The sequence below is a fragment of the Pyxicephalus adspersus genome, chromosome 11 (assembly GCF_032062135.1).
Source record: "Pyxicephalus adspersus chromosome 11, UCB_Pads_2.0, whole genome shotgun sequence".
In the NCBI taxonomy this organism is placed as follows: Eukaryota; Metazoa; Chordata; class Amphibia; order Anura; family Pyxicephalidae; genus Pyxicephalus; species Pyxicephalus adspersus.
In genome coordinates this window covers 25260335-25324804 of record NC_092868.1, presented here as the reverse complement: position 1 = coordinate 25324804, position 64470 = coordinate 25260335, and the positions used below count along the sequence as shown (strand labels likewise).

General features: G+C 37.0%; 2 protein-coding genes and 1 long non-coding RNA gene across 3 annotated transcripts; 1 reads left to right on the top strand and 2 right to left on the bottom strand.

Moving 5' to 3' along the window:
* Nucleotides 1-4985: 4985 nt before the first annotated feature.
* On the top strand, nt 4986-23785 carry LOC140340218 (ETS-related transcription factor Elf-4-like). Its single transcript, XM_072425274.1, has 6 exons — nt 4986-5073; nt 6563-6742; nt 9177-9296; nt 10901-10975; nt 20944-21136; nt 23458-23785. Exons 1-6 carry the CDS (start codon nt 4986-4988, stop codon nt 23555-23557), a joined length of 756 nt encoding a protein of 251 aa, XP_072281375.1. The 3' UTR covers nt 23558-23785.
* A 9464-nt stretch (nt 23786-33249) lies between these two features.
* On the bottom strand, nt 33250-40892 carry EMC10 (ER membrane protein complex subunit 10). Its single transcript, XM_072425789.1, has 7 exons — nt 40712-40892; nt 39765-39831; nt 37027-37139; nt 35845-35943; nt 35151-35335; nt 34981-35074; nt 33250-33374 (listed from the first exon to the last, which is right to left on the bottom strand). Exons 1-7 carry the CDS (start codon nt 40862-40864, stop codon nt 33291-33293), a joined length of 795 nt encoding a protein of 264 aa, XP_072281890.1. The 5' UTR covers nt 40865-40892; the 3' UTR covers nt 33250-33290.
* Nucleotides 40893-48023: 7131 nt separating this feature from the next.
* Nucleotides 48024-64146, bottom strand: LOC140340761 (uncharacterized). Its single transcript, XR_011922729.1, has 3 exons — nt 64016-64146; nt 55047-55205; nt 48024-48464 (listed from the first exon to the last, which is right to left on the bottom strand). It is a non-coding gene; the product is annotated as an uncharacterized lncRNA (long non-coding RNA).
* Between the last annotated feature and the right edge of the window lie 324 nt (nt 64147-64470).

The window sequence follows — 64470 nt, the reverse complement described above, 5'->3', positions numbered from 1 at the left end:
AATGCATCTGATAATGGTCAAGCAGATGCCTTGTCCTGTAACTTCTCTAAATCAAGCTCTCGTCCAAATTCTTCTCCTGAATCTATCATCCCTAGTAACTGTGAGGATAAGGAACCCTCTACTAATCAGCTATCATCTGACCTATCTGCCCTTTTAGCACCCCACCAGTCACTACATTCTCCAGACAAACCCCCAGGTAAATTGTACATGCTAGTGTCTCTGTGTCTGCAGGTCCTCCAACAGTTCCACAAAACTAAGGCTACTGGACACCTGGGGGGACAAGAAGACACTGGCACAACTGGCACGCCACTTCTGGTGGCACTCCCTTCCTGAGGATACTCAATGTAAAAACTTGCACAATATGTGCTTGTAGAAAGACTCTCTGCACAGCTCCTGGAACCATGGCCCTATTCCTAATAAACCAGGGGTGAAGGGAACAGAAGCTCTCCTCAGAATGTGGTAATGTTAGGAAACACTTATCGTACTGGTGATTCCGTGCTGTTCACCGTAGTCAACGGCATGGCCTATTTTGTCTAGCGATGTCACTTGCAGCAGTAATGAGAATAAAGAAATAGCAGCAGTACCTGCTTCCCTTTAGCTGTGCAGCCTGATGTTTTTTATTGTCATCCCCAGTACATACTAAGAGGCTGTGCACAGCTGAAGGGGATTTTATATGCGAATAAATTCCTGACTCTATCTTGTGCTGCCATTGGCTACTAGCCTCTCTGCTTCCAGTCACCATTGCCTGTTGTAGGATTTAGATAGGCTTGTGGCTTGTAGACTTGTGGCTGGTGTGTATTCATCTGATTTACTGTTGCTGACCTTGCCTGTTTCTGATCCTTTGAATTTATGCTGCCTGGACTGACCTCTTGCCTGTGACCCCAACTCGCTTGTATTTTGTCCCTGTGTACCTCGTCTGGAGGATGGATTTCCTGTGTACGGCCTCTTGTTCTGTATTCTGGACTTGTCTCTGTTGGAATCTTGGTACTGCTTTATCTGTGGGATCCTGGTCCTCTGCCAGCTCTTCCCCAGGCACCATCCCTTGCGCACTAAGTCCTGGGGGCAAGAGAGTATAGGGAAATGCAACCAGTCTCCGGAGACTGAGCATGGGCTTGCTATAGGTGAAGAGTGTGGTGTTCGGTTGGGGGACTGGTGTCTGCCAAGTACTGTTGCTGTACCAGAGTCTTACAATATATGATTCACATCATAATATACAAGAAGTAATAATGAACTAAGTATCCATAATAAAGTATCCCAAGAAGTTGTAACTACTTCACAACCTCACAAGAAGATCAAGCTTTAAAAAGGACATTGGTTCCATAATAATCAAATGATTAGCCAATATCAACAATCCAAGTACTTAAAGCAGGGTGAATATATCTATGTATCCTGATTTGAACCATACTTTCAAACAACTATAATCAAAAGGCAACAAAGTAAACAAAGGTGGATAAACCTTAGTTGTAAGGATCCCATAAGAGGCGCAGGATCCCATAGGAGTTGATGGCGGTGTCAGTGGTCCCATCTCTCCCTGGTTGAGCATTTTTCTGCAGTGGTTCCCTTCTTGAAGCAGTGTGGGTGGCTCCAGTCAGCTAAGTGCGCTTACACGAACTAAGTTGGTAAGATATTGTTTTTGTACGCAAGTAGTAGAAGTTAGTTTACTATACTACAATTATTTGTGGGTTCCTATTTCTAAGAAGAATCCTCATATACATTTCTGATACGCAAACTGTTTTGCTGGGCCTTGATACAATTTGATAGGATAGGTAAGATGATATAATTCATTTTCAACTTGCATGCCTGTATGAAGTAAGTAATACTTGGATATTAATGGATTATTATTCAAATATTTATTTATTTGATAATTAGATAATGCACTACTGTGGGATAAAAAATATTTATTGACCAGCTTCTTAAAAAATCCTTACAGTTAAGATTTATCTAACTTTGTTGCCTTTTGATGATAGTTGTTTGAAAGTATGGTTCAAATCAGGATAAGTAGATATAATCAACCTGCCTCAAGTACTTGGATTGTTGAAATTAGCTAACTATTTGATTATTATAGAACAAATGTGCTTTTTAAGGCTTGATATTCCTTTGAGGTTGTGAAGTAGTCACAATTAATTGAGATACTTTATTATGGATACTTGGTTGAACACCCCTTTCCTATATATTATAATGTGAATCATATATGTTTTTAGGCCGGACTGCTGACCTTGCCATCACCTCAGTGCCGTCGCCGTCAGAGTATTGGGATCCACTGAGGGGATTAAAATTCTTATTGGAACTGTTGGTGGCTATCGTAAGTGATACTTATTGTGTTTTGTTATATGGTTTATATAGATTATTATGTGGAGTTGTAGTTTGAAATCTGATGTTATATGCAATTTGTAGGTATCAATTGAGTTCCTGATGAAGTGAGATTGTTTCACCTAAAAGTTGTATTCTTTTTTTAATATTTAAAAACTTAGTCTTTTGTTTTATTGATACTTGGGCTAAGATATTATGCCTTAAATTCATTTTTTATATACATATTGCTATTTGGTATGTGACATTGATGGCTTATCCCACCTTGGAGTAAAATGTGTAGTAGCTATTTAATGACACGACTATGTGTAATCTCAGTTGGCTTTATCAATTGTTCCAATTATCAATACCATAAAAAACCTTTAACCTTCTTGTTTGCAAATCATAAACAGAACAATATTGTCCATAGCAGATAAGAAATGCTACCCCCACTAAGCATAAAATTCTTAGCTACTAAGACTCCCAAATTGACAATAGTACAGTTCAGTTAGCATCCTGTTAATGGTAAATTAATATATATTTATCTATATCATTTAATGTACATGTTTAAATAGTGTGGAACAGCCAGGTTTAGATCTTCATTATACAGCATTAAATTAGTATTATTATGAACCAGTTTATTATATAGTTTATATAGCGCTGGCACATTACACCTCTTTACAAAGTCCATAGTCTTGTCACTATCTGTTCCTCAAAGGGGCTCACAATCTAATAAGGTCATTTTTTTGTTTTTGGTGTGGGTGCCAATTAACCTAACTGGATGTTTTTAGAATATGGGAGGAAGCCAGAGTACCCACGGAAAAAAGGCAAACTCCATGCAGATAGTGTCCTGGCCAAGATTGGACCTTGATACCTAGCACTGCAAAGGTCAAAGTTACAACATCTGAGCCCATGTATGTATTTAGCATTGTAAAAATTTTGCACATGCATCCAGAATTCTTGTCATATGCAATGCAGTAACAGGTCTTAGGTTTAGCTGCATATACAGCCAATGTTCTGGCATATTCTTTATTTATTATGTCAACATATGACATAGCACTGTACATTAAATAGGGTTTGCAAATGATAGAAAGAAACTAATGGTGACACAGGAGGAGGAGAAGACCCGGTCCAGATAAGCTTACAATCGAAGAGGTTAGGGAAGTGATAGATGCCTCCGATATAGTAGTGAGAGTACTTGAAACACCGTTCCAGAAAGTAAAATAACTGGCTTCCTTAATGATTAGAAATGAGTGAATCTGTCTGGGTTGAGTTTGACAAGAGTAAGAAAAACTCAAACTTGGCAGGGAACCTTTTTGAAGAAACCTATGGGAGCCAAATGTTTTAATATGCACTGACTTTATAAGGTGGAATAGGTAAACTGTCCAAAAATGGAGAGCTGGGCACTACCATGGGGGACATGTATCAGAACCTCATTTTTATTGATTATTAGCATGTGGGCAGCACGCTGGCTCAGGGGTTAGCACTCTGGCCTTTGCAGCGCTAGGTCCTAGGTTCGAATCCCAGCCAGGGCACTATCTGCATGGAGTTTGCAGGTTCTCCCCGTGTCTGTGTGGGTTTCCTCCAGGTACTCTGGTTTCCTCCCACATCCCAAAAACATGCAGTTAGGTTAATTGGCTTCCCCCTAAATTGACCTTAGACTGTATTCATGACATATGACTATAGTAGGCACATTAGATTGTGAGCTCCTTTGAGGGACAGTTAGTGACATGACTAACAACTTTGTACAGCTCTGCGTAATATGATGGCGCTATATAAATACTGTGTAATAATATGCAGCATTTAGGATTTTAACCACAATTTAGGGTATCCATTAGTGTCCCTATAAACATCAGTCTCTGTGTCAGGTCCCACACTGTGCAGCAAGTCATCCGTCAAAACGGTAGAAACTGAACTATGCATATTTCTATTTGGACAATTCACTTTAAGGGCAACAAACAATTCCCTTTGACAAACATTCATAACAATGAAACTTAGAAAAATGTTTAAATGTAACATGAAAAAATCCACCAGATGGCACTAATACAAGGCCAATGGCACCATCATTCACCCTAGAATGACATTCACAATTAAATGATCATTTCAGATTTGACCTATTATGATTTAGAAGCAAATAGTGACCTGAGACTTTTAAATAACTTTTTTTTCTATCATTATTATTTCTGCTGTGGTATCATTCAGAGTCCAACCTGCCTGTCAGTTTACAGTAACTCCTTGTTTCCCCAGATAAACTTGTAGGGAGTGCCTGCAGTTAATAACAGGTTGAGATTTGGCAGCTAGCCATGCTGATACATTCAACAGAAACTCTGGAAAAGCAGTGCTACCCAAAAAACAAAGAACATGAAAAACCCTGATTAAAAGCCTATTGAGTGGGGAGGCTTCTTGGAAGACCTGCATTGTGAATAAATAAGGATCAGGTAGAGACAATCCACCTACGTTACCAGTAAAATTCTCTGTCTTATTGTTTCTAATGTACTGGAAACTGCTTATTCTTGTTCTACCACTATTTCTAGAGCCCTTACCCCTGTCTCACTTTCCTATCACTCAGCAGTCCACACACACTGGCCATAAACATCAGTACCTGAATGCAGGATTCGCATCACTGGTGATTTCTCCTTGCCTGGCCAGCAGAGCTTGCACTTGACTGCATGCAGGGCTGGAGCGTAAGACCTGGCAAGATGTACCACACTGCAGCTGTGCCATTCAGCATTCTGACCAATCTGACAGCTGAACTGAGCAGCAGCACCAACCAGCCATTGGTAACAGGTAAGACCGAACAGGAAATCGTGTTTAAAGTGGAACTCTACCCATTTTTTTGTTCTTGTTGTTTACCAGTCTTTCCAGTGAATAGTGGTTTTTTGCCTCATTAGTCTGTCTTCATATTTAGACATTTCTGCGCAAAAATGCACCACGTCCTTGGTTTGCCTTTCTTTGTTCTTCAATGCTTGCTCATTTTTATCAATTTTAGATTGAAGGGTTATATCCATCCATGTATTCATTGCTGGCTTTGTCCCCATGGTAAGACTACCCCATTTTTGGAGAAGCCACTATGGGCTAGTGACACGGTTTCCCTGGGAATGTATTTCATTAGAATTGATGTGGGAAATGATCAAGGTTGGTAGATCGTGCCCTTGGGAACTGGTGTGGTTTGAATATCATGTTGCTGGCCACAAGTAACCCATTCTCATAGGATAAGAGATACTTTCATTTTAGGATTAAGTCTTTCTAATAGAAAAGTTCAGCAGTGTGTGGTTTGGTAGCCTTCCTAGAAATATAAATAAAAGCTACGTCATTGACTTATAACTGTCAGCAATGCATTGTAACATAAAAAAGAATTGATTGACAGTCTGGCCCTCTTTCTGCAATTGTAATCCAGGTGGGTCCTTGGGTCTACCAGAATAAAAGAACATCCTGCCCTATTCTTTCAGTTACCTGATCCATGTGTACTGATGCACAGCTATCTGCATAACCAACCTTGAATGCCTTGTGTGATATGACATCTGATCATGTTAGTCTAGTAACAGGACTGGGTAGTTCCCTGATCTAACATGGCATGGAGTAGGCAGCAAAAAAACACTCCATGCAGAAAGTGTTCCTGCAATTGACAGATAAAATGGTACTAATGCTAGTACCATTAATGGTACTAATCATTTCATTGCAATTTTTCCTGTGATAGTATAATGACTGACCCTAGGAATTTGAGTTTAAATTAGGATTAGGTTAAGGATCATCTTGAGCATTACAAAGTGATTAAACATATGGGTAGAATTACCTAGGTAGTGTTTTAGGAATTCATGTTGAAGTTAGGGTAATGTTATGAGTAACATTGAGGTTAATCATCATGGCAAGGGCTAGTGATTCCGTTGAGTTGTTAGGTTTGAAGACTATATTTTGGTTATAGGAGAGATGGAGATTATGGTTAATTTGGGCATGAGAATTGAGGAATAGTGAGAAGTAATGTAGTGATTAGTAGCTTTTATACCTCCTTTTAAGATGTGATTATTGCGTACCTAAATATCAAACAACCCATAAGCCTAATGACCATCAGACATGTGAAAATAAAAAATAAGACATCTTTGTGGTACCAAAAATACTTTAACAAAAATTCTGCACTGATACTCTCATTCCAAGTACACATGTAGTGATGTTCAACATCCCTTGTTATTGAATACATATTTCTAGTGCTGTATAGCATTCATTAGAAACAATTACCCACCCATGCTTTCCATAATATTCTAACCTATACATCTTTTAGAATATTACCATAATCCAAACACCTGGGACCAGTTGGAGTGCAGCTTGGGAACAAGTGACACAGATTTATCGTTTTTGGCTTTCCTCACCTCTCCTGAGTATTCCTCCATGGATACAGACACGGAGTTCTGCAGTGTGACCGACAACACGATCATTGATGAGACGATACCTCAGTTCACAGGTAAGTGTGCAGATAACAAATGCATTCACCAGTCCACTTGACAGTACCAGGAAGGTAAAATAGTTATAACAGTTCTTTGTTCTTGATACATATTTTTTTTACACTCATCATTTGTTTTGAAGGACATGCTTTTGGGGGTAGAGCCCTTTTTTCCTAGTCCAAAGTTAATTCTGCAATTAGGATGTAGATCTCTAGAATTGAAGAAAAAACATGGGTTAATAAATGTGAGAGAGTGTGCTAGATATGAGGTAGAGAAATCTAATTGTGGTTTAAAAACTCAGAAACGCATTTAGTTCACCGATTCTCCTAGCCTAATTTTAGCCTAATTTTTGATCCCATAAAATGATTGGATCTTAAGTGAATTCAACAGTGAACAATTTTTGGATTTTTAAATGGATGTTGTTGGATATGTGTTGGTAGATACTGACGAAATCACAAAATTGTTGTGTGTACAAACAATTTAGCAAATCCGATTGGGAGGACCCATCTATCCTCTGCTTCACCGTACCCCACAGTCAGAATGGCAAAATATTCTTCACATGTGTGCCTTATTTTGGACTTCTGGTCCATCCATTGCCAATTGGAAAATTGAATAAACTGGTCAATCAAGTGCAAAACTAACAACAGATCAGTCATGTGCAGTAGGCCTGTTTAAAGTTCCTTTTAAGAACCAGAGCACTTTTTTTTTCTATGGATTTGTATGGTTTGGAGAACTAATGTCCCACATGATATTACCCTGTCCTGTTTTAATGGTATTCTATGGATTCAAATACAAAGCTACCTGAAACACATAAAGTACAAAGACAGAGGTTCCCTTTAATGCATGGCATTCAGGCACTGGGATCTAAGAAATGTCCAAAATTTCCAGATATGGAGAACTTTGTGACTTACTCCGTGTGACGACGCTGGACCTTGGCAATTGGCCCAGCACTGTAACATCCAGAAAGGTAAAGGAGCAGTGTAAGCTCCAAACAAGGCTGAATAGAGCTGTTGGGGGGCAAAGGATAGCAACATATGTTAAGCTGTTTTGGAAGGTTTTTAGGTTGATCCGTTGTTTTCTTCTGCATTGGCACAGGTTAATTTTAAAACGCCAAATATTGTCTATATACATATATACAGGGGGCATGTGTATTCTTACTTGAATCTTTATCTGTATATACAACCCCAAAAATAATGGACTCACTACTCTTGGAGGATGTTCATTGGGCTGTTTTACAAAAAAAGTTAAAGATTAGACACAAAACTATTTTTTTTTACCAGATGAGTTTTCCACCATTGTAAAACATACCTCAAAATATGTAATGACAATGTTATGATTATTGGTGCATTTTTTCTTTCAGACCAAGTAAGAGAAAAAATTATCACTCAACAATTAGTTTACATTTCTAAAACAAACACCAGACCTATGGCGTACACACATTCAATAATTGTTGCTGGAAACAATCTTTCCTGATCATTTCCAGCAACAAAAGAGTACCTGATAAAAAAATGAGCACTGTACACAGTTCTATGCAGAGTGGAGGGGGAGAATGAGTGAGTGGCACCCCACTGTTCTGTTCTCCTTGATTTTGTATAGAGGTTCCATTGAGGATCCATCAGGATAATGTCGAACGACCTTTGTAAACATTTCAGATTCTGAGCAGATTATTTGTATCGGGCGAGAATCATCTGATGTGTAGATAGCCTTAGTCTACACTAAGACTACTTAGACTGTTTCCCTAGTCTATAAATGCCCATGTGTGAAGTTCCTATTCCTTTCAATGAACCAGTTTGGACAAGAACACTTTTAGGCATCACAATTTTAAGTGTTAAAGAAAACACACTTTGCAGTTTAAAAATGTATAAATGCTTATAAACGCTTTAACTGAAATTCATGCTACCTGTACCTGTTAGTGTGGACAGGGTCTTTAATTCGCAGGCTGAACTTCAAACGGCATGGATGGGTGGCTACAACAGAGCCCCAGAGGTGAAACCCAAAACTGAAAATCAAGTAGATCAAGTAAAGTTTTGAAAGAAATTTGAAACAAATACAATATGAAGCAGGAGATCTGATACATGTGAGGTTCTGGCTTTCATTGAGAATTTATTTGACGTGCATCTCTCATAAAAAAAATTGTGACCTGGTCAATACTAATATTTTGTTCCTTTTTCCAAGAACTGGAGCACCCTTTAAATGTTGTTTAAAATATAAATTGCCATAGAGCGTTAATCTACAACTTTAATCTGTATTGCTTGATTTTTTTTTTTTTAATCAAATTAATTTTTTGCTAGTTCTGAAAACATCTCAGCCTTTTTCAAGCAAAGCTTACTAAAATTCCCCTTGCTCTGAGAAATAAAAGCCTTTGGTACAATATTAACCACAGTCCTGTCTATATGAACAATATACATCTCCACTCCTCATGCTGTTTACCGGTAATGTTTCCTCTCCTTGTAGAACGGTTAGACACAGTGATATCACACAGAAGGAATTTGGACCAACAGGTTTTACAGGAGGATGCAGAGCTTGTGACTTCAGCCTGTGGTGAGAAGAATAAGACATTGCCCCATTATGAGGGTATGTTCTGATATTATAAATGTTTGCACATTGCCTTTATTTGCATTTTTAACTCTTGCATGAATAGGCATTGAATGTAAGAATATTCACAGTCAAAAATGACCAATTGGCTTTTTTAAGACCATTCATAAAAGCAGTGATGCTGCACACAACCCATTGCAATCAGGTTTCAGTTAAATGTAGCCAGATCAGCTAAAGGGAAGATAAGGAAGGAAATATATTTAGCCATCATTTACTCATCAGCAAAAGTGTTATCTATATAAAGACATTTTTCCAGTTTTTAAAAAATAAAAAGATGGTGCTTACAGTGATTATTTCTGAGAAAAATACAATAGCTACTATTGCTGATCAGCACCTGAAAATTACATTTGTCTGGCTGTGAATAGCCTCGGCACCTAAATATGGACAAATACTTGGAACAGTGACCTTCACTAGGCAGGGGAGGAAGCTGGGTCTAATAGACTTTAAATACCTCTTTAAAATGCACCACTTTTCATCAAAAAGCATAATTTGTTATATTATTGGAAAATCGAGAGATCTATATTTTTACTCTAAACACTACATTGGTTGCACATTGAATCTAATAGATGTGTGATGTATTTTACAACAAAAGCTTCCTCAAGCCTGGTAAGTCTGGTATCATGTTTGAAATAACTTCTGCCAAATATTAAAACCATAAATTAACACATCTGCTACCACAATCTTTCAAGATGGCATATCCAGGGCAGGGACCAGACCAGGTGGAGCTGATATTTACCATCAACCTGACATCTCTATACATAAACTTTATCCAGGGGTCATTTCATAAAATCTGAGTCTTGCTGTACCTAATGTTAGAGATTTTTTCTTCTCCTTCCTTTGATTTGCCTAAATGTGTTTAATAAATAAAGCTGTGTGCGGAGAGTCATCAATAATAACAGCAATAAATGCTAAAAATAACAACAAACAGGAAAACTATAATAAAATCTATTTTATATATTGAAAATATTAAAGGCATAGCTCTTACAGTTCTTCCCTTCAGACTGCCTTTTTATTATCTACCATTATGAAGGCCAGTGACAGGAGTTCAAGTTAAGGATGAATGAAGACCCATATGCCAGGGTCACAGACGGTACACTTGGCCAGAGATGAAATGCTATTACGATTCATACTACACCACCAATTTATTTCTGTTCAGCTCCAGTCTTCATATATGAAGATACTAGCTTTGGTACATGGAAACTAAACTGTTGTAAAGAAACTATAGAGTGTTTCTGTGTTATCATTGTATCTGTTTGATGTTTAATAGTTTGATTAAACTCCACAAAAAAACATTTATATAACAAAATAAAGGGTTAATAAGCATTTAAATATCCTTCACTAATACCCCAATAGGTTTTTGTCTTATGTTACACTTTTACACATTCTTACATTTTACTGATTGGAAACCTATTGTATTATAATTGGCTAGGTGACAGTTGTAGTACAAAATAATACAATGTAATTTATTGGTCACAGGTAAACTATTGCATTCATTTTAGTTAGATCTCCCCCATAACCTTTCAATGAAAGAAGGTAAGAGTGTTTGTCTATTAACATTGTAACTTTCATTCTGTGCTATTAAGAAACAAGAATTTCAGAGCCATCTCCAGAGACACGGAAAGAGAACAACCACAAGGAAGGCAAAGGAAGCAGAACCAGTGAGTGAGACTTTAGGCTTTCTCCAGTTTATGGAAACTGTGTCACAGAAGGATGCATTCTGATTGGTTACTATTGCAGTTTTTTTTATCTTGCAATAAATATTCGGCAGCTGACATGGGTAGCCACTGTGCTGAGCTTAGTAATGGTGATGTAGGCTATAAACTTATTGATTGATATGATGAAACATTTGAGTAATTGTAAAAGAAGATGTGGGATGCCATTGTTGGTCTACCTTCAGAAGTGCTAGCTTTCTGACTGTCATGTTCATTCATATATACAATGGTGCCTCAGTTTACGGAATTAATTAGTTCCAAAAAACATTTCTTAATCTGAAATTTTGTAACTGGAATCAAATTTTTTCATAGGAAATAATGGAAATAGAAATAAGAAAAAAAAAACAAAAAATACACATTTTTTTAAATACAATACAACATATAGAAAATAATGTTACATAGAAAAATCAATGAAAACTTTACCTTTAATGAGGACTCTTTTTGGTGTATGGAAGACGGTAAAAAGGGTGGGGAGGGGTTAGTGTTTGGAATTGGTAGTTCCTTTTCATGAGAACTTCTCAGAAGTTTTCTGGACTAGTATCTTGTCTTGAACGTTTAAATGACATACCACTTGGACTTGCCTTTGGCTCACTTGGTCCCTGTCTCACTAGAATCTGTCTAGGGAAATTTGCTTCTGTCTTTTATTTAAAATTGTCCTGTAATAAGACATCACATTATCATTAAAAGTGTTCATGGCACAGATTGCTACTGATTTTTTGGGAGTTTTTTCCACAAAATCTTGCCCTTCCTTCCAAGCTCCACACATTTTCTTCATTAATGAGGAAGGGACATCCTCTCCTGGCTTCTCCTCCTCTGAAGAAAGTTTTTCAACTGCATGCTTCTACTGTTCTTGCCGTAGGTCCTGCAGTTCTTCGATTGTCAGCTCGTCTTTGTGTTCCTCCACCAAATCCTCCCCGTCAGCATCATCCACCTCCAAGCCCAAGGACTTGCTAAGAAAGACCGTGTCCTCGACAATAGGTGCATCAGGTTAATTCTCAGACCCCTCAAAGTCCCGTCCTGGAACGCAATCGGGCCACAGATTTCTCCAAGCAGAGTTCAGTGTCCTCTGAGACACTCCATTCCAGCACTTGAGTCAATGAGTTTAATACAGCTAAAAATATTAAAATGGTCTTTCCAAAACTCTCTGAGGGTTAGCTCAGTGTCTGAAGTCACTTCGAAGCACAAAAAGTGACTTTGTGTAGAGTTTCTTGAAATTAGCAATGACTTGCTGATCCATGGGCTGCGTGAGAGGAGTGGTGTTGGGTGGAAGAAACTTGACTTTTATGAAGGTGAATTCCTCCAACAACTGTTCCTCCAAACCTGGAGGGTGAGCAGGCGCATTATCAAGGATAAACACAGCTCTAAATGGTAACCATCGCTCCAATAAATATTTTTTGATTAATGGGCCTAGAACCTCATTCACCCACTCAGTGAAAAACTGCCTTGTGACCCATGCTCTACTGTTAGCCCTCCACATAATGGTTAGCGTTTGCTTTGCACTTTATACTTTTTAATAAACCCTTGGATTTTCAGCATTATACACAAGCAAGGGCTTAATTTTACAGTTACCACTTGCTTTACTATACAACACATGATTTAGTCTGTTTTTCATAGGCTTATGGCCAGGTAAAGCCTTTTCTTCTTCCATTATGTAGGTTCTTTTTGGCATCTTCTTCCAGAAGGAGCCAGTCTCATCACAGTTAAAAACTTGTTGAAGTACATACCCCTCACTGTTCACAAAGTGTTTGAATTTCTTGACGTATCGTTCGGCTGCTGCTTTGTCCGAGCTAGCACAACCATGAAAAAAACATGAATGAAGCCTCTACTGGCTTTAAATATCTCAATATCCTCTTCAGTGCTTCCAGGGGTCTTCTTCACAAGATCAGTGTGCAGCTGCTTAGCCTTCGCACATATATTGGCCTCTGAGATGCTATCTCCAGGCAGCTGCTTCTCATTTATCCAAACGAGCAAGAGCTTATCAACATCTTCCATACCTTGAGGGTGTTGTTTCATCATTACAGCAACACCCTTAGCTACGTCAGGTTTCTTAATGGCGTCCTTACTAGCTAATATTGTACCAATGGTCAATTTTCCGAAATGGCGGGCAAGATCAACCAGGCGCATCCCAGCCTCATGCTTAGCCATGATCTCCTTCCAGTGTAATTCTCACGTGTTTCCTCTTCCCTGGGTCCTTTTCGGTAGCTTTCTTGGGACCTATGAGAGATTAGGATATACAGTATACAGCGGACGCAAAAAATGTAGCAAAAATAAATTGCAATACAGCGCAGCAATCACTCGAGACACGGTCAGAGATGTTTGCTAGGCAATGCATCCAAGCAGACTGAGGCTGTGGTAGCCTGAGCAACTCGACCCCCAGTGAGGCGAGACGAGCCGAGCACATACATGTTGTAACCCGTGTTTCATATCCGGGAGCTCCTTTCGGTTTCAGAAACAAAATTTCATCTAAAATTTCTTTTGTAACCCGAAAATTCTGCAACAAGATACTGTGTGTAGCGAGGCACCGCTGTATTTTTTTTATCCATCTATTCATGCTACATGTGTCCTTCTCTAATGCTCTTTTATATATGGCTGTAAAATATTAAAAGGTCTTCCTTACAGGTGTAAATGAATAGTCAGTGTTTGGAGAATGACCCTGATTGCACTTCAAGCATGTGGGAGTATAAAAGATGATTGAATTGGTGATTGTACATGCTAGAATGGTGGCTGTTTGTGTGAGAGATGTTAGAAAATGAAAGAGAACATGTAGGATATATAATTTTACAGATGTTTCATAAGAAACTACAGGGCTGACAGAGATGTGGGGGAGTGAAGGGGCCCCTTTTAAGATGCAGTCAGGTCCAGAGAAGGCTGCACTATAATTTTTGGAAACTTTCTAGTTTTGGTTTGCAGTAAGAGGCTCTAGCAGAAAGAAATTAGAACCAAAAGGAATATGGAGACTTTCTCAGGAAGAGAAAAGGATGGCATTGCACTACTAATTTAAAAGTGAGTTTTCCTCCTGGGTGATTAAGGGAACTATTAAATATTTTAAGCAAAAAGATTTTTTTCTCACTTATGACACTATCATTAATTAAATGCTGATAATGTCCCTAACAATTTATTTATTACGTTTTAAAAACTTTACTACATGGCATACACACGATGGGCCTGATTTATTAAAGCTCACCAAGGCTGGAGAGGATACACTTTCATCAGTAAAGCTGGAAGATCCAGCAAACCTGGAATGGAACCTGGAAAGTAATTTGCTATTTACTAGCAAATGTTTTGAATCCTCGACCAGATCCAACAAACTGCACACAAAAAATCCTGTTTAAAAGGTAATGCATATATCAAACAATGTCATATCCCTAAACAATGAGAGGAAAATAATAGTCCTACTTCCCATAAGTGGACCTAAGCAGGAAATTACTGGCATACCTATACCTATATAACTAGGATTACAAATTCCATTTTAATTCAAACATGCAAAAAAACATAATGTCAACATATACAACATACAATCAATAAAAAGACAATCACATGGCTTTACCTCACAATTTGTGCACAATAAAAAAACTACCAAATGTATTTTATCTGCATCCCGATGCGCTTCACAGCAGCAGCTGCTTCTTCAGGGGATTTGATAGCAGATCAACAAAGCAAACAGATATCCAAAGAACTATGTGAAACAAGATATCCCATATCAATGTTTTAGACAATAAAAATATTACCTACAGCATTCTGAGCCATCATCATGTTAAAATCGGGGTCAGGTTTTATAAAGAACACTGAATTAGTGTGACCTGGTATCAGGTGAAGGTAATGTCTCCAAAATGTCACCAGTACCTAAAATGTTATTACCATTCATTTAAGGCCATATTCACTGATCTTTTTAGTAATACATTGTTGATAATATATTCAAAAATCCTTGCTGTGCATATAATATGGCTAAAGTTATATAGCTTAATGGCTAATTATATAGATGGTATTTTGAATACTGGTACTTGTTCCCAGTCCCACACTGCATGCAAGGCAGGTATTATGGAAAGTACTGGCTTCCCATACCCTGAACCCCGACTGCTGTAGTTTTTTTATTGTATATGTGCACAAACTGTGAGGTTAAGCCATGTGATTTGTCTTTTAATTGATTGCATGTTTTATATGTTGAAATTATGTTTTAAAAAGTACATGTCTGAAATAAAATGGAGGTTTTTTATTCTTTTGTAGCACTTTTGTTTTCCTCTGGACCAGATCCATCACCCAACTTCACTGATGAAAGTGTATCCTCTCCAGCCTTGGAGAACTTTAATAAATCAGGCCCAATAAATCAATTCTTGTCACGTTATTATCAATATTACACAGTATTTATATAATGCGGACATATTGCACAGCGCTTTACAAAGTCCTTAGTCATGTCACATCAATGCATTCATTGTATTTCCTTATGTCTTCATCCACTTGCGTATCGCGTTTGGCAGACATTTGATTCTGCTTCTTCAGGAGTAACAATAAATAGGGAATATCTACTTTGCCTTTTTCTGAACACATTGCCTTTTTGTATCTCATGTACAATTATGATTCTAAAGAGACATAATTACTATACATGATCCATATACGTCTTAAAAAAAAACATATTTTTTTTAAATGCTCCCTCTAATGCAGTGTTTTTCAACTTTTTTGAGCCACGGCACATTTTTTACATTGAACAAATCAAAAATGTTACAAAATGACACTCTGTAGCTAATTCTTTTGTCTCTAAGAATGAACAAGAAAACTATGTTACCTACTGCCACCCACTGACATGGAAGAGTATTACATTACTCTGCCAGTCACTACAGCACAGACACTCGACAATGGTAATTGGATAATTTCCCACGGTACACCTAAAGATCCCTCATGGCACACTAGTTGAAAATCACTGCTCTAATCTACAAGTTAGTCAGCAGAGGGTAGAGACCTCAGCAAACACAGCCACAAGGTGAGTATATTTTTTAGAGGCACTATGATACCAATATTGATAAATTTGATCTTCAGATAATTTGTATCCCTCTGATTGGCAAAACTGTTATCCTAATTTAGTTTGTGAGAGCACAGATTCAAGCTATCTACTTATAAGTACATTAACTTTATGATAACTTTAAGTATAAAAATAGTGCATCCCCTTTAAATTCCAATAATTATAAATGACTGTATATTATGAATAGCCATAGATGCCAGTTTTTTTATGTTTTATCAATACTAGTTTAAACTCATTCAATGTCGTTTTGGGGCATTAACCTAAACATGAGTGTCACAAAAACACCCACCCAGGCATTACCAGCTTACATAAGTGTTAGTAAGCCACTCACCCCAGCATCAACTTGAATATTCTTTCGCACTGAATTGTGCTCCAACAACACAGAATGTGAAGTTTAAAAACTCACCGGCTAAGAGCGGGCTGTGAATGCCGAGGCTGTCATACTTACCCATATAAAACAAGCTGTACCTGCTTCGCCTCCCTGGATGTTCCACATAAAGTGCAGGGATGCATGTTTTTCAATTTCCTTTTTGTTTTTCCAATAAAGTAGCCACTGCAACTGCTGAATGCTAAATAAATTACTCATTCTGTATTACAATCCACAAAATTATGTAATGAGAACTTCAAATTAACTGGTGGATGATTTGCTTTTGCAAATGAATTGCTTTTAAATCGTAGATACTGGGAATATGGAATCCGGTTTCCAAAGTTTGTGGATGTGCACTAGTTGCAAAAAAACTTTCCTGCTGTGGGTTTTTTAAATTTACTGATAATGTATTCTTTGTAGTAGTAACTGAAATTTCTAAATCCAAAAATTGTATTTTTGTTTGGCTGTATGACATAGTAAATTTTAAATTGATTTTGTTGTAGAACTAGCATAAACTAACTTCCCTAGATCCCGTCCAAATGATGACCTATTAAAATATTTTTATTTATTTTCAAGAATAAACTGATTCCTGTCCCAAGAGGTCACTTCTTTTTCTTGAAAGAATGTTCCAACAACTTAAAGTGGAACTAAACTTAAAAAAAAATAAAAATCACTTGTTTACCTTTAATCCCACAGGTCCCCCAATGGCGCTAGTCCTTCCCTCGATCTGGCCCTGCGTTGTCCTAGAATTCTTCTTCGTCCCAGCGCAGAGGAAACACGAGGCACTGCCATTTTCAACCTCCCCTTCCATCTTCTTCCTTCATTACCCAATCTCACACTGCACAGGTGCGAGATCGAGTGACGTAGCCTGTGTGAAGGGAAAAAAAAAGAGAAGATTTCACTGCGCATGCATGAGATCGGCATTTCTTTCCCCTAGTAGGAAAAATGCCCCTTCTGAGCATGCCCAAGATCAGATCACTTTAAAAAAAAACAAAACAACATTTTACCCTTCCATAGAAGGGTTGTCCACCCTTCTATGTAAAGTAAAAGTGTTGACTTTAGGTATGCTTTAAATACAATGCTTCTACATCAAGTGCAACTAAATTTTTAGGGATTACAACTCTTCTATTCCAAAGTATCTTTCAAGAAGAATGGAAAGGCATATACATAAGCCCTTAAATAGTTATCTACCATTTGACTTGCTCGTTCACAGAGTACAGTATACAGTCAATACCCGATACAATTGGTCTTCCTAGAGGAGTTTTTGTTTTTTTGTTTATGTTCTTTTGGAAGACTATAAAAGGTAGGAACTTGGGATATTTTATATTAAAAAATGTAAATGTTTCCTTATCAATAATTCCTATTGTCTGTTTCTAGTGTATGATGTAACAAATCATAATACTCTGAATAGATATTATTTACTTATTCCTCTGAGATGATTTAATACCTTTATTCTTTAAAATCTCCAAACACATCTGATTGTATTGATTGTGTTCATTACCACTACATGCCCTCTCTTATCTGAACGTTTTATAGTAATTTTTTAATTTCTGTAATTTTCTATAATTTATTGCTTTTCTTTGTTTATTTGACACATTTTGAGGGACAATTTGGTTTAGTTCCATTTCCTCGATTTCAATGGTGTTAGAATTAATACAAGCCCAAATGTTGGTATTTTGTTGTAAATCTGGGAACCTTTTTGATTTTTGTTAACCTATAAATTGATCCCAATTACTAATTTTCTGTACCCCTGAATATGAATCAGTTACATCTCAGTCAGGTTGAGTTGGCTCATCACTTTCACATAATAAATTATAAAGAGCCTTTAAAGTTCTGAAAATATCTATAATATACCCTTGAATAACTGCTGAATCTAACTGTTTTTCTATTGTCTTTTTATTCATTTCTGAATTACCTTGTTGCTCCAATTCTCCCTCCTGTCTAAAAGAAATGTTGGAAAGAGAATTGGAACATTTTCTTTAAATTTCATTCTTGTCCTGATTCATATTCTGTGTCCTTTCTGTTTTTGTATTCTCTTCATTTGTTTGAATGATCCTGATGAAGTTTATGGACTATCTGATTCTATGCTCTCGTCTCTATAATTCTCCATATGTCTAGGTTTCACTTTTGTTCGCATATTTCCTCATTTATATGCTTTCCCATTAATAAATGCATCTTTGACGCAAACAAACTTTATTTTTTTTTATTTTTTGTTATTTACTTTCCTTTTAAATTATCAAACATTTTTTAATTTCCAAATCTTTACTCTTAAATTGTTCTGAGGCAGCCTTGTTTCATTATTGCTTTGTCTACAATAGCATGACCTGTCATTGCGGCTTGTGTTCCAGAACAGAGAGTAGCGTCTTCCTGCCTCCTGATGGAACACAAGCTCTATGTGCATCCCAAGTGCTTCCGACGTGTCTGCACTCCACGTGGCATGCCCAGGGAGGAGCAGCAGATATAGCCAGCTATATATATGGGTAGGTATACGAGCCTTGGCATCCACAGCCATCTTCTAGCCGGTGAGTTGTGTAACTTCGAACTGGAGCATGATTCAATGCGAAAGAATATTCAAGTTGATGCTGGGGTGAGTGGCTTACCTACACTTATAGTTATGTGAATATTTAAAACTAAATTGATATGTGCAGAGAAATGGGACGGTATATGTAAAATTCCTAAAACATTTTATTGGTATTAAAAGTGTTGATAATTTTATGAAAAAGTGGATGTATGTCTGTATATTGTAGTATAGGGACACAGTGGTTCCCATTCTGGGGCACTGCAAAAATGAATGTCTCCTACTTTACTTTTTAATATGATATACCAATAGTTTTATATATGCTGGTAATGTCCCATTTCTCTGCACATATCAATTTAGTCTACATTTGGGATGTGGCATATGGGAATTTAATGCAATATATTGAATGTTCGCCAACCAGTGAATCCTTTATTTATATGTACAATATTTTTAAACTATGTGTATTGAAGTTGGAAGCTCTCGGTGCCTAGGTGAGTGTTTTTGTGATACTTATGTGTAGGTTAATGCCCAAAATGATATGTACTGAAGCTATATGTGAGCTATATATTTCTCTTATACATTGAATGAGTTTAACCTAGTATTGATAACGCATTATTAATGGGCATCTATAGCTATTCATAACATACAATCATTTATAATTATTGAGTTTTAAAGGGAACACATTATCCTATTAATGTACCTGAAGTGATCATACCGTTAACATACTTATAAGTAGATGGCTTCAATTTGTGCTCCTACAAACTAAATTAAGGTAATAATTTTTAAACACATTTTTTTGAAGATCAAATCTACTATTACTGGTATCATAGTGGGATTGAAAACTATACTCGCCTTGTTGTGTTTTGATAGCTGTATCTGCTGACATTGTCTCTGCCCTTTGCTGAATGACTTGTGGACTAAAGGGGGCATTTAGGAAAAATATCTGTTTTTTAAAGAAATATATGGATCAAAAGTATTGAAAGTATGTATCTTTAGAATCATAATTGTACATGAGATACAAAAATGCAATGTGTTCACATTATTAATAATAATATTAATAATAATAATTTATTTTGAAAGTAGATATTCCCTATCCATTGCAAGAAGCAGAATCAAAAGTCTGTGAAACGCGTTGACCAAGTGGATAAAGACATAGGGGAATACAACAAACTGATTGATGTGACATGAATTGGATTATTGTGTGTATGTAACAAAATGTTTTGGTATTTTTTCATTCCCCACAACACCATGTGGGAAAATTTTTAATTTATATTAAATAAAATGATTTCATTTTTTGGATTTAGAATTTATTGTTGTTAAATATATGCCAATAAAGTCCCTGATAGTCTCATAAGTAAGACAAAAATCTTTTTTCCTAAAATTACAAATTTAGAATATTGGCATGAAACATATTAAACATCTGGTCTCTAATATATCATTAAACATTTCTGTCTATATTAGGTTTTACAAGGTGTAAATTGGGGCCTGTGTTCAGAGAGAAAACAATGGTCCCAGTGGTGGATTTCTACTTAAATGGAAACTGAACTCTATACAGTCAGAGGGCAAAGGACTATTCATCAATGTAGCTTATGCTCTCACGGCAGATGGTGGTGGCCATTTTGGTGCAGACAAGGCTTTGCTTTTGCATGTTGGAGCCTCCAGCTAGGAGCACAGTACATAGAACAGTGGTGGCATTATCAAATCTTATTCCAAATGTCCTGAGACTAATATACAGTGAAGGGCAGCAATGCCTAAGATTTGATGCAGATGATGCACATCAGACTGCTTTGGGGCTGTAGATACAAGAGTACCTAGGCACTCTCATATACTACAAAGTGTACTGCTATTTTTGTTAAGGAATGCAAGTAAAAAGGTACATTTTAAAGGGTATTGCATAGGGTGCAGGTAACACCTCCAAATGTTTTCTATAATATACCTAGTATTTACTTGAGCAGTAGGTATCTGAACTAATTTAAGAACAGGTGCTGATAAAGATTGTTCTCTTTCCATGTCAGACCAAAGCGTGCACCTTTGGGAGTTTGTACGTGACCTTCTACTGAGCCCACATAAGAACCAAGACGCTGTGAGATGGGAAAATCGCAAGGAAGGAACGTTTCGTGTTGTTAGATCTGACATGTTTGCCCAGTTATGGGGAGCACAGAAGAAGAACAAATGTATGAATTATGAGAAGTTAAGTCGGGCACTAAGGTATAAATATAAGGATAACTTTTACCCTAATTGAAGAGGTCAAAGTACTTCTTTTTTCAGCCAGAAATCTAGATAAGCTTTGATTTTTAGCATTTAGCAAGTACAAATTTCAAGGTTTAAAAAAAAAAGAAACTAAAAAAAAAATCATACTTCTCTATCCCTGTGCGTTTAACTTGCATTGTGATAAGACAGCCTATTAATTTTGAATAGGTTGCCAATACTCACAAATTTACCAATATTTAATGCGGTGCACCACAATGCATGGGAGTGCATTACCTGCCTTGTGGTGTGCTGCTACAAATGTGTTTTGAAGCTACATTTTCTCCATGTCTTTTGGTTCCATATAAGTACATAGCATGCATTACATTACTGCAAGAACCATATTGCAAAAGTGTGTTTGGGCCCTTAAAGTTAGGAGTGCAAGGCTCTTGCTATTAAGGTAACTTAAATGTTTGTACAAAAAGCAGTACATTGTTTTTCATGAAATTTTTTTTTTTAAATTGTAGACTTGTAACTTACAGAAATATGTCTGAACAGGGGTCTAGTAGATATCATGAATATAAAAAAAGTTTAAAACACACAATCATGTAAAAAAAAAAAAATGACATATTAAAATTAAATAAAAACACAAAAATCAGCTTAAACAAGAATACATAAATAAATCAAAAATACTGAAAATGCAATAATTCGGTATACTGTGTAGTAATATATTTTTCTAAAGCACCTCCCTAGTGTGGTAAATTTTAAAACAGAGTCCAACGTCACATACCTATAGACAAAACCACATAAATATATTTTGTATTATTTTGTATTGGATTGGATACAGGTCTTTGTATTGAATCCAATACAAAATATTTCAATTTCCCGCTACGACCCCCATTGACGGGCGCATGCACGGACATCATCAGGAATCGCCAAGGGACGCGTACGTGAACGCCGGGTATTCTAATTCTTTCCGAACTTCTGTACTTCCATGCAAAAAGTGTTAAATTGTTTGCATGGAAATTTATTTTAGATTGTAGGCTATAATTCACTGAATTACTGACTAATTACTTATAATTCACCGAATTACCGCATAACTCACCGAAATATGTCCAGAATTTTATAAATTTAATAATAAAATTTTTTTTTTATAAAACAAAAAAAAAATCTGGTGCAGCTTTCTTTGTATCGGTACAGCTTTTTTGTATTGCGTTCAATACAAAAAGTTATTTGAATTTCCCGCCCCGCCTCCCGCCCGCCCCGACGCATGCAGCGACGTCACAGGGAAACCCCAGAGATCGTCACTGCACTCGCCGGGAGAAGGAGGAAGAGAGAGGACATGTCCGGAGGAGCTGCTGGGACCGGGTATTATTTTTACAGTTGTAATCCGATTGTCATACAATGTATGACAATCGGATTGCAATACAACGTTTGTTCATATTTTTAAACACCTGGGAAAAGTTCGGGTTTAACACTTTTTGCAAGTGTTTTTACCCCGAACTATGTCAGGTTTAACACCCAGGTGGTTAATAGACTGGTACCACACATGTGATTTTTAGTTTTACAATCCTAAAAATCCCAGGTGTAGCAATCAGTCACTAAATAAATGGCAGTTTACATAATCGCCCAGTATAGAACCTCTTTAGCTCAACATTAAGGCAATTGTTTTATTTCTTTAGTCCGAGGCCCATTTTTCTTTTAAATTCTGGGCTTAGCACTAGATGCCCTGTTGTCTATGACCCACAAATTTTAGAATGGCATCTAGGGCCTAAGGGGTAATACCTGTTGATCCTACCAGTTTCAACTCTTTAGGGCATTAATATGTTGACCACCAGCTTCCAATGTTGCAGGAGCGTAGGCATTCAGTTGTTGAAAAATACAGGCAGAAGTGCCGCCTTTATCTGAACTGCTGCAGCCAGCACCCCCCTACAAGTAAAGTGACAAATGCTCTGACCATATAGAATTTGAGAAGGGGACTTTTTTTAACTTTTACTTTTACTAGACCATCTGGAAAAAATAACAAATTTAAGGGCAAGATTGACAGGTAATAAAACTATATTGCAAGGGGGAGTTTTTTTTTTTTTAGAGACTCAAGTTGAATTTTTTTCATAACCTTTAGAGCCCATTTAGATGCATGTAGTGTGTTAATACACTTTAACAAACATTTTATTAGGGTTTCCAATCAAATATAATAATTTAATGGGCTGCCAATACCCTAATGTGCAAAAACAAAAAAGCACAATATCTTTTTTGTAATGCACTACCATGGCAAGGCCTTGCAGTTGTGCTGACTTAGTGCCTTGCGGTGTCATATATTTATGTCTTTATCTTACTTTCAGACATTACTACAAGTCTGGCATTCTGGAACGTGTAGACGGGAGACTGACTTACAAATTTGGAAAGAAAGCTCATGGATGGAAAGAAGACTCAATTACATAATTAACTATCAATACAAGTGTGACACTATACAAAAGTATTATGCACAGTTGTTGGATTGGAGACTATGGTTTTTCACACAGCCTTGTGTCAGTGCATTTTTTTTTTTGTTATTTTTAAATGATCACTTTATATTAAACATTCATATAAACTTTATATGATACTTTAGGAGATCAGACTTTATTTCAGTACTGAAAGTTCTATGGATAATACCATTTACCCTACATTACATTTCCAGTAGTACAAATACAATGATGCCTGAACAAGACTGTCCTTTTCATCCTCACCGAAAATTAGGGAAAACTGAAGCCATGAAATTTTGATTCACAACACTGACCTCTCCTTCTGAACATATTAACTCCTGCAGATGTCACAGTAATGGCTTCAGTACTTTCCAGGGCACCAACTTGCAGTATGCAGATAAGAATTTCCAACCTTCAAGTCTGCATGTACGATCTAGATTAGTTTCTCAAATCTTTAAAACTGGAAACGCTGTCTTTATTCCTTAGTACATTCTTCTCAATTGTGAGACCAATCCACCCTTCTTTCCCATATAAATGGCTATTTGGCTAACTGCTTACTACCTACCTTGGAGAATACAGCAATAGACACCCTTAACAACGCAGCTTTTGCAGAAGAGGTGTCAAATATGAATAAGAGCTTACTGCTGCAGAAAGCACTGGAACCTGATGGATTTTCATATAGCTATTATAAAACATTCTCCACCACCCTGTGTCACTGATAAGGGGGAGGGGAGGAACACCAGGAGGAAAATAGAAGCATAAAGACCAGGGACTAGGCCTTCAAAGGCTAGGGAGGGGGAAACGGACACCCTAACCTAGCCCTGACTCCTGCCAGTATGAATATCCCCTGATGGTGGGAATACTCATACACTGGAACCAAGGCCCTAGTAGCCCTGAATTGCCCTAGGAATAGTGACGGGGATTGAGACTACTGGTTCCTTCCCTGATGAATGAACCAGCGTCTCCCTGAGGCCTAGTAATAACAAACACAAAAGAACAACAAAACACCAAGAGCAGTACAACTTATCTTAACCACCTGGGCATTACACTGATGTCTAGATTTCTGTACCAAAAGCGGTACACTGTTTTTCATGAAATTTTTTTTTTTAATTGTGGACCTGTAACTTACAGAAATATGTCCGAACAAGGGTCTAGTAGATATCATGAATATAAAAAAAGTTTGAAACACACAATCATGAAAAAAAAAAAATTACTTTTAATAAAATTAAATAAAAAACACAAAAATCAGCTTAAACAAGAAAACAGAGTCCAATGTCACATACCTATAGACAAAACCACATAAATATATTTTGTATTATTTTGTATTGGATTGGATACAGGACTTTGTATTGAATCCAATACAAAATATTTCAATTTCCCGCTACAACCCCCATCGATGTGCGCATGCATGGACATCATCAGGAATCGCCGAGGGACGCGTACGCAAACCCCGGGTATTCTAATTCTTTCCGAACTTCTGTACTTCCATGCAAAAAGTGTTAAATTTTTGGCATGGAAATTTATTTTAGATTGTAGGCTATAATTCACTGAATTACTCAATAATTACTTATAATTCACCTAATTACTGCATAACTCACCGAAATGTCAAAAATTTTATAAATTTAATAAAAATTTTTTTTATAAAACATAAAAAAAAATCTTTAAAAAAAAAATAGTGTATAATGTAATTTAATTGTACAGTAGCTTATATAGTATATATATAATACAATTATATATATATATTATATAAAGATTGCTTTGTATTGGACTCAATACAGCTTTTTTGTATTGAGCTCAATACAAAGTTATTTGAATTCCCCGCCCCGCCTCCCGCTCGCACCGACGCATGCAGCGACGTCACCGGGAAACCTCGGAGATGGTCACTACACTCGCCGGGAGAAGACAAAAGAGGACAGACGTGTCCGGAGGAGCTGTGGGGATCAGTTAAGTATATTCTTTCAATTGTAATCCGATTGTCATACAATGTATGACAATCGGATTGCAATATAATGTTTGTTTACCCACCTGAGAAAAGTTCAGGTTTAACACTTTTTGCAAGTGTTTTTACCCCGAACCAAGGTCGGGTTTAACGGCCGGGTGGTTAAAACGCAAATGGAGAAGCAGGAACTCTGGAGAGGAAAACACACTAGCTTTTCCTCATCCAAGTAGTGAATATCAACCACATAGCATGAAGTGTGAGGCCAGACTAAACAGGAGCAGTAATGACCACCAGCTGCAGCTGATACAAGGGGTGTGGTCATTACAGACAACAACACAGAAACAAGCAAAAACAAAGAGACTGTCAGATTACTTCACGTGCAGCTTGTCTCACAGATCTTCTAACCTCAGTCACGGAAGGGATCGTGACACCCTGGTCCTGCATTTAACCTTCCTCTTTAACATGTTCTTAAGGGTTTTTTTATTACCCAATCAATGAGATGTCATTGATGCTTTAAATAAAAATTAACAAGGAGTAGAATTGCTTAGCTTAGATGCCAAAATTCATTTGACTGTCTAAACTGGTTATTTCCAATGCAAACCCTACAATGGTTTGGGATTGAAGGACCCTTCTTTCAAGTGGTGAAATCCCTTTACTCCAACAGCCAAAGTCAAATTGACACATGCAAACTTACTCCCTATGCATATTCAAAATATTACCAGACAGGGCTGCTCATTGTCACCACTCTTATTCACCATATGCATCAATCCATTAGCTATGACGATCCATCAACATCTCATATAATGAAGGTCCCTATTCGAACTAAAAAGTTCACAATAGTCTTTTATGCTAAAGTTATGCTGCTGATGCTCACCAACCCTCTCATCACCCTTCCTAACCCACACAGAGTGCTGGAGGAGTATGGTACCCTCTCAGGCTATAAAATTAATTTTGGAAGTTCATTAAGGGTGTTCCCCTCTCTTCACTAATAACTTTAAATATTGAGCCACCTCATTAAGCAATCATATATGATGTATAATACCAGAAAAGGAATGAGGTTTACGGCTCAGGGATTGTATGAAATAATATATAAGTTTATTTGTTACATGGTATCAAAGAAAAACATTTACATAAGGCAATCAGGTATTTTACCTTGGTCCTTCACTTAACACTTCACAGGACCTAGGTATTATATGCAAAAATCCAATGCGTTTTGCCACCATTAGGCTTCCTCAGGGATATCTTTTGTACGTACTTTACGGTCTAAATTGTGAATATAATAAGTGAATATATATATATATATATATATATATATATACATAATTTAATTTAAAATTCTATAAAGTATGGTATCACATGGTTACATGAAGATTGTATATATTTACACATATAGATATAGGTATATAGCATTCAAAATATATGTGCGATATACAAAGTAACAGAATATTTGTGTAAACAAGAAAGGAATATAGTTACTTACGTACCAATGGGAGATCATAAAATACACAAACATGCGTGATGATAAATGTGGCAATGTGAAGGTTGAAAATCAATATAACAGTATAGTATAAAGTAGTTTTACAAAACATTTTTCATGTATCTATGCATATTGTATGAGGTATCTTACCTCCTTAAGCCTTAAAGAGGATTTCAGTATATTTCTATATTGATGTACATAAATGATTCGTTAAAGCTTTGGTACTCAACGAGGATTAGTGTTTCATTCATCCATCAAAATTGTAAGGATGTATACGGGAGGCACAGTCCTTCCATTGCAATGCTATATACCTATATCTATATATGTAAATATATACAATCTTCATGTAACCATGTGATACTTACCATACTTTATAGAATTTCAAATGAACATATATATATATATATATATATATATATATATATATATATATATATATATATATATATATATATATATATATATATATATATATATATATATATATATATATTCACTTGAATTTAGGCATTTACCTGATTTGACTTACTGATTTTCTATACATATTTAGACCGCAAAGTACTTACAAAAGATATCCCTAAGGAAGCCTAATGGTGGCGAAACGCATCGGGAGTTTTGCAGTTCTTCACACATTTATTTGTTTGATGACATAGAAGTACTGTGTCTAGCATATAATACCTAGGTCCTGTGAACTGTTAACAGGACCAAGGTAAAATACCTGATTGCGTTATGTAAATGTTTTTATTTGATACTATGTAATAAATACATGTATATATTATTTCATACAATCACTGAGCCATGAACCTCATTCTTTTTTCATCTTTTATACATTATATATAAAATCAATTCATCAAAAACTGAAGCGTTTTTGATTAATTTGCCTTGGTATTGCAATCACAATACCCTTATCACTGGAGAATATCACAATACCCTTATCACAATCACAATACCCTTATCACAGATTCCATTAGGAATTTAGGTGCCCATATAGCTTCCGTATAAAATTCCTTTTACGCCAATTACATGCCACTTTTTAGGGAACTTTATTCTCTTCTTCATAAATGGCATAATCTTCCCTTGTCATTTTTTGTCTGGATAGCCCTAGTAAAAATGTCAGTGTTCCCTTTTTACTACTTTACCAGTTTCAGTCCTGTGCCATGCCCTTAGAAGACTGCAAGCAACAACAGTTGCTATACAGATTTTTTATCGGGACATAAAGCTCATCGGCTAGTTAAATCTTTTTATGCTCCATTTGGGAAAGGGGGGGACTGGGGGTCTCTTTCTTAAATACCAAGTACCAACACACCTACATCATCTGACCTCCCGGCCCACCTTGCTGGACAGAGATTGAAAAATTATGGATGGCTCCCATACACCCCATCTACCTGCTACGGAATTCTTCTGGCAGAGTTAGTGGGGGTGCCTTACTGGGTCCTATGCAGCTAAGCAAATCTGGCTCCAATGCAAAGATAAATACAAGATTATGGCCCTTGCCTCACAACCTATGTCTTCTCTTTAACCCCTAACTCCCTGATAGGCTGTATGTTCATATGGTGGGACCCTGACAGTCCAGATGTCTTTCTTTTTGCTTTGGGATTGTGCTGTCACCTACCAACATATTTTTCCGCTAATCCACCCCCCAAATATGTAAGAGCTTGCGGTTTATCTCCCTCAGGCAAAGCTACTCCTAGGTTCTTCACTACTGCACCCCCCCCCTAGTATTTACTAGCCTTCCTCTCTCCCCCTCCCTTTTGTTTTCCTCTCCCTCTTGTGCAAAAAATTACAGACAGTGATGTACCTGGTTTATTAGCTGCTTGATTTTTACTTTCCTTTATGCATACTTTGGCCGCTGTACTAGAAAGTAAGCATTACTCTAAGTTGGTATGCTATCGCATTAATGTTAATTAATTAATGTTAGGATAACTGAAGTTTGAGCAGTTAGGAACTTGGGAGTCCTAAAATCATCTCTAAAATAAAAAGATTGAGAAGTTGTAGCCAACAATTAAACCTACAGAAAGGAATTCCATTCCATATTTTTAATAGAGGTTTCTAATATTTTTTTTGCACTTTTTCACAGAGCATTTGGGGCTGTGAGCATGTACTAAACAGAATCCAGGTGTGTTTGCTTCCAAGTTACCACTTATAGAGTTTACATTGACCAAACACAGAAATTAAGGTTGCAATACTAGGGACAAGTAAAGTAAATAGGGTTTCTGCATAGTGTACAAGTGATTATTTCATTATCAAGAACTGTTGAAGTCAAAGAACAATCGTAAGTATACAAGGACTAGGAATACAGCTTTTGATAGACATGCTCACATAATTTTCAGATCTAAACCCCACTGATATTGTGTGAGAGGAAATGCCCCATAGGGTCAAATAAAATTCTCTACAAGCCAGTTAACACCCATGGAGAGCTGCAGAAGGATGTGGATTAAAAACAGCTGTGAAAAGGTTTAAAAACTAACAGCATGGTAAAAGCTCTGTATAGCTGAAAATGATGACTATATATTGGTGAATATTTATATGAAACTAAAAGGTTGTGATGACACAGATTACAAGCTTTTGAAAGCTAGTGTACATTTCACGTTTAGCAATGAATCTTCCAATGTCTGCATTCTGCCCAATGTCTCCTGACTGGACGAATGAGAATTACCGATGTGCATACAGCTGACCCAGGAAGCACCCACCTTATACAGAAATTAACAGAGGCACCTTACTGACCAACAAAGGAGTTATTTGAATCAGAAGAATGTGTGGACAAAATTTACAAATCCTTTAGTAACAGAAAGACAACATATATTGGACTGCGTATTTAGCAGCTTGCCTGAAGTATCACAGTAGGGAAAGGGCTGGGGGAAACACATACACAAAATTACATCATGTATTGGGATTAGTAGATTAGCTTCTATGCAGCTCTCCCAGGTCATCTTTACAGATCTAAGTATTTTTTCGCATTATTTTTAATACAGATTAATTATACAGAGACAGCTTACCACCAAAGAGAAGAAACAGAATGTACCATAAAAATGACTTTCAAGTGGAGGCTTGCAAACTTTTGAAGAAGTGAAACCAGATAAGATATTTGGTAGACATGTTTTAATAAAACATCTTCAACATTTAAGAGGGTTCAAGATTTTTGTTTTCCTTTGTATTGTGCTTCATAAAATTTGAGGGCCGTACCTCTGCCCTTTTTGCAAATCAACGACACCATCACCTTCCGTTATTTTCTACTAAACTCCCACAGTGCAAAGAGAAGAGGAAAAGGTGCCCATCACCAAAAAAAAAGAAAAAGCAGGAAACAGAGAAAACTAGGTGTATTATGCCCTGAGCCAAGAACATGCATGTATCTATGCAGGCTTACCTTTGAGCTAAAGAAACAAGTATGTTGAAGCACTAAGAAATGATCTGACTTTCTATTCTCTAGCAAGAAACCAGATCATTTAACAATAGAAAGGCACTTCTGAGATCTGAGGCATGGTTAACATAATAATTTCATCACAGAGTAGAATTCCAGACACTAAAATGCTATTTTAAAAGGTACAAACATTAGGCCATCACTCCTGATCTTTCCAGAAAACTACAGTGCCCAAAAGAAAATGCTGACCTCCCACCTAAATACAGAAGAGCACTTTTCTGTAACTGTCCTGATCTGCCAATTTGCCCACTATATCATAAAATTTTAAAACCAGAAGGGTCCATTCAGTGAATTTTCATCACATTTAAAAGGTGACAGCGATAACCCTGACAGGATAATTCATGACCAGGATGCTAGTTTTATGAATACATACCCATTACAAAAAAAAGTTGGGAAACTTTCCAAAAATTGAGTAAAACTAGAATCTGTAATTTGTTAATTCACTCAAACATTTCTGTAAGAGGCAAAACGACTTTAAATGTTTTCACAAAAAAACTTAACTCTATTTGTTAAACAAAAAAATATAGAAAACAGAAGACTGAACAGAAGGGTCACATACCCTTTTCTTTACACTTCTTAATTATTTGGAACTTGGAGGAATTTTGGCTCATTCTTGCTATATACAAGACTGGAGCTGTTTAATAGTCCATGGCTGCTGTTATCTGATGCATTCTGGCATTTGGTGTTAATGGATTTTTTTTTTTTCGGAATGCTGGTGCTTACTAGTCAATTCATCAGACTGGTTTGCCTTAATGGAGTGCACAGTAATGTATGATGAAAAGGTATTTAAGGCAATTCACAGAAATTCAAAAAACCGAATGGGCCCTTGTTGTATTTTTATATAGAGCAGGCAAGGCTCAGGTATTAGGGGGCTGTCTATTTCTCTAATGGGGTAAAGTAAAGAAGTCTAAACTTCAGGCAAAATTTTTATCGATATATGTGCCCTCAAATTATTGTACAGGCATCACAGAGATATAAAGAGTGATATTAAAAAGAGGGGAAAAAAACAAAAAACAAATTGATATTGATTTTTACAGGTTTTTATTCCTGCTGATGTCTACGGCTTGTGCTTTTTTTTTGCTTTAGTTCCAACATGTGCAAACAAATGAAGAAACAACTTCCCTATACAGTGTGTATATAAATATATATATATTTTTTTATAGTAAAATACAAAAGATTTCTGGAGTTTTTTCAAAATAAACACTGACAGCTCTAGTAAAATCAGCTTGGAGATGTTCTGCTAAGGAGACATACATTGTATTTTTGCCACAGGCTGCACATGTGTGCAAAACATTAGATGATCACCTGTCTGACACTTGCGACTTTCCAGATTTAGGTTTGGATCAGACATCCATGAGTTAACAGCAGCCACCTTCAGCAGAGGGTTGTCAATGGGTAAGGCTAAAGACTGGGCTAAATAATCTAACATTCGACGCATCTGGGGATTTCCACAACATGCATATGCATGTGTGTGACTGCAATCGCCTCATGGTGATTGATTTTTCCACAATTCTGCTATAATTGGAATGTGCAACATCAATAAAAACAAACAATTATTGGGACAGGCTCTGCTGCTTGTGCAACTAATAACCACACATTGCAATCTAATGGCAAACCTGAGACTAAAACTTGGAGTTCCACACCAACCCTTTCCTATCATAGAACTGTACCAACATTACAACATTTGAATTGCCCATTAACTGCTTCAACCTGTTTTACACAAACTGCTTAGAACTGCAAAGTCCCTGCAAAGCTTGTTACTACATCTCACTCGATTCTGGGATTATTTTAGCATCATTCTCCTCATTGCTGTCCCAACACAACTATGTGACAGTCGGCCATAGACAGATGCCTTTCCAAAATAAGGGATAAAGCAAAATTCAACTTATCAGAACAGACAGCCATGTAGTGTAATGCAAGAATTAAAGTCACTAGATTAACATTGCATAGCAGCCTTCATATTTCTAATACAGATTAGCTTTTCAAAAGGCATCAACCACATTTTACTTTAGTCACTTTAGCATTATGCTGGATCAACCGAAACATCGAAAAACAATATTTTCGCCAGGCCCGCTTAGCACGGCATTATTACATGGCTTCCCGGCCATCAGCCATTCCTTTCTATTTACCCTAGATTGGTAAGAATAGGCCGTGAAGCATGTCACCAGTGGAGCAATCTTCTGCTTTAATGTCCACCACATGTGTGTTTCTAAAATTTGCAATCAGGTAGGACATTATTCCAAAAAGGACCTATCTACCTGCCCAATTGCTCTCAACTTAAAAAAAAACAAAACCCCATCAAGCTGTGCATTCGCAGCTCAATATAGTATGCCAGGATACCCGGTAAATTCCAACTTTCCCTGTGGCTGCTGAGACTGAATGAACTTCTGTGCACCTATGCAGCGCCTGTGTAAACCCAACCTGGCCAATCAAAATGGCTGAAGACCAATACAAGGAAGAAGATTATTTTATTGAAGAGGAGACATCCCCTGTCCCTTCTGCAATAAAATACTTGCCTAATCACATTTTTTAAAAAAAAAGGTTTAATTCCGCTAGCCAAGCATAGGCTAAAGCTCAGGTAAGAAATCTGAATTTGGGTGCAGCCAACTGAGCACACCTAAAAATTTAAGCCCTAGTTTACAAAAGTGCAAGTCTCTTGTTTTTGGATCATACATCTAAAGAAAAGTAAGTTAATTGCAAGGCCAACACTGCAGATACATGTGCCTTATTTTTTTAATATCTTTTCCCTGTCCCCCCCCCCCAGCAATTTCAGAATTTAGTCTCAGAGCTCAGAGAAAATAAAGTACAAGTAAAGAGTAGCATTAGAGAAAGTTAGAGAATTGTGGTAAAGATTAGGTCAAGTAAATTACTTTAATTCCTCAGGCCTGTTGTGCCGGCTCCCTCGGAAGTTTCGCAGAATTGGTTAACATTAGCAACATTGCCCCGCCTAGAATTAAATGCCACTGTGAGGATGAAGAGACAAAACAGACATCACTAATAACCCTAGACACATGACATCTGAAGGAGGCTAAAGTCTTGTACTCAAAAGAGCCTAAAGAAAGCAGAAAAGCTGGCACTTGGATATAAACTTTGTACCAAATGACTCAATACAGAGAGGCACAAAAAACTGAATGATGTAAAAAACAACTGGGGAAGAGGAGTGTCTGCTTCGTCCACGGTATCTAATAATATTAAAACTATAATTTTCTGGTGTTGGATAGATCTATCCTAAAAAGGAAACTCCAGAAAAACAGAGGAGTATTCAAAGGCTGCCATGGATGTCCCTAGCTGCCAGGCTGTCTTTCTGATCCAATTGCTTTAAAGCTTTGCGCTGTGCAGAAGTTAAACCTTTATTTTCAATATCGCCAGGTTTTCTTCTGCAAACATTATCCAGTTTCTAACTAGAAAAAGCACTTTCAGAAAAAGTTTCCTTTAGATTTAGAATAGAAGTAGAACAATATACATGCTCAGTACAAAAAAATCTTCCAGATATCTTTTTTTATTTGCTTCTATTGATCTAATAACTGATTTTATTACCTGTATACAGTCATATGGAAGTATTCCTAAACATACCTATCACAGGCTTATTGTTACTCCTTGTATGCAGACATCCTGAAGTGTTAACCTAGAAACTCAGAAAGCTTACTTCATTACAGCCACAAATCATTATCTTGGAAGTTTAAATGTGACTGGTGTCAAAACAGAAATTTACAAGACACAGGCATCAGGAAGCAGACCCACAAAAATTAGGAATGCTCTGGATCTTTGCAGCAGTGGTACACTAAAAACTCACTGTAAGGTAACCTGAGCAACATGTGTCTATCACAAATAAGTGCTTTCCAGTACTACTTGCAGCTCAGTTTGATTTCACTTGCTTACTTAAAATTCTCTAAAACATTCGATTGGCAGCCAAGGACAACACCTCCAGTTTCCATTCATTACAACTTGTATACACATTTTTAAAACCTTTACTTTCACAGTAAAATACAATAGTCCTTTGACCTCCTCCTTATAGCTAAGAAAATGTAAATGACACAACCTAATTGGAATACACCATTAGGTAGATATAATTAACACTGTCTTCTCTATCCCTAGCTCCCGTCTTCCTAAGGAAAAACTTGAACAACTTACTATGTGCATGCACCAGCTTGAAAATGGTCCTGGTTCCTAATGTTCCCTATAACAGCTGGGTGTACTGTGGAGGGAGTACATGTGCAATAGTGATCAGCCTGATTGTTTACAATAAAGGATGGGAGCCAAAGCAGAGGTAATTAGGTCTTCCTAAGGGCAGTGAGTGCCATTTACATTTCTTAAATGTGGATCTAAACTTCAAAAGGAAAAGACTGAGAAGGCAGGCTCTTTAGTGCAGAAGGGAGTACTGAACTTTACTGTGAATATGCTGGTTATCATTTATTAGTAATCTCTGATCATTTGCAACAGACACAGTGAAATAAATAATGAGTTTTCTTTAAAAAAAAAAAAAAAGTTTTTTTTTTAGTATACTATGGGATATTTAAAATAATTCCCTTTTGGTAGAACAAGTGATTTTTTGTAGGCATAAACACTTACATATTTAGCAAAAAAGGACTTCTGTTCTTGTGGATTTTTTGCTTTCTGAGCCTGTTCCATTTCCAAGCGCTCTATGAAAGCTGCAGTTTCGGGTCTGCAAAGATAGACAGTATTTTATTTTAACAATACAAATGGAGTTACAAGGAGGGAAAAAAATGATAGGAACTTACACTGCTGCTGGAATAGGTTGCTGGATATGAACAGTGGTATTAAACTGCTCTAGATCCACATCCTCCACTTCGGCATTACCATTACATGACCCTGGTACGGTGACAATGGAAATACCTACAATATTCCCAGAAATATCCGTGTGAACAGTAATTTGATCTGAGAGATGAGATTCAACCATGGAGCACTGCAATACAATGAAAATATTACCATAATGAAAAATGTAAACAGAATAAATGCAATAAATGCAATAAATGCAGAATGCAGAATAAAAACAACTTGTTTATGTTAACTACACAGCATCATTCTCCTTCGAATGCTAGCTGTCATTGGGCCACTGCGTGGCGCTGTCTTTTCAGCAAGTCATGTCCTGTCTTTAGTGTCCATGATTGCTGTGGTTCTTTTAATTGTATTCAGTCATACAAGCATGAATCAAACTCATACCCCATGGTATGGCGAAATATGGCTCTCCCATATAAATTATTAGAAAAGGATCAGTAAAAAAAAAAAAAAAAAAGGTAATGATGAAAAGTCTGAAATCCCGATCTGCATATTTGTTTCACATTAGTGCCTTGGACAACTAAAATAAATTGATCATTGTAAAAGCCAGGCAACTATCAATTTAAAAAGGAGCAACAGTAGCTGTTTTATAATTGGAAATCGTAAGGACCTGATAAAACAACAACATGAACGTACCGCCCGGACAAATGATGTAACATATTCACTTGATTCTTCAGAAAGTCCCAGCTTGCGAGGGATTCGTATTCTATACAGCCCATTCAGGTTTGCAATATCCTGTAAATAAATAGTCACTGCAACTTTTACCTACATGAGTAGGAGCATTTTAAAAATAATAACATATATACACACACACACATACATGCATATATTCCAAACACATTATTTTAAGCTACAAGGAGATGTTAGATGAAATGCACACAACTCAGACTGAAAATGTGACTTGGTGCCCCTTTTCTTTCTCTTTGATACCTAACCCACCTTCCCCCTCCACATATGTATACCAAACTGCAACAGACACAATTCAGGTGTTTTCATCCAGTGGTGAAAGTCTGCACATTACAGCCCCACAAACTTCTGGCACATCTTCATCCTCAAGACACAACCCAATGCATGTCTAAAGGGCCACTAATATGCAGGTGCAACCAGGACAGTGAACACTTGCAGGGCTTGCAGATCTTGTTTACTACGTGTCTGGAGAAAAGAAGGGTGGGTTAGGTTAGGGAGCTAAAAGGATAGATATAGTTTCTGGGCCTGCTTTATTAAAGCTCCCCAATATTGGAGATGATAGACTTTCATAGGTGAACCTGGGTGATACAGCAAACCTGGAGCGGATTTCTTATGATTTGCTAGTCATTTGCTATTTGTTGCAAATGTTTTCAAACCTGGACATGATCCAATCCAGGTTTGCTGGATCACCTAGGTTCACCCATAAAAGTATACCTTCTCCAGTCTTGGAAGATATTACTAAATCAGGCCCTTTGTTTTAAAGTGTTCCTATATTCAAAAATTGTACAGAAAATTTAAAGTGTGTTTGCCTAACTTTTGCCCTCAAAACATATTTGATTTTAGTCTTGAACATCTAAGCTATATAGCAGGTGGCTTCCTGAAATGTGACTTTGCCTAAACAGTGCTATTTTTTTTATAGTCCATTAGCTGTATGTCTGCACCATAGCATTGCTGTTTCTGAAGGCTAGTCTTAGGAGAATTGGTGATGTTACTATGGTGCTGCTATCTGTTTTTCTTGCTATAAGGAAAGTCTTCCACCTTCCTGCTGCTTTTATCAATTTTGTACCTTTTTTTTTTTAATTCATTTTTTAAAGAACTTTCAAACAGAAATTCAGTCTTTTCAACACCTACCCTTAACCTGTTTCTTTCATCCTCGGTCAGCTGCTTCTGTACAATAGAAACACTCTGGTCCGGGGAAGAGCTCAGGATCAATGACCCTCTCTTCTTGAACTGGATGCTGTCATCTGTCCCAAAGCAAAGAATTTTGGTTACAGTTTTTTTTACTTCAGACCACTTAGTCATTTATAGAAAGTCATAGAAAGCAGAAAGCAAAAAGCAAAACAATACAGTGATCTCAGAGCTGAAAAATATTTAAGAGATGTGCCATATAATATTGTGACAAATGCAACCTTCCAGTTTTCTTTAGCAGCATTCAGTATAGAGTATTATCAGCATGGTGCAAATTACAGGATTTTTTTGATCAACTTAATTCGGACCTAAAATTTTTACTTTACATAAAAGGGTAGACAACCCTTTTGTTAAAAGAAAACAACTGGCTTTGTAGTAAAGAAAAAAGTTCTGTCTTGCCTTTTTCAAATCCTTACTAACTTCCTTTCTATATAACCCTCAAATCCCAGATAGCTTGACTAGGCGTCAAGGCTTTCTAAAAAGATTTTCTGTTTTGGACATATTTCTAATCCAGTCACCAGGAAGTTATTGCCCTTTCCGGATCTACAATCCAAATTTGAACTACCTTCATCGGCCATATACAACTACCTACAAATCTGTAATTTTACCCAAACTCTCACTAGAAACTTTGTCTTTTCACTCCCATGTTGTTTGAACGTGTATGTGCAGGAGGAGGTCTATCTCATTGAGGGCTGATCTCAGAGATTTACAGAATATTGACTACTGAACCTGCGATGCCTTTAATCAAGCATGCTTATATGACTAAATGGGAGACCATTCTGGCCAGGGAACTCCCTTCAGAGCTGTGGCAGGTTATATGGGGTAAAGCTCATAGGAGTTCGGTTTGTACGCTGTCTAGGGAAAATGTATATAAAATTCTTATGCATTGGTACTATTCCCCAGACAGGCTTCACTCCATATATCCGTGTTGCAGTAATAGCTGCTGGAGATGTGATTCCCAAGTAGGCACCCTGTTTCATATTTTTTGTAACTGTTCTAAGATAGTGCCTTACTGGAGTGGGGTGAATGCTTTGCTTTCTAAAATACTAGAAACCTCTATTAGTTTAGATCCAGTAACCCATTTGCTGAATGTGCCCATTATCAAACTTTCTAAACCAAGGAGGGCTCTATTGACGCATATTTACAGCGGCCAGATGCCTTATCTCAGTGCATTGGAAATCACCCACTCCAGCCTCTGTTGCGGAAATGCGGACACGTGTAGGGGATATTCGGCTGATGGAACATCCATCTGCTAGGCTCAATAACAAACTGGAGACATTTGAGGAAATTTGGGCCCCATGGGATCAAAAAACAGCTACCAGAATTATATACAGAAGTTGCCCATCTGAACCTTAAATACGGTTGGCTGGACTAAATGTTTGCCTGGTGAGATCTTGGACTTCTTCCTGTTCTCGTCTTTCTTTCTTTTTCTCTACATTTTTTCCCTTTTTTCTTTTGATCTTGCAAAGGCGTTTATTTAGGAATGCCTATTTGTTTTACTTGATGCTAGATAAGTACTGATTGTGTATTGATATAATCGATACGAAGGTTTAGAACAACAGGTGTATTTGTAATCTTGTCTTTGTTCCTGTGGTTTTGTATGTACTTTGTGATGTTTATTTTTATGTTCTGACATCATTCTGTATTTTACGCCTACCTTTTTCTAATTGTTTAATATATAAATTATTTTGTTTTTTTTTATTTGTGATTCTGCATTGTTATATACTTGTATATGTTAAAATCCTAATTAAAAATTTACATTTAAAAAAAAAAAAATTTTACTTTGAAGTGGAACACCCACCAAAAAGGGTGCAGGATAATGTGCTGATGACTGGCTGATCAGAATGGCCTGGCATTTATGCCAAACAGTACTGTAAGATGCTACAGGTATGGAAAGAACTTCTTGATATCTGTTGGTTGTCTTATGTAGTTGTAATGCGACAGAAATTACTATCTTTAAAGACTATGCTAACAATCTTACTGACAAAAGGGCTTCAGTAAGAAAAGTATAGGCATTTGTTATCTCTCCCCTCCTATTGTGTGATACTTCCCCCACTTCCTAGATTGTAAGCTCTTTGGGGTAGGGTCCTCTCCTCCTCTTGTGTCACTGTCTGTATCTGTCTGTCATTTACAACCCTTCTTTATTGTACAGTACATCCCTTTCCAACGTCAAAAGACTGCAAACATTGATGATGCACGAGCTCTGTACTGCTCTATGGAGAGGGAAGGGGGAGAACAACCCTGCTGCGCTCTCTCCCCTTCGCTTTCATTACGATCGTTTCTGGATCTACCAGGATGCATCTATGTACGACGAGTGCTGTACACACGCCAGATTCGCTTCTGATATCAGCCCTGAGGTGATTATCTGAGCAGAATCATCTGATGTGTGTACATAGCCAGATTTCTGTCCCCCAATATGATTGTTTATCATCTTGAGCAAAAAGCTGGCCCCCCAGTGTTGTGTAATGATCTGCCATTCTGGACTACTATTGACCCTCCAACAAGAGTGCAACAGCAATTGAAACTTTGTACTTGGCATTCAACCTTTGCTGTTCTTTGAAAAATCCTGCCTCTGAAAAAAACTGAACCCCAGCAACAAGTTCAGCTCTCATCCAGAAAAAGCAGTAAAGCGAATTAAGCAATTGAAAGTTTTCCAGGGAGAGCCAAGTTTACCAACTTACCAAGTTCAAATGAATGCTCCAAATCGATATTTGTCCCACAGTTTTCAGAGTCTCTTCCTTCTCCAACCTGGAAAGAACAAAACACCAAATCAGTCTGAAATTGCTGAATTCAGGGACTTTAAAGGTCAATTAACATTTAAAGAGGAAGTGAATCCCAAAACAAACACCTTCAATCCCGCAAAGCAGTAGATCGGTCCGGAGGTTTCTTTGAGCTGGTCCTGCGTCGTCCCGGCATCTGTCTTCAGGCAGGCGCACTAGGTGCCGCCATCTTCTTTCTGTTCTTCCGGGTTCTTCTTCCTACTTCACCCGATGCAGGAGCGAGACTTGGTGATGTAGATGGGAAAAAAAATTGCCAATCTCACTGCACATGCGTGAGATGGGCAATTTCTTTCCCTCATGGGAGGGCCTAGGCGTTAGAGAATTAAGGGGGTGGTGCTGCACCCATTTTTTGTAAAAAAAAAAAAAAAGGGTGTTGCACTTAAATAAAACACAAATCAACCTTGTCCACCCTTTTATGTAAAGTGAAGATTCTGAGTTTAGGTATGCTTTAACAAATATATTACTTCTCTACCCATTTTTAGCAAACAACATAAGGGTGCATATTTATAGAGAGGAAGACGTTACAAATCAATGTATAATGTGAATCAGCAAATTACACTTCAAAGTGATAAATTGGATGAGCTCAAAAATATATTCACATGTGTATTGTCAAACCATTGTAAATGAAACCTCTGTGCATTTTAGTGCAGTACAATGATAACCCTGCCCATAGCCAATCTTTGGTATAGTGCAGGGCAGACATTGCACCAGATAGCGCACCAGACATATACACACCAATCCTCCAGCATTCCTCTCTGTACACCCGAGACTCTGCTATGTATCAGTACAAAGCTCGGACATTTCTGTACAGCTGGGACATTGCTATGTGGTCACTGTCAGCCTCTTACCTTTACTCTGCACACATTAGCCCGAGTGCCAGCTGGGAGTAATAAGGAGAGAATAAGAATCAAAAGCACGCCATGACCCAGCCATCGGCTCGTCCCTTTCCCTAATAAAGGCAGCTTTGTATAGTCATTATTCGCCATCATAGAGGCCGCCATGACACTAGGAGACGGAAGTCAAACAGCGCATGCGTACCAGTTGCCAACTAGACTGTACCAAATTACCAGTAGGAGGGGGGAAACTTATATTTTCGTTTTCCGATGGTGTTCAAGTGTCGCAGGCTGTCATCTTCTAAACACTGAGAATCCGTTAAGAAATATTGTACTTCATGAAACTGTGGTAGTTGATCAGATAAATACTAATGAGCATATACCAGGTGATTTGCGTAGCAGGAGAAAGGAGAGTCTCATTGGTTCAATCCTTGCACGACTGGCCAATAAGAAGAGAGATCTATAGTAAATCATTATAAGGTGCCCTTGTGTTATTAACGCAGTTATGTAGTTTTACCAGAAATTGAGGCATTAAATAAATAAATGGTTTTCGTTTTTTTGTTTTTTTTAATTAGGGTTAAATCCAGGTAATTAATACATTAAGGTAAACGTGAGCCAAAGTCTGTGCAAACTGTTAAACAGAAAAGATCTTAATAAAAAAAAAAAAATGAAAAGATCTCCAAAGCTTTATACAGACACAGCATTTGTTGCTGGAAATATACATCTGATGTACAGTGTTGTTCCATTCAATGGAGAGCAGAGGGAGGAGAAGTGGAAGGATCCCTGATGAGTTTTCCCTAATAGTAAACAATGGTGCTTATTAGCGAGCATGGCAAGTTGCCTATCGCTATGTACACACATGGGCAATAATTGTCATTGGAAACAAATGATTAACAAGATTGTTCCATAATCGTTGAAAGAGGAATGTCGCTGGAAACGAATGACCGTCCTGAAGGATCCGTTTGGGCGACGATCGTCGTGTTCGTCTATTGTGTGTCCGGTCCATGTAGTGGTCGTGGATGGTACACGTCACTTCCTGCATCAAACGATTGTATCTAGTGTGTATACATTACATAATTGTTGATTATATTTGATCGTATTGTTACAGCATGTACAGAACTGTATAGGATCGTTAGTCATTCATTTTCTTAGGACAATCATTGCATGTGTGTACCTAACGTAAAAATACCATAGGACAGTAGTATTTACGCTTTATTTTCACCAGAGCAGTTTATGAATGATCATCTTGGTGGCTATGAGGCTTAAGGTTTATGGTAAAGTTTGTGTACCATTGGGAAATGTTTCCTTCACTTTCTATTCCAGAGAATACAAGAAGTTAGAAAAAAATCTCCACAAGTCTTCGGGCTGGGAACCCTCCTAAACAGTTGAAGACGTGCCATTATTGGATTTACTCTGTTTTTCTGTTTTCATGCCATAAATCACATGTGCAAAAAGGAGCAGAAATCCGGGGACCCAGCAATCAAACCTTGACAGAAAGTCTAACCTTTGTCCTCTCTAGAAGTTTAGGTTTTAAAGGCTGGACAAGGGAGATCTTTGGCTGAGTGGCACTACCCAAATTCTGTATTTGCAGTCCACGTCCCATAAGGTTGTGGTAATAGGATTCTTATGGAAGAACTGCCTAAGGTAAATTAAATGCTGCAAAATAAAATAAAAGCCGCTCAGTAGAAGAGGCAGATGGATATTCATCTGTGTAACAGTGTTCCAGCCACTTCTGGTATCTGAAACTTCCCAGTGTGCCACTGTTCTGATCCCATAGCCACCTGCTATCTCTTACATCAACATAGAATGAAGGGAACAGTGGGAAGAACCAGGCTGTATGGCAAGGGAGCAGGAAACCTGCACACTCAGAACAGATCTGTAACAAAGCAGGTCTTAGGCATATAGGCCACCAGAAAGGTAAGTGTACATCTTCTTATACATATCTCCAAAATTTTGGTGGTTGCGGCTCCGGTTGGATGCGCCTCCGAGCAGGGTCAGAAGAAGGACCCTGCTGGGGGGACGCAATGGCAAGAGCTGCAGACTGTGTCCCCCGTACAGATTGCAGGCTCAGACTTGCGATGGGAGAGTGGGCCGGTTCTGGCATCATGATGTCACTAAAAAGGGGAAGTTCCTACCCCTTTGAGTGACACCTGGCTCCCTGCGCAAGCGCGGTCTGGAGACGGTAAATTTATTGGTCCATCGGTCTTAAAAAGGTTGGTGACCACTGATTTAGCTTAAACTGAATTGGGCTTCTTGGTAAACTGCGATACAAACACACACAAATTCACAAAAACTGGACAAGAGAAGATTGGAAAAATATTGCTTGGTTTGATAAGTCTTGATTTCTGCTGTGATATTTGGATGGTGGGGTCAGAATTTGCCATCAACAACATAAAAAAGTGTGGATCCTACTAGCTTTATATCAGTTGTTCAGACAGGTGGTTGTGTAATTGTGTGATGGATATTTTCTTGGCACACATTGAGCCCCTTAGTGTGTTTTTTAAATACCACAGCCTGTCGTAGTATGTTTGCTGACCATGTTCTACCCTTTATGACCACAGTGTACCCATCTTCTAATGTCTACTTCAAGCAGGATAATGCACCATGTCACAAAGCTCAAATCATAGGTACATATTTACATATTTGGTTAGGTTGAAAAAAGACATAAGTCCATCAAGTTCAACCACTAGGAAAATAAACATATCCCAGATATAAAACCCTATAAGACATAGCTGGTCCAGAGGAAGGCAAAAAAAACCCTGGTACAAATTTGCTTCAACAGGGGAAACAAATTCCTTCCTGATTCTATGAGGCAATCAGATGTTCCCTGGATCAACAGTCACTGTTATTTTTACTTTAAAGCCTTAATACCCAGTTATATTCTGTGCTTCTAGAAAAACATCCAGCTTTTTCTTAAAGCAATCTATAGTAGTTGCTGAAACTACTTCCTGAGGGATTCCACATTTTCACAGACCTTACAGTGAAGAATTCCTTCCTTATCCGCAGCTTAAACTTCTTTTCCTCCAGACGCAAAGAGTGCCCTCTTGTTCTTTGTAATGATCTCAAAGTGAATAATTTGGAAGAGTTCTCTATATGGAACGTTTATATATTTATACAGGGTGATCATATCCCCCCTTAAACGTCTCTTCTCAGGGGAGAATAGATTGAGTTCAGCTAATCTCTCCTCATAGCTGAGCTCCGCCATTCCTTTTATTAGTTTAGTTGCCCTTCTCTGCACTCTCTCCAATTACACAATGTCCTTTTTGTGAACTGGTGCCCAAAACTGGCCTGCATATTCCAGATGTGGTCTGACCAATGCTTTGTACAGGGGCAGGATAATGTCTCCATCTCTGCAGTACATTCCTTTTCTTGGCATTGCATGCTGTTATTAAGTCTATTATCTACCAGAACCCCCAGATCTTTTTCCATTTCTGACTCCCCCAAGTGTATTCCCCCTAGACAGTATGAAGCATGTATGTTGTTAGCTCCCAAGTGCATAACTTTACATTTATCAATATTAGATGTCATTTGCCACTTGGCTGCCCAATCAAACAGTACCTCCAGGTCTGCTTGTAGATTATAGACATCCTGTATGACCTAATTTCATTACATAGTTTGGTGTCATCTGCAAACACAGAAATGGTACTTTTAATCCCAAACTCTATATTATTTATAAAGATGTTAAACAGTAAAGGCCCTAACACTGAACCCTGGGGTACACCACTAATAACCTTAGCCCATTCAGAGTAAGAATCATTAATTACAACTCTCTGGATGCGATCTTTAAGCCAGTTTTCTATCCATTTACTGATTGCCGTTTCTAAACCTATTGACCATAACATACATATTAATCGTCTGTGGGTACAGTGTTAAATGCTTTAGCAAAGTCCAAGTATACAATATCAACTGCTACTCCACTGTCTACCTGTTTACTTTCTTCCTCATAAAAAGAGAGTAAATTTGTTTGACAACTTCGGTCTTTTCTGGAGCCATGCTATCACTTATAATATTATTATTATGTGGTTATTTATCAATTTGATCTAAAAATGGTTTCTTTAGTAAAACAATGAGCTCTCTGTACTCAAAATGCCTCCACACCTTTGGGATTTGGTGGAACAGGAGATTCAGATCAAAGATGGATATGTAGGTGATAAATCTGCAGCCAGATTTGACAGCTAGGTGATGATCAGGCAGATAAACACAATTGTTGTAGAAGGGACATGCGTGTCTCTTTCTGTGAAGAAACCTGCTTGATCAGTTCCACTTGAAGGTAGATGCTGAAGCTGTGCCATACTGCATTGATGATGGCCTGAAACAGCTGTGTGTTTGGAATAATTGGTTTTATAAGGACATGCTATATTTGCAGTATGCACCAGCAGCTTTGTTTTTGTTTATTGGAGTGTCAGGGACGAATTTCATTACTTCATTAAATGTTTCACAATGAGGAATCATTAACTTCATTTTTGGGATATGTGATGGATCAAGAAGGTTTTACACACTGATTCAGTTGAAGGGGGTTATTATTCATTTTGTCCCTTCTTACTATAACCTAAATAAGTATTGTAGTATTAATGTATACTATTGTAGTATTATAATGGATATTATCCTGTTCCATATAGCAATTTGTAGAGTGGCCACTAGAGAGCGCAAAACACTCAATAAACATTCCTGTAGTTTTAGAGTGACTGATCAGTAATTGAATAGCAATATATTTCAATATACAACAATGTAATTATTCAGAAATATTGCACCTTTTATCATTTAAAAGTCTTATAAAAAAAAAAAAGGAAATACATCAAGGTTGAGGGATGTAGTCCGGAAGAATGATGTGGTCAGTCAGCTGCAGGAAACATTTTCTTACTTTTATTGTCATTTTGTACCATTAGACAGGCTAGTGGAGCTTAGAACATAAAGCAGTCTGTACAGGCAATTGCATAGGAACAGGATTCACATAGGTCAAAATCGTGGCCCCTTTCTCTAGAGGGCCCATAAAGACCTTCCACGTGACCACCAGGAGCTATTGGAAAGGATGGTAACCTCTATACTGCCCACTAACGATGCCAAGCCAAACAATGAAGTGTGTTGTGCCAATGGTGTTCAGCTGTGGGCATTAATGGAGGTAATAGGGGTGAGGATGGGGAGGGGGGGGAGCACAGAGGTAATACAAAGGGTATGTTAAGCTCCAATCTAAAAGAAAGAGAGAGCCTTAAAAACAAGAAACAACGTAGTACAATAGTACAACATTCTAGACTTAGTATTTAGCTTTTATCTGCAGCTGTACATTAAACCTACAGAATAAAGTGGTAATAAGCACACAATAAAATTACTCCTATCTAAAATCTGCAGCAAAGGGGATCAGAGTATGTCTGAAAAGGGGTCGGGGGGAACCTCACTGACCACCCATATGAGGAGTGGTGGCCTTGATGAACACCAATGTAAGGGGTGAGAGCACCTCACTAATCAAGGGGTAGGGGGGCTCACTGATGTAAGATGTGGGGTCACAGCAATGTCCTGGGTAAGGCCACCTCACTCACCAGCAATTTCATTGGCATGGGAACTGTTATAAGCACTGATGTCAGGGATGCTGCTCTCATCAATAATGTCATGGGTATATTTAATGTTTAAGGGATAGAGGTGTGGATGCCCCAGCTGACAACTGATAATAGAAGTGAGAAAGCCTAGGCTGACTACCATTGTATTTGTTTTGGGCACCTCGCTGACTTTGGGTGTAAGGGGTGGCAGTTGCTCACTTACCAACAGATGTTCAGTATAGATTACAGCATCTCACTCACAAGCATTATTTGTGATGGGAACAATTCACTAACTAGCAACATAAGAGTTGAAGAATCCTTAAGCACTAGTATTAGGGGTATTGACATCCCACTATCCAGTGATGTTAGAGGTAAATTATACATTAGGCGATAAAGGGGAGGATACCCCAGCTGATGATTGATCTTAATAGGTTTAGGAGAGCCTAAGTGGTTCACCAGCATATTAGTTCTTGATACCTCACCGACTCAAGGAGTAAGGGGTGTGGGTACCTCACTGACCAATGATCTAGAGTTATGGAGTCTCACTGAGCACCTTTGCAAGAAGAGGGGGGCAGCTTTCAGACCGGTGATACCCAGGCGTACAGTGCCTTGTTTTACAATAATAGTGTTTGGTGTGGGATGGCTGCCAATGGTAAAAGTTCTAAAGGCAAGACTTTCAAAAGTTCACTTAAAATGCTTTTAATGACTTAAATATGTGGTGTTATTCAATTAAATCCTTTTTTTTTTACATTTTGTGCTATATTTTATGTGAAATGATTTTCCCTCTTTTTTTTTTTTTTTTTGACAACTACTGGGATTGACAGGACAATCTAATTGTTTTGGGTGAAAATGTAGCATGGTGACATGCCAGGAATAAAGGGACATTATAGGTCTGATTTATTAAAGCTCTCCAGGACTGGAGCAGATACACTTTCATTAGTGAAGCTGGATGATCCAACAAACCTGGAATGGATTTCACAGTAATTTGCTTGCAAATGTTTTGAATCCTGTGTCAGATCTATTCTAGGTTTGCTGGACCTCCCAGCTTCATTGTATCCTCTCTAGAGCTTTAATAAATTAGGCCCCATAAGGGAGGTTGATAATCATCTGATAAAGACAGAGCAGCACAGATTAGTTTGAGTCCTATGCTGATTGATGGTTCAGGTGCTCATCATTCTGCAATGGAATCAGTGTATGAAAGCAGACCCATATACAGTGTGCAACCACATTTTAATAGTAATATTATAGTGATTATTGCATTGTTAATAGTATTTTTTTAAATTAAAAATGGATTATTCTTTTGTTGTTCTGTTGCCTTGATCCTGCAGGTGGCAGGCTTGCTCCACCAAGTTGTATTCATTTACTTGGACTGCAGTGAGATCATCATGTAACATGTTAGTATATAAGTGTACATTTTTTTATTTAACTATTTTATTTAAGTAATATACTTACAAATAACAGCAGGGCTAAAACAAAACTTAACATAAAGTGCTGGTAATTGATATATAAAAAAACAAAAAACGATACACTGTTAATACCATTCAGATCAGTGCAGTCAGAAGTCATTCTCTGGTACAGGTCAAGTTAGTTTTTCACAATGCCTCTGGGTGGGACAGTAACTTATCACATGACTGTGCATGTTAAGGATCATCTTATATTTCAGGATGTGTAGATAGCTTAATGTAAACCTGTCATCTAGGTTAACCAGTTAACAGTTTACCCTTTGGCATGCAAAAAAAAAAAAAAAACATAAGAAAAAATTATAAAGACTTAATAAATGAGAGGCAAGAGACAGATTTCATACACATTGAATTTAATTATTGTTTAAATTATTTATATAAGTGGCAAATTATTTTATGTAACAGATTTTGCAAAATATTCACATGACCCCCATCCAAAGGCACTCACACTCTACTGTCACTATCATTGTAATGCACACAAAATCAAGTTAACAGATCAGGTACAATTTGGTGGGGTAGCAACATATAGAGGGAGAATATATACAAACTCTGGGCATAAAATGTTCAAGTTAGAATATAATGGCCAAGAGCTTCAAGAACACACAAGAATGGAAAATGAGCTTCAGTTCTAAAGGCATATTCCAGATTCTCCATTCCATCCTTTCAGCCATCCCCTGTACCAGGGCTCCCATATTCACTCTGGTACAAGGGTTGGGAGACAGGAAAGCTGGACTGGGCCAATGCTTGACTCACGTGATGCCATAGATTGTCACAGAGCTGTAATAAAGAAAAAAACAGGAACATTTAATAGTCAGCTGCTAATGCTTCTTTTAAATATGAATAAGCAAAGGGAGTGGTAATAAATTATTTCAGTCATTACTTATACATGGTCTAAGTCACTGCCCAATCAAGGTAAAAGCCACACAGTGACAGTGCATCTGCTTTGCATTAGTGGAATAGGCTGATGGCACATATACTGTATGACAGAACAGCTTTGCTTTAAAAAGCTTTTGTGTCATCACAGAGAAACAGAAGAAAACACAATCAGGTTTATTACATTAGACATCGCAAAGAGCGATAATAATGTGTTTATTACCATAACCCATAGCAACCAATTACATTCACTCTACTGAGCAAACCAAAGAGCAAAAGATAACTTCTCATTGCTCGTTATAGGTTCTAGCACAATATTATTTTGCCTTTTTTTAGCAAACTGTCATTTTCAGATTAGCTTGAAGTCAACTGGTTGATTTTGATTTGAGGTCAGTTTTAAGTGTAAATTACTCATTAGGGTCCACTTCAAAATGTAAATTTTGACATAGCTATCTAAATACTTACAAACTGCAAAAATATTATCCAGAAGCCTCAGCACAGATACAGAAAATTAGTTGTAAGATCCTCACTTTGTGGGGTTATACTGCACAAAACTTTTTAATAGTCAATACTGGCATTGTAATGCTTCTAAAATGTCTGTGGTTCATATTTTATGGACATGCCGTAAACTAGACCAGTTGAGGAACCAGCTTTATTATTTAAATAAATAGGTTTAAATTATGCAGCAAAAGTAGATTTTTGACTTTAGTAACTGTTCATATTGCTTATTTCAATTTAACCATGAAAGAGGAAAGGTGAAAGGCAGTTTTGTTTTACGTCTTAATTATATAAAGTTTATATGGTTGCATAATCCCCTAATTAAGAAGCTTGGTTGGGAATTTGATGGAAAATAACCACACAGCTGGGTAGTGGTAGAAGTGGCGTCTACTTTGGGTGTTATACTGCAGAGGACACAGGATAAGAACCTTGCCTGCCTTTACATTGACTTTGCACTGTACAGGACTAAGCTGGCAGTGTGAGAGCTCACTATTGCAGATTACACCAGAGATTTCTTTTCCCCCTGTGAAATCAATGGAACACCAGGTTGCTGTCTTTATGACAGCCGTCTACTCCATAAGGAGAACACGGTGTGGCTGTCACAGAACTGATTATTACACAAGTGTCTGCTCTTTATTCATTTAAAAATTACATTACTGTAGCTTTTAATTATGCATTACAGGTATTATGGGTTAATTAAAAACACTTTCCTGATAAATTCCTATTAACTTGTTACCTTTCCCTCCTTTAGGATTGATATTTGCTTACATTTGCTTTTTTGTGTTTTGTACACATTTGTTTTGTACCAGAAACTTGGGTCTGGTGCCTAAAAAGGGACAGAATAAATAGGTTCCATTCCCACTAGTCTAGAATAAATCACTCCAAACTGTGACCCCAATGGAGAGATTTGCTATCACTTCCTGTACTAAATGGTTAGGATTCTGTTTGTCATTTGCAACCCCTATTTAATGTACAGTGTTGTGTAATATGTTGGCACTATGTAAAACCTATTTATTTTAGGTAAAAAAAAAAAAAAAAAAGTCAACTTTATAGCCAATTATATTATCTTAAGGTGATGTGCTAAGAAATGATGCCACTAGAGTTTCAAATAGGGAAGTGACAGGTAATAAGAGGCAACTCTTACACATAAGAGCTGGGTTATAGAATCTATGCTTTCACTATCATAAGACCGATTACAAGATGCAGCCGTGTATAAATAACATCTGATTTTTATATTTTTATGGTCCCTTTAATCCCTCTTTAGCCATCAGGTGATATTGCAGTGAAGATACTTTTTTTTCTCAAATATTTAAAATATTAGGAAACATTTTATAAATGTGCCAAGGTCATGGATCTCAAAAGCTACACCCTCTTTTTGAGAATAGTCTGCCCATAAATACAATCATGTAGCCCACAAATAGCATTCTATTTCCCCCCCCCCCCCCCCGTTTATCATTATGTCAGATTCTTCATGTTAACTTCCTTTCAAAACACCTGGGAATTGCTGTGGAATTCTGGGCTGACATACTGATACTACCAAATTTACCAATCTCACTGGAATTGCCAAAGATTCATTCAGTGCATTACAATACATTTTAACTTTGCTTCCTCTATCTAGACTGCATTATCCGTGTACTCTACCTAGAAGCCATCATAAGCCCCAATATACAAAACATTAAGGAGGGTGCCTTGCAGAGAAGGGAAACAAGAACTGAAGCTTAAAGTAGCTACCTGGTGGTCACTAGGACAGGAAATTAGGTAAAATCTCATGGGGACACAACAAGTTTCCCTATTCAATATAAATCTGGCCATGACAAACCTGATTGTAATTCTTTTTTAGATCATAGCAACTATATTCTATATTTAATAAAATAAAAATGTTAAAGTATATCTTAACACTGCATAGTTGTGGTAAGTTTAAAGAGCATTGTATAGAGATGCTACAATTAGATTATGTGTTTGTCTAACCTTAAACAGGAAATGCTTTTTAGTAAAAATATCACATATGCATACATGCCATAGTTTTTTCCCCCCCCCATAAAAAATTATTATAAAATAAGGTTTAGGGATTCCCCCAAAAAAGCACCGGTTATTTGTAAGTAGAATTAGAAAGTGACAAGTCCACAGATTTGTCAGCACTATCCCAAGAAATGCTACATCTGCAAGTCCCTACACAATGCATGCAGAAGATCAGAAGTAAGCCATTGACATGCGGCAAGCTAAACTAGCCAATCAGAAATCCAGCTAAAATAATTTAGGCGATTGGTATAGCTTTCCGCACTGGAATCCATAGATCCTAATCGAACAAGATTTGGATTCTGGCAAAATATTAAATACTTTCACAGATCCAATACTTTCACAGAAAGGCTAGGTTTCCTTAATAGTCTTGGATAAATAAATAGTTAAGAAATGCCTAAAAATCGCTCCAAAAGCCCATCGTGACTAAATATTACACAGTATTTATATAGCACCATTATATTACGCAGCGTGGCACAAAGTCTATAGTCATGTCACTAACTGTCCCTCAAAGGGACTCACAATCTAACGTCCCCACCATAGGCATATGTCTTTAAAACAGTCTTAGGTCAGTTTTGGGAGAAAGCCAATCAACATAACTGCATGTATTTTCTTGGGAGACTATATTCAAGCAGAACTGACCAAAAAAAGTTGCTATAATTATGCTCCATTTTGACAGATACCATATACCTAATGGTTCAACACTGGTCATATGAACCTCCCCCAAAAGTTAATGGCACCTAGTCAAGCAAAGAAACATTCATTATATGTCCATAAGATTTTGAACACCTGACCATTACAAATATATTAGCTTGATGGACAACCATAGACATTATTAAGTTACAACCCCTCACCACCACCTTTGCAGCTATAACAACCTCCCCTCTTCTGCTAAACCATTCCACAAAATTTTGCAGTGTGTTTGTGGAAATTAGAGAGAATTGATGCTTATTCAACTATAAAAGCATTTTTGAGGCAAGGTACTTATGTTAACTAGTAGACCTGGCTCAATCATCGTTCCAACTTTTTCCCATGGTCAATAGAGCTGAGATCAGGGTTTGCTGAATATCACCTAAACGTATATAAACATTTTTTTTTTTTACTATAAGCTGTAGCTATAAAAGCCTACGTTACTGTATATACCTGAACTACAGTATTTAGAGAGTCCAAATTCCATACTATAGCAGTTTAGGGTATTTAATTTAGTTTCTGCAAAACTTTGAATGTGGTTTAGTTTCAGGTCTGCTTTAACTTGTTTTAAAGTATATGTCCAGCCAAAAACTTTAAATTTTGTGAAAGAATAGAAAAGACTAAGCATCCTGTTTGGTTTCCACTGCTCTATTAAACTATTACAGAGATTTGTCTACACTTCCTGTTCTGCTGCCATCATTTTATCAGACAGGAAGTCTGTTGGAATCTCTCCAAAAGGAAAAAAAAAAAAAAAAAGACAGAAATATATTTTAAGTAGATTAGGGACAGGCTAGAATACCGGTCAAATTATGTCTGTGTCCCTGTTGCATATTTGACTCCAAATCCCACCTAGTTAAACGGTTATCAGCAAACCAGTAAGGGAAGGGCAATTTCTAATATTAAGCCCCCACATAGCAGGAAAAAAAAATGTCTAAACTTTTCCCCACTCTTTGCAACTAAAACATTTTTGGCTTGGCTGAAACTATCTAGAATTAGATTTTCTTTATGGATTCAAGTATATTATGCCTTATATTTAGAATTTTACCTGCATATAATACAGAAAACAAAAATACCATTTAGTTTAACAGATCAATATCTAAAGTCCTGTGACCTATAAAACCAGCCAGAAGATATCCTTCACCTATTTAAAATTCAGTTTTCAAAATTCAAATTTGTTTTTTTTTTTTAATTATTTTCAAATAAAAGAATTTACTTTTACCTATATAGTAAAAAACCTACTATACCTTGTATAGAAATCAATGAATAGTAACCTTATGGGGCTGCCCATACAGTAGAAATAGCTAGGCACAGGTAACACTGCTTTACCTCAGGGATAGAATAGCAAGTAGTTGGGTTGTATTAATAATTTAATACTTTTGGCTCACCCAAAAAAAAAAAATTTCGTAAGTTCTCAAATCACTTTTGGAGACAGAATTGGCTTTTTTGGCCAATAGAAGGGAATGATGGTTTCATGTTTCCTAAACTGTAAAGTGTCTTCTGACTCCTCTAAACATATCTACATATTATTCTTCTGTGAATAGTCATCCAGAAAAGGAAATGAAAAAGGGAACAAAGTTTGTAAATATTAAGACTTGGTGCTGCTCTGAATACGTTGTAGTGTCAGTAAAGTGTCCCCAAAGCGTATTTCTTTGTCCCTCAGGCTAACACAAACTTTACACTCATTAATATGAGATTGTTATCTAGTGCTTATGGGCATCTTAAATTAGTTGTTGGCTGCTACAATAGTCTGCATAAAAATAATTTAGGTTAATAAACTACACTGGTAGCTGCAAAAAGCACAGTAGAACGTCATAGGAATACCCAATTGTATTATAAGTTCACCATTTTGGTGTTGGAATCTGTGACTCAAATCTGATTTGTTAAAAAAAAAAAAAAAAAAAAAAAAAGTGGAGATTCAACCAATTACATTTCTTTTTACAGAAACCAGTCCAGTTAGGAAATTCCTAATTGTTTCTATAGATTGGTACATTTGATTCCCACTCCTTGTCCTGCCTTAATAACTCTAAATGTGTTTGATATGAAATGTCAATTTGTCATTGGCTGAATCCACGTCATTCCCCATCCAAGAACAAAAGTGACATTGAATTACATGTGTCTCCTTGTCAGCTGGATCTGTCACCGGCGAGCTGTTTGCCTCCTGCTGCCATCATCTCATTATAAGACATGACTAGATACTGCTGGGGTGAATTCATACTACATCCATTTCACATGACATCACACCACGCAGGTCAGGGCGTTTAACACTATCTCTCTATTACGTGTGTTGGTATTTAGTAACTATTCTCTATCTGATAGCTGAGTCATCTAGAGCTTTGTGGAGTAACGCAGCTGAAAGATCAGCAGGCACACAAATAGACGTTGTCTTTAATGAGTGTGACAACACAAATAAGTTATAGATTCAAATCTTACGACTGGTTGTTATGTGAGTATATGCACATATTAGAACACATAAGGAAAGAAAACTTACAAAACACATGTAATGTAAAGATAAAATATTTGTAAATGAATAGTAGTCTATTTGGAAAAAAAACAAAAAAAAAAAAACAAACATATCCTAAAATTATATTGTGTAGCTACTTGCCAAAATTATTGGTTTACTTACTGAATGTGTAGGTATTATAAAGTTTGTACAATAATCTTGGAAATTATTATGTAATAATATCTGGACATGAAAGTTGTAATTACAGTCTACAGGCAACAAGGCAATTATTGGAATGATGTGATTTCAAGGTCATTGACCTAATTACAACAGTTGGATATTTAATATTTGAGCTAAGGCTTTGTTTAATAACATAACTATAAAAATGAAAGCCCAGACCATTGGGTAATGGTCCGATTTATATTTTTTGCACTTGCAAATAAATGTTTATTTAAAAACTTTAGTGGCGTTTTGTAACATACAAACCATTTTTATTACAATTATTTTCTACCTAATTCATGGTTTCATATATTTTTTGAATTCAGGTATTTGTCCACTAACACATCCAATGAGTTTAGTTTACACTGTCAAAACACTGTTAGAAGAACAAACAGTAAAATGATCATTTTCGTTTTGCTCTCAATGCTATGTTCTTCCTTATATTCATTTTCCTTTCATTTGTCAGGAATTGTTTTTTTTCTAGGCAACACGTTGTGATAGCATTGTTATATATTTTATGAATTTAAAAAATACATAAAATGTAACTTCAAAAAATTGTAAAGATAAAATACAAATATACATTGTGTAGGAATATAGTATAATCTATATGAAATAATTCTTACCTTCCTTTGTGGCTTACGTTGTGCTCTTGTATGTGAACGTGTATGACCATGTCTCCAAATAAAAACACACTTGATCCCTCCCTGGGCTATCTTAGACTGCCAAGTGGCCAATCAGGAAGCAGAAAATAGAGATGCAGGAAACGATAGGACTGGGGCTTCCTGCAGTAAGGGAAGTATGAGCAAAGGGAAGTGAGGTCACCTCTAACAAAACAAGGCAACTGTTTACTTGAACAATCAAATATTTCAGCTCATAAACAGGAAGAAATGTTTGTGGAGGGGAGGGCGGAGGTCTCCGAATTAGGGTGTGTAAAAGGGACTTGTAGAGAAATAAAATTTCACCTTAGTAATATTTTCATATCCACTGGTTTTACTCTTTTGCCCTGTGATGTGGTTTTCACCTACGAGGTGTGTGGTTCTAGGTTGATGGTTACCGTTGCATTGTAGGGTGAGGTTCTCATGTTAAAGTTTCACTTCCATGTATTCTACAGATTATATTAGGGTGGTAAAAAAAAAAAAATTTATATATATATATATATATATATCTCACCACTATGCGACCATAAAAAAATATAATTATCCAACAAATTACATATTAACATATATCCAGTCTAGTTTAAAATGGCACTGCATACAGCTCCAGTCCCATTTCAAACAAGACTGGATATATGGACATATGTAATTTTTTGGGTAATTATGTATAAATACTACTGTGTATCAATACAAAATTAATGTTTTGCACCAACACCTCTTTCTTCCGTCCCTCTTTTATATTTACACTAAAAGAGGTAGCTCTGTGATAATCTCTCGGAGGATTATCAACCATCATTCTCCAACTGCCTCTCTTGAAGACAGTTATGGCTTAACCCTCAAAATTTTAAAACCAAAACATGGAACAGTATCCACAGGAATGGTCCCTAGCAAACAGAACAAAGGAAATATGTTTTAGGCATGTTGAATATAGGAGAATGAAATGACTACTGGTTATTAGATAAGCAAACACCAAATGTATATAGTCATAGGCTTATATGACATACTGAACGTCAGGATGCATCTAGTACTAGATTGATCCATCGGTATTTTGGTTTCCCAACTCTTCTCTTTCCACAGGCTTCCTGTTTTAATATGCCCGTCCTATGTGTATGAGCCCAGTGTTATAGTTTTTCGTCCAGTGCTACATTTCTCTTTTGCAACATAGCCTTTGCTGCTTGATCCATTGCACACCAAGGCATCAATTTTTTTCAAGGATGCAAGCAGTCATGAAAATACATATGGCTCAGTCTGCAATAAAGTATTTTGTTTTTCTACAGTGGAGAGCAACATTACCATTACCACAGATGTCATGGATGCAGTTATACCAGTAGGGTTGAACATATGCAAGGGCATATTATTGAAATGGTAGGATCATTCTTTTTCTCTGGAGTTCTGCTTTAATATATAATTTCTTTACAAACAAAATAAAAAATAAATTGTTGCACCATATGGAACATTAGCAATAAAATTTGTAAATAGATATGATCTTGTCCATTATACAAAAATATAGACATGGCATTTTTCTAGTGTTGCACCCCACCCTGTGGTTTTGTGTTAGCCACCATGTTAGAAAAAAATAGGCAAAAGGAGGCAGCAAAATGAAAGTAGGTCATATTATTGTTGTTCGGTTACTGGACAGGAAGTCAGATGTGGTTTGATCACACTATTATTTTACCTTTGTTTTATACACCCTGTCTTCCTAAACACTCTTAAAGATTTTACATATTTACCAATTATTTGGTAACATTTTGATACACATGTACCATTTGCAAGAAATTAGGGGTGAAATAGTATAAAAAAAAATGTACATTTTAGAACACCCCAGGATTCAGAAGAGGGAAGATTGATGTATACCTAGATTTTGGTTTTATGATAATTTTTATTGTTATACTGATCTTCCATTACAGTTCTGCTTTAAAGAAAATGTAAAGTCAATCAGTGACCTGCTGATGTGTTCAAACAAAAGTTGCAGACAGTGCAAATCATCATATTTATATACTCTTGTATGTCTGAGCGGGACTGCGCATATTGCCAAACCTCCCTCTCTTCTATGTTGGTGGGCGAGATTGTAATGGACTGGTGGATAGATGATGAAAAACATGTTTTTCACAAGCCTGTTTAAAACGTATTTAGAAGATAAATATTTCAGAAACATAATGCATTTATCTAGTAATACAGTATAACATACCTGCAATGAGTATACTTCTAATAACTAGTCCCCAAGGAGAATACCTCATTTTATTCACATATAGAAGAACTCTTTAAGCTGTTGTGTTCCTCAAAGTAACATTTCCCTCTCCACCCAGGGAAATTCCTATCACCATTGACCAAACAAACCATTTCCTGAATTTTTCTAGTGTTGCTTTTATTTTAGGCTTTTTGATGTGACATGTTTGAAGTTTGTACTTCCCAGCTCAGACTGGGCTTGTTAAAAATTAGTGCAAAGTAAATGCTGGCTGGACAATGACTATTCTTGCTTCACACTGAGTTCCAGATAATCTACAGCTCTGGCACAACATTTAAATCCAAATAATAATTCCAAATCTGCCCATTATTCAGATATCCACTTCGGTTAATGAGCTTTTTATACCACAGTTACAAGCTTGGCTGACCAATCACAGTTAGGTGATAAAAGCGTATATTTGCATTAAATAGGTTATCTGGACACTGCCATATTTTGACCTTTTTTTAAAGGGGTGGCTTTCTTGTTTTTATAATTGGAGTGAGCTGTTCAAATATACTTATTGATACCATGGTGCACCACTGAAGGTGGGTTCCATTGGTAGGATATGTGATAACCTGCAAGTACAGGCTATGATTTAGCAAAATTGCACACAAGGTCTATTTGCCTTGAACTGTGGAGAAAGTGCCAGACAGACTATGAGTGTTTTCTTTGGAACTGCTTAGTTTAATGCTGGGAATGCCCAATACTGGTTAGGGCCAGATTAAACTCTGACTTGCTTTTCACCCTTTGCTCACTTTCCCCATTCTTAATAAAAAACATTCATTTAAAAAAAATAAATTCCCAATTTTTAGAACAGGAGACCTTCAGATCCTTATGAATTTCACATGCTTTCAATTAGAATGTAGACTGTTGAATAACCCCATTCAGATGATGCTACCATGAAAACCCAATAAATCAAAGAGGAAGACCATGGACATTGCAGAGCAGAGGATAAGAAGGTTTGATAAAGTTGGTGACACATTAGCTTGGAAATGAGGCAGGATTAGAAGTTCTTCTGCAAAGTCCAAGGTTGGTTGTGTGGAATTTAAAAAGCGCAGGAAACAAAGACTACATAATTTAGGCACAAAAGGACTCTGTACAAGAAAGCTGGAGTTGAGTTTTGGATAAATTGATCATGCCCACTTTTACCATGGTGATGTTACTTTATCATCTTGCTAACTTTTTGGGTTGAATTTACAATGAAAACCTGATATGCTTTCTAGCTCCTCACCTCTTATCCAAAACTAAAACAAAAATGTTAAAAAAAAAAAATTCAACTGTGGTACACAATGTGTATGGGTGTGCTTTGCTCTTGGGGATATAGAGGAAAAATATGTGCTGTGCATTCCAAGTAGAGTCCCCAAGTTTATTTAGGAAGCCCCACATTTTTTACATTGATTCCACGTTAGAGAGAAATATAACCCTGATTTGTATATCTTTGTAAGACTGAGTCCTGTTTTACAAGATGCTTCCTGTGAGCCCCTTCAAAAATTTACTGACAGGAAGTCTTATATGGGTGTTACTCTAACTTTTACATAACAAGCCCTGGTTTACTTTTGGTGGAGCAGAAGCAAAATGACAGACATTTACAGATAATAATTTATGATTAAGTCATGCTTAAAATGGATATTGTTTCATTTATTTAGCCCCTTGCATTGTATTTCACTCTATTTAATTGTGGTCTCAATTAAAGTCATTTTATTTTTGTTATGTAGTCAGTCTTCATAACTAGGGAATATGGAAGGTTTTTTCCTTTAATACTATGTGTCTGCATTAAACTATAAGAAGCTGCCCTGTGCCTGTAGCACACTAGAGAGCCCGCTAGCTGTTCTCACAGAAGCACAGCAGCCTATGTCTCTGGAGATTGTACATGACTACTGCAAAGTACTTTTATTCAGCAGAATTCCATGCTACCAGCAAAGGGTAGCTTTTTAAAGTTTTAAATTGGAACTAAGCCTAAAAAATTAAAAAGCGAATAAACAGCTTTTTTATTGAAGAGGGGGGGCTATGTTTCTTCTACAATAAAACATAGTTACCTGCCTGTTTGCAAACTTTTGCAAAGTGCATGCACACTAAGATATTCACATGTGAAGCTCAATGTACTATGCTAGCATGTCTGGGTACGAGGAATAATTGAACTTTCATTTACATGCACAGAAACTACATTATTCCAATCTGGTCAATCAAGATGGCCCAAGATCCTGTAGGAATGTGTTAGGATGTTAGTGCCAGCAATGGAACAAGGGGAGGTGAGTTTAGTTACACTTTACAGCAGAAAAAGTTGTGATAATTTATTGCAGTAGGCACAGGCCTGGCATGGAGGACCTGAAATTAAGGGCAGGTAAGCTTGTATTGTAGCACAAGGGAAATGTCCCTGCACTAAAGCCCTGCCTGAGTGCAACTTGGAAATTGGAACTTTAGTTCCGATAATACTAATAAGACATTTGTAATGTAGCCATGTGAACTTTGTAAGGAAGCGCTATAATCTATATTATTTTCCTCTTCAGCAAAAAGCCATGGCATTTCATTATGTGCAACATATCACATTATATAATTTCAAACCCAGGGGGCACTAATGGATCCCCTGCTTAAAAATATTTTTTCTAAAGTTCATTCATGGTATATTGTGATCAGTAAGTTGTTTATATAATGCTAAATGAAATCTAAATTACTCTATTTGACACAGATGGCAGATTTTTTTTTTTATTAAACTTCTGCTCCATATAACAAAATTATTTTCATTTTATTAGGTCAGAGTGAGATCACCCATAGCAACAGGGGTGTTTCAAACAGAAAACAGGGCCAGCAGGTTAAAAGTGCATCAAGGGTTTTATTCACTAATACTATTTCCACACAAAAACAGGCAAAATAAAACAAACCACAAAATCAAGCCTGGCCACTTGGCCACCAACTCACTGATAGTTCACTTTACTAACAATCCAGCCTAACCTAGTGTCGTGCAGGACTCCAAAGCCCTAATCATACATCTTTTGCAACAATGTCTGTGTCTTTACTCACAGTTCACCTTGTCTTTACTCACAGTTCACCTTGTCTTTACTCACAGTTCACCTTGTCTTTACTCACAGTTCACCTTGTCTTTACTCACAGCTCACCAGCCAAGACAGAGCTTCAGGAATAAGCAGGCTGGGGGTTTATATCTCCAGCCTAATTTCCAGGATGCATTACAGGTGAGACAGTTACACCTGATCATACCCAGGCCTCTTTAGCACCCCCATCTGGCCAAGAAGCTCATTGTCATTCAGCCTGGTTCTTCAACCCCACCTTCAGGTCAAAAGGAAAACTGACTAAACAGAAAAATACTCTGCGTATAACCTGTATCTGGGGCAAATGTACCTGTCATCCTGGACCAAAACCTGTGATTTATTTGGCCAGTTGTTACAGTAGTTTATTGGTGAATGTAAAAAAGTGCCCATTTACATTTCAGTGAGTCAAATAGAGACCCCTTACATTTATGGTCAATTATGTATTGCCTCCCTCTATTGGTGATCAATGCAGAAATGTCTACTCCCATTGGTTGTAAGAGAAGAAAGGTCCCCTTACACTGGTGGTCAAAGCCGTGTTCCTTACAATGGTGTCAGAGTATTTTTGCTCCCTTACATTGTTTGTCAGTAGCAATATGTTCTCTGTACATTGGTAGTCAGTGTAGTGCTCATCCTACAATGGTGCATATTGGTCAGTGAAGGGAAAAATGCCTGTATCAGAATGGTCCTGAATACACAGTAGCATTCTCCAATGTTACTCTCAGCTTAAACCTCAACTTTGGCTTGACCTCTTAGCCACAACCCTACCTGTTGTTTTTTCCCTGACTTACCAACCTGCTGCTGACCCTTGCCTGTATCTGACTGTTTATACTCCTTAAGACATCTACATAGATCCATCAATGCTCAGGTCATGATTTACCTGTAACTCTAAGTCCTTCATTACCACAATTTGTCCATATATTTTCCTTTGCACAGTTACTTGGTCTATAGACGTTGGTCTTCTATTGGTCTTGGTTACTTGGTCTATAGAAGCTTAATTCACTACTGGTTGGGGATCAAAAAACAATGTAGCTAAAAATGGATAACACCTTCCTTTTCAATGTACAAAACAATTGAGCATTTGTAGCAACTATAACTTTACTACAAAACAACTAAGCTATCCGGGCATGATGCTTGGCTTCTGGGTTGGTGCAAGAGTTTTGATAGTTCAAAATGTGTGCAAAATGACAGCAACATAATGGGCTTGAGTTCCAAGACTGGTGAAAATAGACTGTCATGAGGGAACCTGTGGGATCCAGCAAACCTGGAATTGATTTCTTAAAAATATATTGCTATTAGCAAGAAAATGTTTTAAAATCTAGACCAGATGCATTCCAAGTTTTCTGGATCACCAGGTTCCTAGGATAGTCTATCTTCTCTAGTCTTGGAGAGCTTTAATAAATCATGCCCAATGTAGGAAGGAACAGATTACAACTGAAACCACTGAAGAGTCTAGGTAAATTTTTGCTTGGAGTTTGATCAGCATTTATTAGAAGCAAAAGAGTTTGGCTACCTAACCTTTAAGAGAGCTGAATTAATACTTCCTGGACAATAACATGAGTGGAGTGGTTATGCAGTGTAAGTTGTATCACATCCCTGCCAGATGATGTTCAGAAAGATAATAACCTGCATCAATTATCTTCTTTTTAATACATCAACATGTTTATTCACACTTATAATTACTTTTCACATTAAATTGTAGAATTTTCAATCAAGTCATTTCCCCTTTTTTTGTGGCTTTCCTCGGTTGAATTTACTCTTCTATTCTCTTCTGGTGCGGTCAATATACCAAGTAAGTCAATGCTATTTTTTCAAAACTGTTAAAAATGTAATATTGTGGAATTTATATTATGCATGTACTATGTATAAAAATACTCATTACTGTAACTCTTAGGGTCTCAGGAATCCCCTGAGGAAGCCCATTCAGGGCGAAATGCGTGAGAGTATTTTATCAAGTTATGGCCAACATTGCCATGGTCTTTTTTTATAAATATGTGTCTAAAAAGTATATGTTTTAGGTTATACTAGATTTATTTTGCCATAAAAAGACGCTATTCTTCCACTTTCTCTTTTAATAACCTGCACCAAAATACCTTGCTGTTTGTAAAAAGCTACATACAAATGCCAGAAGTTTTGTCCTTATGGCTGTTTTCATGCAATAAACGTAACTGAAATGCTAGTAAGGCTGGGTCTACATGGACGTTTTGTAAAAAGGCATGTAAACGTTCCTACTGGGTTTATAAGCGTTTTTATGCACTTAGGCTGGGTCTACATGGACGTTTTGTAAAAAGGCATGTAAACGTTCCTACTGAGTTTAAATTTTTAAACGTTGCAAGCAACGTTTAAAATAAAGCTTAAAAACGTGCCTGAAGGAAACGTCCTGGTGTAGATTAGCCCATTGGAATGCATGGGGACTTTAAACAAGGGCTTTAAAAGCCTCAGGTTAAACGCTGGGGAAACAGTCCGTGTAGACTAAGCCTAAACAGCCTTTCAGGCAAGCCTCAAGGGTTAGAGGTGCCTAACGAAGGAGAAGACCAGTGTAAACACACTATGTTTGGTCTTTCTTGTCACCTATTTAGTTGGACCTGTTTGGAGTTGTTAAATGGACCCTAGTACTAATATACAAGTAAAAGCATGGAAACTCAGGTATTTTGAATGTTAACTTGCAATATTTGCTTTTCTATTAATTGTTTTTTATTTAATTGTAATGTACCTTGAACTTGCTGGAAAATGTGGCAACTTTAGAAAGATTCAATTCCTGACGCATTGTAAATCATGACCCTCTTCTCTTCTGGAAGTGTCTAGTTACTCTCTGCGCTGCCCTGGCAGCACTGAGTTTGCTAAGTCTGCTCACATCACAATGAAGATTATGGTGGTGGCCAGCAGCAGTCTCAAAGCTGTTTTTACATGTCGCATTATATTGTTAGAAAATAAAGTTTGAAGTTTCATAGAGATTAAAAAATGAATACTTTGCTCTAACTTTTTCAATTTTATTGCCTTTTTTTTTACTAATTAAAACTGGAAAAACATTGTTTTGATGCTGGCCACCTACATGAAAATTCCAAGTTTTCTGTAACTTTAAATACCATAGAATGTCTATACAAGCCATTTTATAAATAAATGGTAAATCATTTCAGTCTAAAGGTAGTTATGAATTCTTGAAAAGTACACAAAAAATGTAAATGTTTTATTACAACCCTGGCAACAGTTCTCTCATTTTTTTTTAAACTGAAATTTTATTGAACATTTTCACATACAAAGACAACCAGGCTTATACAGCAAAACATCTCGTAAACACAGCATACAGGGTGATAGGTATATCCGATAATGGTACATAAAACTCTGGCGTAAGTAACAGTAAAAAACAGTGGCCGTACTGTACCGGCCCATCAAACCCCATAGACTATAAAAATACAGAAACAACAGAGAAATAAACAACAAACAGTTCTCTCATAATTGTACTGTTCAGAATTTTTATTTCCCTGCTTTTGTAATATTCATACTGCTTTTCCTAATGTCTATACATGGAGAATGAAGGTACATTAAAAGCATTTCCATTTAATGTCTGCACAGGTAGACATTTTTTTTCAATTTTAACTGTTTTCAAACATATTCGGTTAACAAACATTATGAAGACAATCAACATCCCTGCTAAACTATTGAAGGCAGGTTACCTTTGATCCAATTTAAAAGCTCAGGAAAGCTGCTTGAAGTTGCCAGAACATTGCCCTGTGTATGCCCAGAAAAAGAATTCATTTTAGACGAGGTGCCTGCAAAGATTCTGCATGTCTAATAGGATTTCACAATACCAGTACCAAATTTTTATTACAACACCCTAAGTGACCTTGTGATTATAACAAGCAGACCCTCCCACTTGGCAATCATTTTAAACAAGGTCGCTGGTATGGCCAAACTCAATAGCTGCTGAACAAAGAAAAGAAAAGGATCTGTAATATCATTTCTTAAAAGACTTGTAATTTATATATTTAGATGCCTCGTTTATACTGAACACTTTAAATCTCAGTATCTAAAAAATAAACCAGAATTTAATAATATCTCTTGATACTATAGGTAATTATTATGCATAGCTGCATTGTCTGTACTTATTTCAAGCTAAAAATCCTACACA

What these genes read in the sequence shown, in the direction of transcription:
- LOC140340218 (XM_072425274.1), top strand. Translation starts at nt 4,986, where the DNA reads ATGTACCACACTGCAGCTGTGCCATTCAGCATTCTGACCAATCTGACA. An exon ending in GACGATACCTCAGTTCACAG is followed by an intron (nt 6,743 to 9,176) that starts GTAAGTGTGCAG and finishes CTCTCCTTGTAG; the next exon opens with AACGGTTAGACACAGTGATA. An exon ending in AGGCAAAGGAAGCAGAACCA is followed by an intron (nt 10,976 to 20,943) that starts GTGAGTGAGACT and finishes TTTCCATGTCAG; the next exon opens with ACCAAAGCGTGCACCTTTGG.
- EMC10 (XM_072425789.1), bottom strand. Translation starts at nt 40,864, where the DNA reads ATGGCGGCCTCTATGATGGCGAATAATGACTATACAAAGCTGCCTTTA. An exon ending in ATGAAAGAAACAGGTTAAGG is followed by an intron (nt 35,944 to 37,026) that starts GTAGGTGTTGAA and finishes ATTTATTTACAG; the next exon opens with GATATTGCAAACCTGAATGG. An exon ending in TTACATCATTTGTCCGGGCG is followed by an intron (nt 35,336 to 35,844) that starts GTACGTTCATGT and finishes ATTGTATTGCAG; the next exon opens with TGCTCCATGGTTGAATCTCA.